We start from the raw sequence: 72089 nt of genomic DNA, 5'->3' as shown, positions 1-72089 counted from the left end.
AGCTGTCTGTTGAAAGATTATCAATAATGAAGGTATGCAATATGAGAGCCTTAAATTGAACTAAAGACTGGAATTGATGTCAGATGCAGACACCGTTGTGTATCAGCGCAAATCAAAGTTTGTGTTATTTTTGCATTTGAATGGTTATTTGAGGCAATTATGTCAGATGAAATCGCTTTTGCTTACCAATTGTTCTCGTGACCCTGCACCACAAAACCACCAAAAAGTCTCCAGACATTTTCTGTTTAAGGGCTGATTCTGACAGATCATGCTGTAGACTACAAAATGGTGCGTATCTGGATCAATTCAAATCCAAACTATTAGGAAAGAGAATACACGCTCTGGAAATAAGGTTACTTAGAAAAGAAAGCTTTGAAGTTCAGAGTCTATTCAAATGCTTAATCTCAACAAGCTGTGCTCTGTGCATTGACTGGAACAAAAACAAAAAAGGAACCAAACTCGTTACCAACCGCAATGAACGAATACACTGTCTTAAGATTAAGTTGGTGTTTCCCCACTCATTATTTCTTAAAGCACTCCATCCATGACTGACACCAGCTTTAAGTGCAGAAGCACCAATCTGTCAAAATGCAAGTTGAAAGTGAGGAGTGTGTAAATAGATTTCGAGAAATGAAAAGGGGCCTCTAAAACTAACATAATCACACTATTCTTTAAAACGTGTTCTAGAATAATTGCAAAAAGCACAATTTCCCACCTTTTAATCCCGAATGTTATAATTGTTCAGGAGAATTGGTCACTTCAGAAAATAAACAAAACTAAAGATTACTTATAGGTTGACCTATTTCACAAATTTTGAGTTCTGACGTAAAATCACGGCGTGCGACTTTTTGTTGGCCTTCTGATGCACGGTGGCAGTTTGTTTTATTTCTGTTTGATAAATATGTATTGTACGTTTATCACTGAATAGAGCGGCACTGCAATTAGTCCATGGGCTTTTTAGAATCCGAAAGGGACAGGAGGATATCCCGAGAGTTGGGGGTCGCCTTCGGGTGCGACACGTCCACCTCAGAAGTTTTGGTTGCCTGCCTAAAAGTCCAAGAAGCTGAAGAAATAATGACGAAAGCAAATGAGGTAAAGGACGATGTGTGATTTAAATAACAAACGAAAAACAAACAAACCTTCCTAGATGTTCAAAATAAGACCTAATCATAGTTCACTCCTTACGAAAATAAAATGCCAACAGACCAACACGAAATACCCACAATGGTCAACGACTTCGGAATTAGCAGTGGATACTGGATGATACACGATAACAAACGTACTAAACTTTCTGAAGCATATATTTTACCAAAACCTCCAAATTTGTATAAATTGAAACTAGATCTGAAACAGACGTCGTGTCACGTTCCGCCGATAAAACAATAAGCTTCTTCTGGCGTCCTGTCAGTGGAAGAATATCCCTTACATGCGTGAAATTTTCCGGGGAAATTGTGCAGGAAGTTCACGAACTGACAGTGTGTGAAATACGACTCGGAATCCCTGGGATCCCCCAGGTCTCAGGCATCTGATAGTTGAACGGAGTCCCCCCCCCCCCCCCCCCCCCCCCCCGTTCTCGGTGAGGCTTGGTTCCTCCACTCGTTCCCAAATTGATTCCTTAACTACTCATTCGAATCAACGTGCCTCTCTGTCTTTATTACAGCGACGTACAAGGACGTGTTATGTGGGTTACAGTTCGTTACAACGACGTGTTAAATGGGTTACAGTTCGTTAAAAGGATGTTATCGTTTTAATTGAGATGGGGAATCGGGTGTTAACTTTTTGCGAGGTAATTAGAAAACACTTATATAGAATATGGAAGAGCATAAGAAAATTTTATGTTTATTTGGAATGAAATTGATTTTGAAATGGCTAAGATAGCCACATAAAAATTGGATTAGGCCTCACGCCACTATGATTTGTTACATTTTTCCCTTTAACAGTATCTAAGTCAAATGAAGGAGCAAGACTCATACACACAGATAAATAAATAACGTGAACTGCCTAGTATTTTCAATATCACTTGACCAAGCAGGACAACACAAGGGGACAATATACAGAAACGAAATTAAGGAACAAAGAAGGGTATACCTGAATAGAAAAAAATAGTTGAGAGAAGAGAAGTAATATTATATAGTGTCTAGGAGTTTGAAGCTTCATACGAAAAAAAAAAAACACTTTACATTAGAATTCGCGTTTAAGGAAATTCATATTTCAAAGCAAACCAATAGTTATGATTTGGGATACGCGATGAAGCGGTGCGCAAAATGTGTAATACCGGTGATGGATTGCGAGAATTTTATTTTATTCATTCATTTTTTTTTTTAATTCTTACGATGACTTCAAACATTACAGAGAAGAACTGCGATGTCTAAAATCGTCAGACAATGAGTACCATGGTGTGGTAAAAATTTTGATCTGTAATAAATTTAGGATTTTCAAAATGGTTTATATAGTCTGTTGTTGCATGACGAGTAGGATATGAATGAATGCAAAGTTGGAAACAAATGTATCTTTGGTTACAGTTCGTTATTCCGAAGGTTCGTTATTCCATAGGCTCTTTAGTCCGAAGGTTCGTTATTCCGAAGGTTCGTTATTCCGAATTTCATTTTTTAATCAACGAACCTTCGGAATAACGAACCTCTAGGTATAGGGAATTCGTGTGTTTTGGATTAACGAACCTTCGGAAAAACGAACCTTAATAACGAACCTTCGGAATAACGAACAGCACCCTTATCTGTAAACATAAGAGGGAGCTCATTTTAAGTAAGCTCATTTTAAATTCCTTTTTTTTTACCTTACGTCAGTTACAGTCATAAATCATTCGTTTGATCCATTGAAATGTTTTACCTTCATATTATCATGCCATATTCATTGCTAGAAGTATCTATCAGTATAGAGATATCGTCCCTTCTACTCCGTGGCTTGGTGCGGGTCATGGTGAAGACCTGATTTTTGTTTTGGGGATGCCCTCATTGACGAGCTGTACAACATAAGAGGACACAACATGACCGCGGAAGAAAACGCCCTCTCCGTTAAGTTCATGGAATTCTGGACAAACTTTGCGAAGTCAGGGTAAGCTCTTGTTTTCAACCTCCAATCTGATATCGTATGTTCATATACACAACAATTACTCACATATATAATCACAAATGATAATGACTGGTATTAATAGTGCTGTACATTGTCTTTCTCTCAACAGGTGTAGGATAAGATGAGCAGTAGGATTAATAGGGAGTTTATACATGTAGTTACAGAAATTGCAATTTCTGTCTCGTGTCTTAAATTAGAACATAATATTATCACATCATCACTACAGCTGTCTGAAAGATGCGGAATAAAATGGCTGGCTAAAAGCCCAAAATAACGAAAGATGAAGATAACCACTACTCGGAAATTCTCGCAATATATCTAGGTTAGTCAAATCACCAATTACCCTTCATCATTTTTTTTTTTAATTCACCAAACAAACATCGTCAGCTTAGTCAAACAAGTCAATAGTCAAAGTACAGATTTGGCAAAAAAGAACCGGCAATAGCGTGCAGGCCACCGAAGGGAGGGTATTGTGCAACAATTCAGGGAGAATCTTTGGAAGTGGAACCACACCAACTGCTAACTTTGTAATAATCCAGGGCCTTTCGAAATGTTATTCTCAAAGGAAATATCAAGGCGATAACGTGCACTTTTTGAATGACTTTAAGTATTTAAAGTGAAACGTAGTTCTTAGAAGGACTCAAATGTATCTTCTACCGTCTGGAATTTGCTTGCAAAATGTCGAATGGGTCTATACAACGAAACTTACCTCTCTCACGCAATTTGGCACTATATCAAGTTGCTTTGGGTAATTTTCAAATCAAAGGTGTAAAATAATTTCAATTATAGAATATGACATTTATTCCAGAACAACCCTCCCACATCAGCATTGTGGGGTGGTAGAGTGTTACGTGGCGATCGATCGTGCCTTATAGTAATCGTAATTTATTCCAACAAGCTCTACGCGATTCCCTCTAGCGCATAAAATCGGCGGGTAGGCCTACTGCTGTTGCCGGATTGGTCGATAATTAATAATCTATTGTTAAGAAAGAAATCACATAGCAGCCATGATCCGATTTATGCCCTGCGACTGTCGTACTTCCGATGAACCTTCTCGGGTGATAATTCAAATTTTCGTCTTTACGAAACTGCTGTTGCCGCTGTTACTGCGATATTTCGCACACTTCTAATTCGGATTATTTAGCAAACATATAAGTGAACTTTTGAACGTGTGAGGAAGAAAAATGTATGATGCTGCCAGGTCGAAGTAGTTATAGATTACAGGTGGCATGCCGTTGTAATATAGATGTAGATATCTCTATCGCCTTGCAATAAATCAAAGATAAACTACTGAATTATGTTTATTCGTGATGCCCTTATCACTTATGTCGTGAAATAAATATGTAAAAGCGTAAAATATGAATTCATATAAGATTTATATATATCATGGTGTACTCAGCCGTACGTACAGGTTATCTATGTAGGCTTGCATGGAGTTATTTTCATATGTATACGTCGACGAATTCGAGTGATATACACCTATATGTTTCCAAACATAAGAAACCGTTATAGTCTCAATGACGATATGATTAATTTGCAAATTACGATTCTTTTCCTTGTGTTGCTGGACGCAGAGATCCCAGTAGACCCAGTGAGGACGTTCCTCGAGGAGACGGGAAAGATTTCTGGCCTTTCTACACCATCCCTGAGCTCAGTCACAAAGAGATGTCCCTCGAGCTGGGAGTGGGAAGAGCCGCCAGAGTGAGGGGATGTCACTTCTGGAATAACTACATGCCTGCTCTCATTAGCTTTACGAGTAAGTCATATTTTCACACTCATCGAGTCAATTTAAAAGAAAGTTGTATTTTTTAATTACACACACAAAACAAAACTGTCAGCTTAAAGGAATAGTTTTGAAGGTTTTGGTTAAAGTGAAGATTCAGCTTTTAACTTTTATCTTGGAAGTGCCACTTCTATATGAAATGTTAAAAAGCATACAATCCTAGAGAAATTCAGAGTATATTTGATGAAAATCAGGTTTGAAATGGCTGAGATATTAAAAAAAAAAGAAAATCATAGGGGGGCCTACTAACCAAAGCGATCTTTAATAAAAGGTGGGTCCCACCTCTCATGTAATGCTTTTTAATGGATATATATCTCAGCTATTTCAAAACTAATTTTCGTCAAATAACATTTGAATTCTTCCTAAAATTGTATGCTCTTCTCTATTTAATAAGAGGTTTACCATTATCTTAAAAAAATCATCATCAAAAAACCTGAAACTCCATCTCAGACGAAACTGTGCCATGCCTTTGAGCGTTCTTCAGTCCTGATTGTCGATTTTATATTGTTGACGTCATGTTCGGTAAAATGAGTAAAAGAATAATGTCGTTTACAGTGGGTATAAAGTATTTTCGTGAATTCTTCACCGTTCATTTTATATACTTTCTCATCTTCTATAATACTGTGGTCTTTATTATATTTGTGCTGGTAGTGAACTTGTTGGGTATAGAGAAAAATGCAGTGGGAGAAGTGTGATGATGTTGATTATAGATGTTTAATATATTATCGATAATGTTTGCATGGTTCAGTAGATATGATCCAGTACTTCTGGTATTGTCTATAATGTTACAGGCAGCATGACGGAAGAGGAGAGAGAATGGCGGGAAAGCTACGACGACTGGAAGGGGGAGATGGAAGAATGGCAGCGGGTGTTCGAGGATTACAAGCAGGGGACTACCTGTAACTAAAAGGCTTTCAACTGACTGACTGTGAATGAAACACAGCATGGAAAGAACAATAGCATAATTTTATACTACATAATAATGCTCTGTTAATCGCTGCCACTCCTGGGTGCTGTTCGTTATTCCGAAGGTTCGCTATTCCGAAGGTTCATTATTCCGAAGGTTCGTTATTCCGAAAGTTCGTTATCCCGAAGGTTCGTTATTCCGAAAGTTCGTTATTCCGAAGGTTCGTTAATCCGAAACACACAAATTCTCTATACCTAGAGGTTCGTTCATCCGAAAATGAAAAAGGGTTCGTTAATCCGAACATTTGTGGCGTTATTCCGGAGGTTCGTTGTTGTTGTTCGTTGTTAATCCGAAAATGAAATTCGAAATAACGAACCTTCGGAATAACGAATCTTCGGACTGAAGAGCCTTCGGAATAACGAACCTTCGGAATAACGAGCAGTGACCGCCACTCCTAACGCCAGCACCGTGATCCCCGAGGAGATCCAACAACACTTTCCAAGCTGTTTCAGTCGTCACTTACATTAACGTATTCTCTTCATCTTGTTAATGACGATTAGGAGTTTCTTTTTTTTTTTCAAGCGATTTATACTCCCGAAGTAATCGAGTTATTCCAATACAAGTAATGTAAGAAGTCTTAAAGCAGTGTCTCAGAAAACTACCCAGAATGTTTTTAACATCTACACTTATTTTAGAAAGAGTTTTATCATAATAAAATATTTGTCATGCTTTGCTGTCAAGTTACTAATCCTGTCACAACTCTGCTGGAAAGAACACAGTGTCCCACCGTGTGAAATACATTGTAAAACACAGCGTGAACACATTGTAAACACAGTGTGAAATCTCTTCACATTTTTATTAAATTCGAGCGTTTTAACATTGTCAACACATTGTGACTCATCAATTCCCAGTGTGAAACATAACATTACTATGTGAACTCTCTGTGAAAAACCACACCACAGTGTGGAATTATCTTTACACTGTTAAATTTGAGCGTTTTTTACATAGTCGACTATGTGAACACATTTTAAACACACTATGAGACATTGTGTTCTTTCCAGTAGGGATTATAGGAATTTTCTGTCAACTGTAAAACCATCACCAACATGGAATCGACATCAATCTGTGATAAACTGTGTGACGCAGACGATGCGTGATTTGATTTGATTTCACTTGATTTGAATGAAAGTGATAGATGGCTGTTGGTCCCCTTTGAAGGACTATAGTTGATGCGAATAAAACACCTTGCTTGGCGTGTCTATGGGGGCAGAACCATGCCAGAGGACTCGGGGGAACATTAGAGTCACACACGGCCGGGTCACAAAACGGATGAAACTAGAGGTAGTTTAAAAATCAACCTAAGGAAGAAGCTTTTATACTTTTGTTTTTTGTCGCAATATTTTAGTTGAATATTTGTGCGCGTAATGTTTCCTTCAATAAAACTACGATTGCAAGTAAATAGTTATATATATATATATAATATATATACTTACGCATGCGTCACCATTTCAGACTTAATCAGAACCAAGCTAACGACAGGACGTGATTTATATTGATTTATTTATCTATTCGTTCATTCATTTCTTCATTATCGTGTAGAGTTGGCCTTTTCAGTGGTACAAAACTGCCTTCCAAAGGCACCCTTATAGGTTTTACATGGACTTTCATGGACATCATGAAAATTCATGGAACATTTGCACATGAGCTACAGCTGGGGAGTGAATGATACAATATATATGGATCATGCAGATGTGAAGTCAGGGTATCAAATATCACAGTTGGAGAGGGAAGAAAATTAGAAGCCTGCATACACTTAACATAGGAAGATGAGGAAAAAAGATTATTTCAGAAAAGGTAGACGAGAAGCCCATCTGTATTCTTTGAATGCACATTTGCGCGTTTCATGCTGAGGAGGCGGCAATAAAAAATCTGTGCTTTACAAATTACCTTGCTTCGTCATCTTTTCTGTATTGAACAAAAACCAGGCCCCGCAACCCCCAGTTACAGAGAATTGAATGCGTAAGTTCCTCCAACTCGCATTATTGTACATTCCCGACTGTTTACCTCTGCAACCCTCGCTCTCTGAATAACAAACTGGATGAATTTGCTATCATCGTCAAACAACTGGGGTGTGACCTATGTGTAGTAAGTGAAACTTGGTTTCGAGCTGACCAGCCCGAGAGTGACTATGCAGTGAACGATTTCTTGTCCTACGCAAAATCGAGGACTTTTCGGCGTGGTGGTGGAGTGGTGATTTACGCTAGACCTGATTTATCACCGAAAACTGTCAATTTTCTCCCACCACATCCTGATCATGAGATTCTTTGGATTCAAATCAGGCCTAAGAGACTACCCCGTGACGTTTCGTGCATTTACGTAGCGGCTGTGTATTCCCCTCCCGCGTACGATGGCGCCGACGATCTCATCCAGTACCTCATGAACTGTGTCGACGATATAAACACTAGGCACACAAACGCTGGTATCATGATTCTTGGTGACTTTAACCGAGCCGACATCTCTCAGCTTACATGTACGGGTGGTCTTGTTCAAGTTGTGAGGAGTCCCACACGTGGATCTGCCATATTGGACCTCATAATCACAAATATGCAAAGAGAGTACTCCGCACCAGACATCCTCTCACCTCTAGGCACTGGTGGCGATCACAATGCTGTGCTTTGGAAACCATCCTAAAGTAGAGGTGAGAAACCAAACAAATTGGTCAGTAAAATCACTCGTCCCATGAAAGACTCTGCGATTCGTGAGTTTGGTAACTGGTGTTCACAGCACAACTGGGCTGAAGTCACATCCCCTCAGCTTTCTGTCCAAGAAAAATGTGACAATTTCTATGAAACCCTGCGAGAGAAAATTGATGTGTTTTTTCCGCTGAAATCAACCAAAATGCACTCAAACGATCAACCATGGGTAACGCCTTTCCTCAAAGCGTTGATCTGTCAGAGACAACGAGCATTTCGAACAGATGAGAGGGAGTGGAAACGACTGCGTAACAAAGTTCAAAGGGTGAAAGCGGAACTGAAACGTAACTTCTACAAAGAGCGTGTTCTCAAATTGAAGCAAGAGAACCCATCAAGCTGGTATGGACATATCAAACTCTTGTCATCTGCAGCGAAACCCGCAAGTACCATCACCATACCGGAAATTCCTGATTTGGACGATTATGCTGTCGCTGAAGCGGCCAATAACCACTTCGCAAGCATCAATCTCGACATACCTGTACTTGATCGTGAGAGCTTACCAGCATTCTTGCCCGCCCAACCTCCAACATTACTTCAACCGTATGAGGTCTTCAAGGAGCTGAAACGAATCAAACCAGGGAAATCAAGTGGTCCTGATGGAATACCTGCACGTCTTGTCAAGGAATTTGCTATTGAGTTGGCAACACCCCTCTGTGAGGTGTTGAACTCTTCCTACCAGTCAGGTCTTGTCCCAAAGCAGTGGAAAAAGGCAATCATTGTTCCCGTGCCTAAAGAGAAATCTTCCTCCTCGATTGAGAAACATAGGCCGATCTCCCTGACTGATCACTTTGCGAAGATAGCTGAGATTTTTGTTTATCGCCATCTGTTGCGTCACCTGAATCATCAGTTAGACCCGAACCAATATGGTGCCAGAGCAGGTCGCTCCACAGCGCAATGTCTTGTTGACATCTACAACTTCCTGTGTGAAAACGCTGATCGCCCTAAATCCATCACTTCCATCGTCTCTACTGACTTCACTCGCGCTTTCGACCGGGTAGACCACTCAGTCGTGATGCAGAAACTGTTCGCTTCCGGCGTGGCTCCATGGTTGATTGAATGGACGGGCAGTTTCCTGACGGACAGACAAAATCAAGTTCGTTACCGAGGCGTCCTCTCACCTCCAAGAGCGATGTCGGCTGGTGTCCCTCAAGGCATCCGTCTTGGTCCCCTACTGTTTCTAGTTCTCATTGATGATGCACTGCGTGATTCCTCAATTCGTCGGTGGAAATATGTAGACGATATGTCCCTTGGCGCTGTTGAAATCAGTGGTGCTACGCCCAGTGTGTCCCTGCAACCTGTTTTGTGTGACCTGGAAGTTTGGTGTGGTCACAATAATGTCATGCTAAATCCACACAAGTGCCACATTATGCGTGTCGCAAAACGCCACCACCTGATCTTGATCTCATTCTGTGCAACGATGTTCTGAAGGAAGTGTCAGTCATGAAATTGCTCGGTGTGGCTATCCAAAGCGACCTTAAATGGAATCACCATGTGTCCTCCATTACGTCACGCGCAGCCTCTCGCCTGTACATGCTCCGCAGACTGAAACAATTCCGACTTCCTCCTGCTGACCTTATGACAGTATGCACTGGATACATCAGACCCCTCCTGGAATATGCCTCCCCTGTCTGGCACTCCGGGCTTACTGTCGCTCAGTCATCCGCCATCGAACGTATCCAGAAACGAGCACTGAGAATTATCTTCCCTGGAAATTCCTATTGCACTTCACTCGAGCTAGCGGGGATTCAGGACTTGGCCTCAAGGCGTGTCAAACTCTGCCTCTCCTTTGCCAAGTCTTCCACTAAACTAGAGATTGGAAAAAACTGGTTCATGCTTAACGATTGCGCAAGATCTTCAAGAAATACAAAGTTGTACAAAGAACCTAGGTGCCGCACCAACCGTTACAAAAATAGCCCGGTACCATTCATGACTAAACTACTGAATTCCAAATGATGTTATACAGGTCTTACGTTTGTTTTGCATCATGTTCATCGGCAAATATTACTTCCTTGTAATGTTTCCTTGTATTGTGAGCAAAAGTCGTCTCTTAGGCTCGGAAATTGTTATCATAATTGTACCTTTACTCATAATGGTATTTTATGCAGCCCCTTGTGCTTTACCGTATCATTGCTTTCTTTGTACGATACTATATACAGCATTTTCATGTCACGAGAAGTATAATAATCTCACGCAAAACAATCTTTGGTGCACGTGTATTTGGATGACGAACCAACGATATTTTGATCAAGTTTTATGACCATTGACTGGTTGTCCCCCTTTTATCTACACGTCTATACTGCATCGATGATTTGTTTATACAATGATGCGGGGTTTATATGACATTTCATTTTGTAGCTTTTGATTTGCAATGGGTAGGTTTTTATTTCCCGTTGTGTGTATGTTACGATGTATACTCCTATTTCCCGTTTTCTCTTGGCCTTTCCGGCTTCTCTCATATTCGGCTTTAAGCAATGCTTTTTGTACTGTATGATTGTAATATGGGTTTTTTTTTTTCAATGCAATGATAATCTCATTTAACTGTATACACTTATTTTACGAGAAGAAGAACTAGTTTACCCAACATTATGTCGCATGTCGTATTCGGATAATGAGTTTCGTGTCACTTTGATCAATTTTATGCCCATTGATGTGATACCTCTTATTTCTTCCTATTTACACCACAAAGATGATATCTTTTGTGTAAAGAGGTATAATGTACGTGTGTAGAGTCTGTGGCTTACACTTATGAAAGCGTTAATTCTGCGTGTTATTTCAATTATTGGATAATCTGTTTGTTATGATACACAGTGTACAGGTGTCACGTGCCTCGCAGAACTGTGTAATACTTGCTGCAGCCGACACTCAGATTCCTATTTCTCTCTTAACCTCCCTTGGTTCTCGCAGGCATGTATATCCCACCCAATATTGTATAGGCGCTCTGTTGGTGTACACCTTCTTATTTCCTTCTTTTTTATCCTCCCTGTTTTTTCCGCCCTATCTCTCCTTCCCACCCATGCCCCTCTTTCCTCATTCTTCTATTTATCTCTGCTCAACTACACCAATTCATTGTCTGGAACATGTTTTGCTGTTTTTCACCCTATTTGTTTGGGAGTGGAATTATATATACTTTGCACATTTTAGAATCCCCCGTAATTAATTCAGTGCAATATATTTCAATAGGCATTCATTGTGCATATCTCCCGAGAAGAATCTCATTGATCAGTATAGGCTTTGATGATTAGGTGCACGAGAGTGATCACTGGGGTGTAACGAGAATAGGAAATCAGCAGGTCTCATAATGTACTAATTCATCGTGTGAGCGTATCAGTGGTGCGTATGCAAAACATGACAGAAAGAGCCAGTGAAAGTGACAAAGAGCGAAAGGGCGTGTGATAGTGTGTGAGGCAGGTGTCGAAAGAGAGTGTGTGAATACCGAACCCTGATCATCTGTGTTTTGTTGTGAGGTTATGTTTACGGCTTGCCCAGTCTGTAGGTTTACATGTCCTGTCGTATGACCTCGTTTCTTGATGTCAGTTTTTACGTGTTTCATTTGTATGAATACCTTTTTTGTAATATCTATTGTCTCTTTTATGATGTAATTCTATGTGCAATTCAGTCGTATGACTGGGAGACATGAATACTTCAATAAAATACCATTTATCTATCTATCTATCTATCTATCTATCTATTGGTACCAACACACGGACTACAAACAACATTATAATCACTGTTAAGATATATATATATATGTGTATATATATATATATGTATATATGTATATGTATATATAAATATATATATATATATATATATATATATATATATATATATATATACGTATATAGATATAGATATAAACATCTATATATTTAATAGTCAACACAAGTGTTTTTTGTTTGAAGGTGTGCTGATGTCAGTCAGGGTCTTCCAAACCAGAAAAGAGTTTGGCTACTGTTGATTTTTACAGAATGTTCGTTTTCGTACACTTCTTTTCACAACGTCGGGTGAACCTCCATGAGCATGCTTAACATTCAAATCTCGTACACCCCTCCTCCACACGGATCACCTTCATTATTTTTTTATTTTAAACTCATCACGGTAAGTCGATAATACCTGCATTCAGAATATCACCTTAAAATTTATCATGGGTAAAGGAAAGAAAGATCTTTGGCATTATTCATGTTTAATGGATAACCACATTTATCGGTCCATTTTGCACCAACAAATTCTGCATACAGGGTGTATTCCATCGAGAGCACTTTGATGTTAGGAATACTGAGATACCCACATTTTAGGACTGTCAATGATGGAGTACAGTTGGTTGCAGAAATCATCTTATTCAAGTCGATGCAAGGAGCTACTACTAGCTCTTGTCATGTACCTCATTGATAAGTTTAAGTACCGTATTTGAAACTGCTGAATCATTGGCATATCAATAAACACATAGAAATAAATAAAAAGGTTTTCACGCCAATCATGCCAATGAAAGCCTTTCCGCAATATTTCTCAAATCTGTTTTTGTTACTGTGAGATAACAGAAACAAAATGTTTATTGACAAAAATGTCTGGACCTAACACAAAGTTGAAACGAATAATGCATTGAAAACAAAATCCTGTCACAGCAGAAGAAGGGAAGTTAAATGGCACAGGTTTGTCTCCTTAGGTACCTAATTAAGTAAATTTTAGCAATACAAATGCAATGGTCGATATTATATCTAAACTTAAAATGTATTACAGTTATGGATAACCTGATTAGATTGAGTTTAGTGTCGGAGGCATATTAGGGTTAAAAGGTATTCCGGTTAAGGTTTATAAAACATTTACGGTTAACGCGTGATTCATTAAAGGTCGATATTACATTTACGGTTGGTATTACATTTACATGGTTAACATTTTATTTAGGGTAAACTGTATTACGTTTAGGGTTCGGATGTGAGGCCCTATTACATTTAGGGCTGATATTACATTTTCGGTTAGGATGTATATATATTAAAGCCTGATATCATATTTAGGGTTAAAATATGTTACATTTTGGGTTGACTCAATTATTACATTTAGGATTGAAATGTATTACATTTGGGGTCGCTAGTTTATTTAGGGTGAAAAAGTGTTACACGTAAGGTCGATTTTACATTGAGCGTTGCATTACAATCACAGGTGGTGCAAGTGTGTGCTAGCTGATATAACGTTACACGTTCAACGCTCGGCGTCAGGGGCCCCTACAACCATTTTAAAGCTAGCTGTAGTTATTTTTGCGTTCTTGTCTGTATTTACATGGCGCCATACTCAAGAACGTAGGCCAATCCACTCGGTCACATCACACAAATGCTGAGAGACCGGGCAAAACAAAAAAAAAATGGTGGGACAGCATCAGTGGCAGCTGAATGAGAGAGTTGTTTGCCCCCTCCGCCGAACTTTCTGCTTTGTTATACGGCCTTGTAGACAGATTCGATCCATTGCACAGTACTTCCATATTTGCTCAAAGAAGCACTTTACTATCACATGACTGTAGGCAGTACTTTTAGAGCTGCTTTCCAGCAACAACAGGAATTCAGTATAGAATCTATAATAGCACGCTGATGAGAAATGAATTCAAAGGCTAACTATTCTGTTTGGGCGTTTCATTCATGCAACGAAGTCTTTGAATCTTGAGCACGAACATACACATGAATGATCCAGTCATCGATACTGGCGCACCTTTGTAACATAATAATGTCTCCGCCATGCTCACTCTATCATTTAGCACATAATATGGCGGATGACGTCATTCAAGATGTAATGTGCGAAAAAGACGAACCTTGTTCCCATAGAATTAAAATCCGTGTGTGTAAGTGTGCATCATAGAGTATGCTTGTAGTAGATTATGAAGATTAAAATGATTAAAAAAACATCATGACAGAGATTAGGGAATGCAGAAAGTGGGAAATTAACACAAGTCACCATGAGTATCATTCTGCTCTGTTGGCAGTTCTTACATAAGACCAGGGCCAGTGTTTGTTCTGAGGATTAAAGTTCCAATTTTGCATAACAATCGTTACGTTTGTTTGTTGAAACGACGAAAGGAGCTGGTCCTGCCTCAAGAAACTCAACTCATAGAGCTTGTACGTGTACCACCTTGCCCCCACATTAATTTTTGCCTCCTGCGAATGGTACAGCCCTAAAACGACTGTAGTAATAGAACCGGGATATGGTTTTACAATGAAGACATTTCTCATTGCACTGGCAGTTTTTACTGTCCTCGAGGCGGTGGATGCACAAAATCCTCGAGTGACAGTCAATGAGGGAATCCTCGTCGGAAAGACTGTCCGCTTCAGCGAAGACACGTTCATCAATAAGACTCGCGATGTCGACGTATTTCTGGTAAGTCATCATTAACCGACATACGGTCATTCTCTACATCCAGTCTTTGCGTTCTCCTCTTAAAACCAAAAATTTGCAGTAAATAAAAATAAAGCAAAGTTTCTCAAGACAATTGGAACCGAAAGAATGCGGTTTGAATTTACTATTTACTATAATTTGTGGTCTTTACAATGTTTACCGTATCACAGTGTGTTAATGTTGAAAGAAGGTTCATTTACTTCTTCTGCATGCAGGGAGTACCCTTTGCTGAGCCGCCAGAGCGATTCGCTCCACCACTACCAAAGGATTCGTGGACAGGCGAAAGAAATGCTACCGAGTTCTCAGCGTCCTGTGTGCAAGATCCGTTTGGGGGTTTATACCCCTTCACCTCAGAGGACTGTCTGTACTTGAACATCTATGCCCCCAGCCAAAGGGTAATAACTGAATATAGCTTTAACATGGGAAGGACACATCACACACACACATAAAATGTGTTCTGAAATAAATGACACTATCTGTAAAAGTAAAAATTCAATGTTGCTTTCCATGTCATCGGTAGTAGAAGAATGGGCGATACAGCACGATCATCTTTTCTGACTTTTTAGGACGGTACTGTTCCTGGAAAGGTCGGTATGGTCTTTCTTTCACACTAGTTTCTTTGATATCTCTTTAGCTTGTCATACATGGGATAAGGTCATGATCACCTTCTTCAGCCCAACATTCACAAAAGGAGTGGGTGGTAATCTGTGTTCTGCATTAATTCGTGACAATGTACATACACTGGAAGATGCTGTATTAATAGACTGATGTCTTTATAATTACATACTTACTAAGTATGAATTTCGTAATGGTTGTGGGTACGTGTGTGTAGGGATTATGTTAATTTTACCACATTAGTTGTCTATTCCTTCTTCGGTTTCGTTGGGGAGATGTTGGGGTTCTTTTCTTCTTCCTGAGTCATTATAACACTCCACCTACCCAGTACTCCGACGAAAGACAACCAAGAGTGAAGACGAGAAGAGAAATGTTTTTCTTCAGTCATTGGACTGTAAGAATAAAAACTGAAGCGAAAGAGATATCAAGTACAGTAAGATTACCCCGACAACTGCCAGAGTATATTCATGTGTATACAAAATGCCTTCTTTTTATGTGTTTGAGATTTTTATAGTATGGTTTACAGCCATATCAAATTTCGGCCGTCAATTCGTTTTCTTGTTACGGATGAATTTTGATGGTCATAAAAACACACAAACACACATACACACACACACACACATACACATACACAAAGAGGGGCAATGTAAGTTGAAACACTTAAATAATGGATAACCCGTGTACCCCTCCATCTTAATATTCTGTTCAATGATATTAGGGCTAACGTGAGAGCACAAATGCATAGTCTGTGCTGGTATCAAGTGGATAATAGAATCTTAAGCGCTTCAGTGAGAATTCCATAGCAATACAACATGACATGTTATAGATCAGATAAGGCAATATCATACAGGGTAACTAAAATATCATACATATACAGTAAGTGAAGAGATAAGTTTATAATGAAAAGCTACCAATTATTAAACATAAATGAACACTTTGATTTTGCATGAATTGTGTGTGACAAGTGACGGGAAATAATGATTTTTTGAATAGATTATGTAAATATATATATATGTGTGTGAGTGTTCATCATATTATGACATACTATATATCATATAATTCCATTATCATATTATATTATAATATATTACATTATATCATATTATATCATATTATATTATATTACAGGAACCTGGTACTCCTGTGATGGTATGGATTCACGGGGGAGGTGTCAGCGAGGGAACGGCCATGACGCATGACTATAGTGGTATCCCATTGGTCACTGTTGGTGACGTCATAGTAGTAGCGATAAACTATCGCTTAGGCATCTTCGCACAATTTTCAACAGGTAAGTATTCTTGCGATATCAGAAAGTGGATGATGAAAGTGGATCATTTGTAGAGGGAGACAAACTGAAGAAACTCAAACCTGAGAAAGTGGATGATTGTCAATTTCTTGCGTGTTTGCAAAGACAAATCTTATTTGCAATTTATAGTTATTTCGTTGGTTGTGCCACAAGGATCAAATTTCGGGTCACTGTATCTTTTTAATAATTTTATAATGTATGATATTACTGATTTCAACATGTGATATTCTATCCGTTGTTGTATTTGCTAATGACGCCAACCTGTTTAACCGGAAAAGATGATGCAGTGATTAATCAGCCTGTCTACAGTGAAATTTGAAAAAGTGCAATATAAAATTATATTATACTTTTCGTTGTATTAATCAATGTGTGCAAAAACTTGGGATTATTATTTAAATTACATTTCTCACATGATATTAAGGACCAACTGGAGTATTGACTAGTCTAAAATCACTTATTTTATCATTGACAATTTCGGTAAATCTTTATGACAGTGTGATTTAATCCATTTATTATGAATTATTGTAATACAGAATCTCTACACTTCAGTAACGTGCAAGACGTGTAGTAACCAAGTCATGAGTTATTATTGGTGCAAACTAAAGAATTATTTTTTTAACATTTATGTACAATTAAACAACTTTTAAATTCGTATATCTACCTACTGTAGTCATTTAAAATGTTCTTTCGTCGTATTCCATCATCCGCCATCATGTCCTGTTGTCTTAGCCGATTTCATTCCTCCTTGTTTTGTTTCCCATTCACTTTACTTTTCTCTCCAACTGAATGCTGCTTTTTCTTTTCTTTTTTTTTTTCTCTCTCTCTCTCTTTCCTATCATTTTCCTTTTTTTTTTTATTTTTCCAGAGGACGATGTGGCACCAGGAAATTATGGTATGCTGGATCAGGTCGCTGCACTGGAATGGATTTATAACAACATCGAGGGTAAGAAAATTCAACATGAGATACCCAATTGGATTGACAGGTGCTCATCTTCAATCAAATATCAGGATTTTATATACAAACCGAGTCACTTTTTTATTTTCTCTCTCTATCTTTGTATATTGCAATTTATATTCACTTTCTGTGTGGATATATGTATTATATATACTGTATTAAATTTCCTCTTCACAATTCAATTTTTCCATTTCAATTCAAACTTTATTTTTACTTTGTTCAACAGAAAAAAAAATCAAATTTTGTCAACAATGTCTATTACTTTTTATTTACTTCATAACACTGTTATATGTAACCTGCAAGGACATGCTGAAACCATCTATCTTTGTTGTTTTTGTTGTTCTTATTGCTGAAGTACAATACTGCCCGTGATTAAAAATTAATATGTTGAGAAAAGACCTCCTATCTCAATGATTTTTCAGGATTTTTTAATATCCAAATTGAGATTCTAAAATGTAATGCTCCCCCTTCCCCCGGGAAAGAAACAGAAACCCTCATGCGGTACAAAACTTAATGACTACCTGAGTGGGGAGGGGAAGGTCCTGCGAAACGGGACAACGTTTTAGTGATAGGCCTACTTGAGAGTGTAAACACGAATAAATGAATTTCGGCTGAATAAAATGGAAAAGTGCAGTTTAATGTAATGCAAACACGACATCAAACATGACTCGACGGAATTAGTGATCATAATATTGTTAATTTGTTCTTTGTCAAAATTCAACTTTTTATATTCTCTCCTTATTTATATTTCGTTGTTAGCAAAGAATCTCCCTTGAGCAAGATACATTAAATGCGCTTTTTTTTTTCTCTCATTCAGCCATAAAGGAAGCAAACCATCACCCTAGGTTGCCTGATTGCTGTCTGATACTCTTTGCAAAAACAAAAACAAAAAACAAAACAAAACAAACAAGCAAACAAACAAACAAACAAAACAAACACACAAAACTGAAATTGTAGTGGCTTTCTATTTAAAACCAGTGCTGCAAATTACGACTGTAAAACTTGCGCGCGTGATTATGCGCCGTACCTAATTTTGTATACATCATTCCTCAACCATCAACTTTATCACTCTCAACACTTTTTCAGCATTTGATGGTAACAAAGATGACATCACTATTTTCGGGCAAAGTGCCGGGGCGACGTACGTCAATTTCCACCTCCTTTCCAAACTCAGCCGAGGTTTCTTCAGTAAAGCGATCTTACAGGTGAGCGCTGCAGTCCCTATATCATTTATTATACAAACCAGAAAGTGTGTAACCCGTTGGCGACAGATGATTCATTGGTAGCAAGTAAAAAGGCGAAATAAGTCAAATATTTTATCTCAAACATATAATAATGATAATAATAATAATAATAATAATAATAATAATAATAATAATAATAATGTAGGTTTTCCCGTCCAATTTCATCAGATTTGCATTCGAATTAATGACAAGGCGTTCAAATTCAAGGGATTTTTGTCACTGCTCTGCTCTCACGGTTCATTTTCATTCTTGAGTATTCAATTTCATTTTATGTCATTTTTTTTTAGATTTTATGTCATTCAATTTAGAGAGAAATTCATTCAGTTTAACGGCTCAAATTTGGCATTCAATTTCGCGCCAGCTGGATTGACGGTGAAATTCGCACCGAATACCAGTTTCACTTTCATTTATAGGCACACAACTTCGACCTTCAAACGTTCGAATTCAGTTAGCATAACCAAGTCCTGTAAATCTATGCAATTCTTATGTTGATGAATGCCAAATTCATCAACGTTCAGTGTTATCATTTGAATTTCAACATTTCTTTTTCACGTTTTCTTTTTCAATTCGGTTAGTTTTACTTTATTTCCAAATCAAAATGGATTATCACATTATTTTACAGAATGGTTAAACTCCGACTTTGCTAACATAATGAGAGATCACATGAGAACATTGATATGTCAAGTGTGATTATAGTCGTATTATAGATTTTGTTTCAGTCATGTTTGGGGTTTGAAATGTGTGTGAGATACATTGCATTGGGATATTCTTTCTGTTACATAATTATTCATAATTTCGATGTTCAGTCTCTCAGTCTCATTATTGTAACAAATGGAGAATATACAAAGAACATGAGCAGCAACGAAAAACACTGCCCAGATGCTGTAAATGTTTGCCTATTCATTAATTTGAATTCCTTAATGTTCATCGCAGATGTGTTGGTGCGAATTTGAATGCGTTTCACGTGCATTTTTAATTTGAACGCGCTGTTTACACGTTTATGTGGCAAAATCAGGAATTCGAATACTGATGAAATTGAATTGAATAAACTATTGTCACAAATGTACACACAAGTAGTTATAGGTACATGTATCAAGGTTGTATGCATGGTTGTTTTAATGTGCACATTGTATGTACACAGGGTGACCAGAATAATGGAGAACATTCTATATGATATAGATATAGTACATACAGGTTGACCAGATCAGTGGAGAATTTTCTACATGGTATACAATGTAGCTACAGTACATGTATGCATGTGACAGGAAATACATTATAGCTCACTCAATCTAGAATGATTTAACCCATTCCAGAAAATTCTAGGAAGTGCTGGCTGAGTGAGGCACTGCCCTTGTAGCCCAATGTGATTGGTAGTTAATTTTGGCAATGATGTTAGTCACATTGTTAGGCAGTGAGTCATCCAGGATTCCTGGAATTTGGACTTGCTAGTATGTTCAGGTATGTGGCCCCAGGTTGGAGAAAATTACAGAATGTACTAGAAAGGGGTGAATGGATAGTATATAAGCTGGAGAAATTCTGCAGTAGGCAGAGTACCCAACACCTCTGCTCTGAGAGTTACGTCACTTCTGGCTCTGAAGCGACTTGTTATAGTCAGTCCTGTGATACCTGCTGACCTGCTATACAAACTGTGTTTGTGGAGATAAGGCCTGGGAGACATTTTGCCTGCAGAGAATTGATTTGCCTACATTGGAGATAGACTCCATATTTTAGTGTCAACGGACATTATTACGGCAAAGCTGTGACGGGCTGGATTCCTTGCTGGACATTATAAAGTAAATCATCATTCAACGCATCAACTGGACGTGGTCGTCATAACGTCTGGATTTTACACGTTTCGCTGTGAACATTATACCGTGGATATCTATCGTGGATTTTACCCCGGATTTATACCGTGGATTAATGCAACCTGTGCCTTTGGAGTTACGTCAGAGGAATCATTCATCTGTGCGTCAAGGATCATTCATCGGTGCATCGAACATCGTATCTGAACATTTTCAAAGGATTACTTGATAACAAAATATGTAAGTGATTCCATTACCGATTTGTAATTGTTTCTATTGATCATTATTGTACTGATGTGAAAACCGATTACGAGTCTGTACCCACAATATCACTGTTAATAAACCGCCTGAACATTAGTTGATTGTTTCTTTTGTGCGATCATTTTCAAAGTGATTTTGGTCGTAACACTTTTTAGCTTTTTGAATGTTGATCTCGGTGACCATTCGAATTCGCTCGAAAATGAATGCTCGCATCATTAAATCGAATGCAAATCTGATGAAATTGGGCGGGAAAACCTATAATATATATATATATATATATATATGTCTAATACTCTGCAAAAAAAAAAAAAACAACAACAACAACAAACATATATATATATATATATATATACAATGTATGGATACCATGTAAGAATGAACACTTCCATCCCAAAAAGTGCCAAACCCCCTTTTAATGGTAAGGACAAAAACCTGGATCTTTATTTAACATGCTTACACTACTTTGTGCCCATCAAAAGAACTCCATAAATATATTGTTGCTTTTTTTTAATGTGCCTCGGAAAATATACGCAGCTTCACTGATTTTTAACAGATTAAAGTTTGGGTATTTTGTGGATTTAGCACGTTTTGGAAAGAAACTAGTCATCTAATGTACATACATATACATAATATGCTTAAATATGTTGCATAACAATATATATAAATATATATATATATATGTATATTATATATGTGTGTGTATATATACATAATTATATGTGTATATATATAGTGAATGTGTACAATATTATGACAGTCTTGTAATTCAGATTTCAGACTGCGCGATGAAATTAGCAGTATCAACGTATGTCTTCCTGTGTCATTTTGAGGCAAAAGTCAGATAGAATGCTTTTGACAAAGCTTATGTCATTTGTTCTATTTCTACTTGTTTATTCGTACATCTGTTACTTAAACAGAGCGGTAGTGCCCTTATGCCATGGGCTTTTGTGCACGATCCAGAGAGAGAAAGGAGGCTATCCCGAGAGTTGGGGGTCGCCTTCGGGTGCGATACGTCCACTTCCGAAGTTTTGGTTGCCTGCCTAAAACTCCAGGATGCCGACGAACTGAGGGCGAAAGGTAATGAGGTAAGTTACAATTAATACATATATTTTAAGTATATATAATTATAAAAAGATAAATAAATAACTAAGAATATACCTATTATAGTACAAAAAGTATGTAATCTAAACAGAAAAACCAACTTATAGATATCGTTTAAAAAAGAACTTCGCAGTCGTAATCACGGTCTCATCCCAAATAGAATAAAACACCAACAAACAAACATGAAAATATTTAAAATAGGTAAATTTTTTTAGAATCTCAAAATCCGAAAAAGCAACTAGCTGTTTATACAAGGTGATAAATGTTTAAAGCAAATGACTTGTCCTATGGTTTCACCAGTAGAACATGATCATTTCAACTTTTTTTTTACTTGTTTAGGCAATTCCGCGGTTAGTAACGTTACGTTTAAGCAAATTTTTATTTTTACAACTCAATCACCAGTAAATGTTATTTATTTCAAGTCAAAATCACATTAAATACATGTTCGTCCTTCCTTTAAGTTTATGATATCGAAAAGAATTAATACAATTCAGCAAGTGGAGTTGCAATGGCAACTTAAAGGGATGGTGTTTATACTAACGATAAAAAAAAAAAAAAAACTAGAAATGTCGCTATGGCGACTGATGCCTCCGCCATAATGCATGATTCTCCCAATAGGCGTATAGTACAATGTCTTCACAATGTGTGATCCATGACAGTTTCACATAACTGGCAAAATATTGAACAGGTTTGTAAGAAATGTCTTGAACTGGGTTTGCTATAATTTTCTAAGAGTGCTGGTACACATATTTGGGGAATTTTGGGGAAGTTTATGCATTGAGTAATTTCAAGGTACGAAGAAAGAGTGTGATGACGATACAAAATAGATTTTTTTTTTTTGGGGGGGGGGGCATTGAAACCTGGCCTTTGACCCTTAACCTTTGACCTTTGACCTTCTGGCTGGAAATTTCCCGGAGAATCTCCATTAGATAATGCATGTATTAAGTTTTGAAACTAATAATGTAAGCATTGCATATACCACTAGTATATGGGGGAAATAGTAAAATTTTGAGGAGTTGACCTTGACCTTTGACCCCTGACTATTGACCCATGACCCCTAAATTCCCTAGATAATCCCTGCCAGACAGTACATGCATATGTACCAAGTTCCACGAAGATACATTGAACCATTTGCGAGAAAAGTAATACTGCAACATTTTCACCTAACCTTTGACCTTTGACCTTATGACATGAAACTCTCTCTGGAGAATCTTTACCCAGTAGTGCATGTCCACACCAAGTTTCAAGAAAATACCTTCAGGCATTGCATAGATATGGGGGAAATTGCAACATTTGTAGCATTTGACCTTGACCTTTTGACCTTTGACCTCTTGCCAATGTCACTAAAATCTACTCAACTAATTATCCCACCATACATCATCCTTGGACCAAGTTTGGCGAAAGCTGCTTCATCCAGTTTTGAGTTATCACGTAAACAGATAAATTTTAGGATTTGACCTTGATCTTTGACCTTTGACCTCTGTCCGATTTCACTGAAAAACTAATCAAGTAATTGTCCCATCATACATCATCCTCCAACAAAGTTTGGTGAAATTTGCTCCATCCAGTCTTGAGTTATCGCGTAAACGGATACAATTTCATGATTTGACCTTTGACCTTTGACCTTTGACCTTTAGCCGATTTCACCCAAAATCTAATCAAATAATTGCCCCATCATACTTCATACTTGGACCAAGTTTGGTAAAATTCCAGTAAATATTACTCAAGTTATCGCGCAAACGAAAGCGGACGGACGGACGTACAGACATACGGACGTACGTACGGACGTACGGATGTACGGACGGACGGACAACCCGAAAACATAATGCCTCCGGCACCACTTCGTGGCGGAGGCATAAAAAAGACAAGGTAAAAGACACGATAACCCCGATACTGTACAGGCATGCTAACCTGGAAACATTTACACTCACTGCACTTCCGACATAAAGACAAACCGAGAATGGCGTATGCATGTTCGTGGATTTATTGGAGAGTACAAGTTTACCAAAACAAAAAGTGCTTACCACATTACATAACATAGTTACTCATGATAACATGATAGGGTTGTACACTTTATAGACGAGAAAGTAAAAACATGATCATACCAATGCTTGTTATACACAATTATACTTTCCGGTTTCAGGATTCGGTAATTTTACACCGACAAACAGCAATATCATCCAAGTAGTAAGTGCTTTCAAACACGCCACTGCTATGTCTAACTCTGGAAGGACCCGGGTTTTCTCTCCGCAAATTTGTATTTATCTCATGACGAGCATCTGCACCGTGGAATCAACAACATATATATATGGCAGTGCTCTCTGCGTACGGGCCACCTACAGACAAGCACCCCGGTTCCCGCCTTGCCTCTTAGGCCCTTGTCGGAGGACTCCCTGCATGGTAATCCGAGAAGTATCCCCATCGAGTATAACTACAATGGACTTCTCTGATTGACAGGCGAGCCCACTCAACTCGGAACCCACAAGCGCGTACAGACCCATATACAAAAGCCCCCTGCATCAGAAAAGTGCTCGGCACTAGTCAAAGGCGGGCGCGTCCGTGACCCGCCGGCTTTCCTCACGGTGCCTCTCGATGCATAAATGGCCACAATAACAATTGTTAATAAAACAAACATTCCGAAATACACCCTTCCCTACGAGTTTGACATAACAAGTGGAAAACATTTCATGTACTGTATAAACTACATCTGCGCAGAGGCCCAGAAATGAACAATTTCCGCCTCTACCAATCCCCACCAGAAAAGACGCGCAGCACCGCACCAGTCATGAACACGAAGCGACGCCACCCAGATTTGTACCGTGAGGAACACAGCCCCAGCGCCGCCGCGCGTCCACGGTACAGCGGTTATGCCCCAGTCACATAATGCTCTGCGTCCGGCGTTACGTCCAAAAAAGCCATATTTTCCACGGACCCCCGCGGATCTTTTGCCGTCACCAGAAATTTGTACAAAAACATGCGGGCAAAAAATGCATGCGATACGAACAGATACGACCAGATGCGAATACTTGCGTCCACTTGCGGATATTCTTACGAATTGGCACATAATAGTTCTGAACACTTGCGGAGAGTTGCGCATTTTTCGGATAGTTACGGATAGTAACAGATTGCTATGAACAATATGGCAATTTGGTTTTCTCTTACGATCCCTGCTAAGTCAGTGTATTATGACAGCAAGGTTATCACATTTTGGACTGTCTTACATTGTACACTGGGGGAAACTGAAATAGAATTACGTACAAGTTGTGAAAAAATCGTAATCCTTTAATTTACTTTACAATAATAAAAGATATATGAAATTTTGAACTTGAAGTTTGTTTGTGCAACTCAAATATGAATAAACGTCAAAAATGTAAAGAATGTATGTGACCGTGCATCACAAAACGAACAAAAAGTCGCACACACTGATTTTGTGTGAGGACTGAAAATAGGTGAAATGGGTCAACCGAGCCGATTTCGACTTGGCTACCCTGGGTAAATAAGGCCTTATCATTATTCTTCTTATTGTTATTATCATTATTGTTATTATTACTATTATTGTTATTATTATTATTATTATTATTAATAGTATTACCATTATTATCATTATTGGTAATATTATTATTATCATTATTATTATTATTATTATCATGATTATTATTATTATTAATAGCATTACCATTATAATCATTATTAGTAATATTATTATTATTATTATCATTATCAATTTCAGTTTAATCTGATAATCCCCTCATTGTTGTTACTCCGGTTGTTTCCATCCTGTTTTTTGTCCCATTCATCGCATAACCAGCACGGCTTGATAAAGACTAAGCGCTTGAATAGACACACTACTTCAGAGTCTCTTTTCTCAGTTCACACTTTTTCTGAGTTTGTGCATTCTTTCCAATATTTAGATAGGTTAGGAGAGTCCATTTGATTTGAGTAATACATCATTTTAAAGCTTAAAGTCTTCTCTTTCAGAAAATGCTCCCAACTAAGATTTCATGTGCGGCGACTTTTTGTGTGTTTTGTGGTGCAGGGTCACATATAACATCACTATACCACAAATAAAATACAATATATATCGAAAAGTTAAACATTAGAGTAAGAAAATATTACTTGCAGTCATGGAATAGACAAACTGTGGTTACGCTGTCGTTGTTCAGCGATATTCATGACTTATTAGGATATGTTTAAGGAGATATTTATGATAACGCAGTGCTTATAAAATTTACAGAAAAAAGACATTAAAACCTTCAAACATCCCTCCCACACCCAAGTACAATATCAAGTCATCTCTTGAAGTAATGTGTTTTCTGTTTGAATTTCTTGTATGCATGTCATTTTGTAATGCGCAGTAGAGTATATTATTACAGTAGCTGCGCAATATAAATGTCCTTTATTATTATTATTAGTAGTAGTAGTAGTAGTAGTAGTATCAAAAAAAAATGTAATACACATTCGATACAGCGTAAAGTGCATGGGTAAGACTATAGAGAAATACTAAATTCGTTCTCATTTTATATAGTTGCCCCTGTCCCACACCTTCCCCGGCCAGAAAAGTTTATAAAATGCTGTCACCCCAACCCCTACCGAAAATATTGCTTTTTTTTCGAAAAATATACAATCGAAGAGTACAAGAAAAAAAAGTTCAGCACCAAGAGTCAACCGATGTCATGAGTATACATGGTATATGGGTGCCACTTAAAATTACCATTAATTGCGGGAGAAATTTCATAATTTGACCATGTAGTTCTGCCTCTCCACCGCTCCGACTGTGTTGTAGCATTCCTTCAGGTAAAGACGCTGCAGCTTGGCAACAGGAGTAGTGTGCCTTCCCACGAGTCTCTGTGTTCCCATCATGCGAGTGGAAAACGGAAAACGTCGAAGGATGTAATTGTCCGCAACATCCGTAGCTGTCCGTAAATATTCGTAAGCGGACGAAACTGTTGTGATACGTTAACTTGCGGTTAATTTCGGATACTTACGGTGGACGTAAGCGAACGCAAACGGACGGGAGGTAAATTTTTTTACGGATGGTCTGCGTCCAAGCCACGGGTAGGTACGTAGACTTACGGATAGTTACGTTTGGTTACGGTTACTTGCGTAAGTTTGCGTCCGTGGCGTCCCTCTGCGAAATTTTGAACATTTCAAAATTTCGCAGGTTCGGCGACGTCATTTTGCGTTTCTTTACGGATGAGTTACGGGCAGTTACGTCTACATACGTCCCTTCGGATGCCTGCGTCCACGCTGCGTCCCCCTGCGTCCACTCATTCGTATCTATCCGCGGCGGACGTAATCCATCGTAAAACACTGTGTGACTGGGGCATAAAAGGGGGGACGCAATAAAGATCCACGTTACACATATTTTGTTGTTGTTGTTTTGCTATACACAACGTTAATCTAGAAAGCACACATCGGGACAAGAGCTAGTTTACATCCTATAGTAAAGGCATTTTATGACTATCTCTAGCCCCACAAAACATTACAAAACATTTACTACCAAACTTGGGAGTTATCGAACTCAAAACGATCTCATAGACTCCCTTATCAATCTAATGAACACCTTTCATTACCAACCTCACTACCCGTGTCTATTATTATTATTATTTAACAACTTAGACATAGTTGCTATTGTTTAACAAAATTCTCAGTACATGCATCAATCAAACATTGTGGTAGGTATTGATGTGCCCACGTTATTGTGAGTGAAAAGGGGCAACAAAAACAAATCACTCCTAGCTCATTAAACAGTCGTTATAGGTTTTGCCAAATTCAGAGTACATACCTGTACCAGTAAAGATTTGTGGTACATCATTATTGGTGTACCCAACGTGAGTGCAAGAGGCAACTGACACATAAAAAGACAAAAACAAAACAAAACAAAAGCAAACCACACCTAGCTCATATCACTATGTCTCATCAAGTTTCTAGCATTTGTAGATCTGTAAGATACCAACTTCGCAATATCGGCTTCATTAGAAAATATTTGAACCGATCTTCTACCGAAAAATTAGTCCATGCTTTGATATCCACTAGGCTCGATTTTGGAAACTCTGTCTTATTTAACTCAGCTCTCCATGCTACAGAGGCTTCAAAATGCGGCAGCACGCATCATTACACTATCCAAGAAGCACACTCACATCACCCCTATTTTGAGATCACTTCATTGGTTACCAGTCAAAGATCGCATTATTTTTAAGATGTTACTTCTGACATTTCATTGCATTCAGGGCGCTGCTCCTCAGTATAACATTGACTTACTCCATAATTACATCCCTGCTAGATCTCTACGTTCATCCAACTCCGGTTCTCTGATAATTCCAAGATTCACTACAATATGGGGCACACGTGCCTTTAGCCGTGCTGCTCCCACCTTATGGAATAACTTACCTTCAGCCGTAAAAAAAAAAAAAAAAAAAAAAAAAAAATTGTTCTTCATCAGACCCTTTTAAAAGCAGTCTAAAAACTCACTTGTTTAAAGCCTCAATTTGATTACTCGTTACATGTATTTGATATTTGTATGTCTTTGTCTCCTTCACTTTCTCTTCCTTCCGCGCCTAGAGCACTCTGCAGAGTGGATTTGGCGCTATATAAATCATATCAATTATTAATTATTATCATATCAATTATCATGTCGGCTATCCCGCTTCTGAGGTCTTTTAGAAATAGTGCTATGCCAACATCGGATAAGTGTATCCCGTCCTGTCTGTAAAGAGTGGCGTCATGATGTCGGATGGCTTGATGCGTAATAACAGGAGCCCCTGCTTGCAGACAACATGCGCGTGTTCGCTTGTTCATAGCAAGGCGAATCCTATCAGCACAATTTTGGTGGGAATCCGCAAAACGGGCGTATTTCCTCCTTGGCAGGATTTCCGACCAAACAATCATTGCTTCTGGAAGAAGTTGCTGCAATTCAAACATTGTCTCTGAGACCAGCTCCATCCGTGCTTTCTTCGGAAAAAACCCGATGTCGTTTGTACCCGCGTGGATGATGACGTGTGACAAGTTGCAGAAGTGCTGAGACGAAAGAATCGATTCCAGCCTGCTATGAACCTGGCCGAGTCGAAGCCCCCTATATCCTCTCCATTGGACTGGAGCCCGCTGCCTCATTGCTTGGACTCCCTCTCGCCTGGCGAATCTCCCGGCCCAGTACGCTACCAGTCCCAAACTACCAGGATCGTACGCCGGCCTCGCCTGCCTGCAAAACAAAGAAAACTATCACCCGGCAGCGTCTGGCTCAACCAAATATTTGCTCTATGTGCCCAAGCCTTTGTATATAGTAAAATTGTCCATACTTTTCGACATAATTCACAATTTCTAAGCTGGATTAACCCTAGTAAACTGGGTTAATCATACTTGAACTGGTCTATAATCTAACATGTTAATTTACAAAAGTTTATGTGCTCAAACTGAATGTTGTAGTGAGCAAGACACTCGTTCCTCAGCATACCACAGTATATACCAACATAACAAAAACATATCCACTATTTTAGTAACTATAGCAACATGAAGCTACGAACATAAACTGTCCCCAACATGTAAGGGACTATTCTGCCCCTACCAAATTTATGCGAATGTAACGTTTATGTGTATCTGTCACCCAGCGCCCCATCTGCTGGATTACCTGCGAGTCAAAACCCGCTACTGCTGCCGCCGTGGTAGCACCTATTCGGAATGAGTGGGAGGTGAAACGCGACTCTAGTGCGCCAGCCATAGCCGGGAAAACGGGCAGCAGATCTAACGACGTCCATATACTTGAACAACTCTCTCGCCCGGGAACCGTGTCTCTCGGTATACACTGATGCGTATACAGTGAAGGCACTAGTTCACTGCTCTATGGTGGTAATTCGTGGGACTTTGCGCTGCGGCTGTAGTTGTAGTGCAGCACTAGCCCCGGAGACCGCGCCGCAAGGCGCGGTCCTGGCGGCTACCTCGCTGCTGAGCGGGAGCAAAAATCACAAATAACTCCATTGCCACATTCACGGCGACTTCACAAATAAAGCACGTCTAAATTTCTATCATAAACACAGTGACAATTAAAAAAAAAATGAAATATGCATTACATTTTCGACTTGGTTCTTCTCACCCATTTATCTAGAAACTGCAAAATTTTCCACATTTTTAGGAGTAATAAGCGGCCTGCCCTAGTGCAACAGTGGAAAGACTTGCTGCTATATCCATTAGTACGCATCTACGCATGCGTGAACAATGACGTCAACGTTACGGACGCTCAAGGATATGAATGATGCACCATCGCACGGTGCATATAAGGTGAAATGAATATGCATCATGTAGCCAGCAATACAGCTGTCAATGCACTGCACTGCATGCATGCTGTGCGCATGTGCAAGTGATTGTGAGTTTTAGTGAGCATCGTTGAGCTGAAGATATTCGCCTTATAAGACAACATTTTCTGCATCATAAGCAATGAAATGCATCAGTCACCGAAATCAATCATTTAGGTTTAATCGACCCATGTAAATAATCCTAGTAGTTTTTGTTGAAAAATTAAGAAAATATAGCGCCGAAACGGCACCGTTTTGTACAACTCCTCGATCTGAATGCGATCTGAATCTGGTCGCAGTTAGTGCAGCACCTGAGTATAGGGGTTTGATCACTTTGAATCGGGACATTCTTGAGTAAACAACCCAAATCTACAAACTCGCCCTTCCATATCTTTTCTTTGGTCGATATGGGAACCGTTGAACCTAGCTCTTCCCTAGGTGTCGACATCAGGGGAGGCTTCGGGAATCCGTCTGACGACTGACCCTGTTCAACGTCCTCGATCACAGGCATTTCATTAACCTTATGTACGGTCACCGTAGGCCAAGGCACTAGCAGCCCTTCATTGGGTACTCACCGTTATCGCCGACCGCGCCACCCATGTCCTGCTCAGGCTGGGCCGTCACATGAGCTCGCCTCCCGGCCGCCTGCCCCGTATCACGGTCCTCAGTCTGCACCCTGTAGTCCGGCTGCCCAACAGCGGAACTTGCGCCGGTGCCCCGGCTGGTATCATGTTCGTCTGCTGGGCTTCGGGCCGCCGACCCCGCGGATCGCGAGGACACTGGAGGGGGAGTAGTCGTTCCTTCCCGGCGTGTACTGGGTGCGGGAGCATTCCGAGCAATCCTCCTTGCTCTTGTCGGTACAGGAGGAGCACTGACCGATGCTGCAGCCCGTGAAGTTTTCCGCTGCGAATGTTTTGGCATGTGCTTTGGCATCTTGGAAATTCCACTGCCTCTGATCGTAGCAAGAGTTGACGATTTTGTATCCGAATGAATAGCTCTATACAATAATTTAAGCGAGGGCCCAAAATTGATGCTCTCTCCGTGAAATCCACGTACAGAATGATCCCTTCTCACATTAATTGCTAAACTTTCCCACGCTAAATGTTCAGCTTTCCCACGCGCACTGCTAAGCGTACTAATGCGGTTGCGCCATCGGGAACCATCAAAGGAGATCACACGTTCATGTTTTCGGCGGCGCTCTTTGCGTATGCCGCCTGCTCTCAGGCTCCGACTAGCGCCGAACGCCCTCAAAGGCAGAAAACAAGTCAGTGAGCGAGTGTATACCCCTTTTAACGACTAGCGCCGTTAAAGGAATTAACTGCACCTTGAATATGAGACCATTCTGAAGCAAATAATTTTCACTCAACAATAGACACATAATGTACTCAAATGAATCCCACAAGGATTGGAACAATCATCCCCCAGCATTCCCACTGATTCCCACTGACCTGTTACTAGCCATCCCCTTTAATGCGCTTTACGAAAGTAAAATAATTAAAAAAAAAAGACTAGACTTGGAATTTGTCAACACTGACAAATTAGGTGATCCGATCTTTTCGAAAATCAATGATTTGAGTTCTGATCCCAATATAGGCATGACCATACAGGTTTCATCTGTGTTTAGGAACAATGGCCGTGTGATGTTTGGATTCTCATTTAGAAAAGGGAGTCAGGTCTGCCATCTTTGGTACCAAATTCCGTATACACTATAACGAAGATACAAAATGAAGTACATATGACCTTTGACCCCACTTTGCACAGACAAGATGGCATCTGAGTAAAAAGTGGTTATTTTGTGAAATGATCCTTGTAACATGGTACGTGTACAAAATATGGGAAAGATAAGACATGTATTCACCAAGATACAGGATGAAACATTTATGACCTTTGACCCTAGTTTACATACCCAAGATGGCGTCTGATCAAGTAGTTGTTATTTTATGAAATAATGTACGTGACATGAACTAAACATGTGCAAAATATGGGGATGACAGGGCCTGCTTTTTCTTAAGTTATTGCAAAGAAAGTTGCAGAAAGAGAAAAATGTCTCAATACATCGAAGATAAGCTCTAATTTCAACCACGTTTTTTGACGTGATCCCGACATCGTATAAAATCAAAGGGCATAATTGCAATAGCGCAAAGTCTTAGCTACAACATACTAAAATATGGTAGAAATTCACTAAAGGGAAAGTGAGCTAGTGCTCGATAAAGACAATCATGTCAATTTTCACATTTAAAAAAATTCCCTCCCATAGAGATAACACGTCATAACGAAGATACTGAAAGAAGTACATATGACCTTTGACCCCATTTTCCACAGACAAGATGGCATCTGAGGAAAAAGTGGTTATTTTCTGAAATGATCCTTGTAACATGGTCTTTACGTGTACAAAATATGGGAAAGATAAGACATGATTTTGTTGTTGGTATTGTATGATTATCATACATTTTTGTGTTTATTTGTATGTATGTGTTCATGCAGGGCCTCCAAGAACAACAGTGTTTAACCCACTGACGGAGCCACCCTGTGAAAATAAAACATATAAATAAATAAATAAATAAATAAATGTATTCACCAAGATACAGGATGAAACATTTATGACTTTTGACCCTAATTTACATACCCAAGATGGCACCTGATCAAATAATTGTTATTTTATGAAATAATGCCCCTGACATGAACAAAACATGTGCAAAATATGGTGGTGATAGGGTATGTTTTTCTCGAGTTATTGCAGAGAAAGTTGCAGAAAAAAGGACATATTTCTATACATCGAAGATAAGCTTTAATTTCAACCAAGTTTTTGGACGTGATCCCGACATCAAATGAAAAAATAGAGGGCACAATTACGATAGCACAAAGTCTCAGCTATAACATATTAAAATCTGGGAGAAATTCACCGAAGCATAAGGGAGCTAGTGCTCGATAAAGATAGTCATGTCAATTTTCATTTCCAGAAAAACTGCACTCCCATAGAGATAACACGTAAATTGGTCAAATTTGACAAGATTACGAGGTGATGCCGTCATCCAATCAAAATGTTGTTGTACATTAATGAAAGAGTATTTAATAAGCTACATCATACTGAAATCTGGGTGAAAATTGGCAAAGGATTAGTGCGATACGCTCGAGTGAACTTGAAACTCGATGACGTCATTTTGAAAATTTACTTTTTTTATTTTATTAAGAAATTTGATATCTTTTAATCATTTTTCCAGCATCGACAACCAATGAAATGACATGTACAACTCATCAGCTTTCAGACTATAAAAAGAAAATGGGGGGTCACCGTCCATCCTGACGAGTAATATCGGATTTAAAATTGGCGGTTTTTTGGCATTGTTGCACTGTATATCGCCATTGACGCGCGCGCGGAATTTCAACTTTGACGGGCCCGTATAACGTCATATTGAGTCAGATTGACTTGAAACTTGGTAGAAATATTCCTTGACATTTCAGGCATCCGATAAACGTGAAAAAACGGGAAATTTCTGTTGCATATGAACTGTGCATGCGTATATGTGCGCGCGCGTACGCGTCCGTCCGATTTTTTCAATTTTTCAAAAAATGCTCCAAATGGTCTGAAACGTGTGCAAAAAAAAAAATTTGAGCTCGATTTGAGCATACAAATATTTCAACGCGCGCGTACGCGCACGTTTTAGGAGAAAATACGAATTTTGAGAATATGAGTAAAATGCGCATAACTTGAAATGTTTGTGACGTAAATTTCATTGAATAATTCCATTCCAATAATGAGATATGAATGAAAATGTGTTTTCATATAATGACGTCATAGTGACGTCACGGTCGACTGATCACAATGATACATTAGATTTGTCGTCTTAGGGACATGATACATATACGGTATGAGTTTGAAATTGATACTCTGAGAACTTTTTGAGTAAGTAGATACACAACTTTTGTCCAGAAATAAGAAGAACCAACAAAGAATCCGTAGAGATACAGAAGGTGATCCGAGAGGATACTCGGATCACCTAATAAAAACAAAGCTGCATGGAAACATTGCAATGATGGGTTCACTTCTATTTGGCCTAGTTTGTATCCAAACGATATCAAAGAATGTGGAATTGCTTTTTCGCACACGACCACTTCCAGCAGCACTACACGTCAAACAATGACTAGTCCATTTGTGCTCAATAACTGCATGGTAACAATCAGTTATTGCAACTAATTGAAACAGAAGCAAAAAATAAAGTGTAAAACCGTTCAGATGTTTGAAGTTCGCCTGTTACAACTACATATATCTTTGAAGTTGAAGCTTAATGATATACATTGATGAACAATTTTTCAGTTATTCGACATGACATTGTTGGTAATGATCTACAGGTAGTCAAATTTGGCTTGATCTATATCAACGTGTATAGTCGTAATTACATATTTTCCTAATTTACCTAGGGGTTAGGTAATAATTATGATTTTGACTGGCCTTGAGGGAAATACCACATAAATATTGCCCGCACTGAAAGAATATTGCCCTCCTCTTCGACTCGGGCAATATTTTTTCAGTTTGGGCAATATTTTCTGGTATCTCCCTCGAGGCCAGTAAATATTATATAAGTATTTTTTTCTCTCTCTCTGTATCTCCGTCTCTACCGTCCCTATCTCTTTCTTTATTGACAGTTGTATAATATCGGCGAAGCTTACCTGGTTACTCTTGACGGTACATTTCTTGAAGACACCCCTGCGAACCTTTACGAGATAGGAGACTTTGCGAAGGTACCCCTACTCGCTGGAGTTACCAAGGACGAGGGAACTTTGTTTCCGATCCTCTTTTTTCAAGACTATATTGGCACCTCCACACCGCCTGTGGTCGATCGCGCAACATTCGACGTAATGGTCAACTTTTTCAGGAGTTATGGGTTAAACGATGATATCCTAGAGGATTCCATCAACCAGGAGTACATTGACTGGACCATCGCAGATTACCCGGATGCGGACTACTTTCAATCTTTGGTTGACCTGGGAACAGACTTTTATTATGCCGCCCCGACTGATTACGTAATCAGGAAACACGCAAACGCCGGAGGGACGGTGTACAAGTATTTCATGACCCACGAGCCATCACAGTACGCAATTTGGTTCATGTTATACTTCTCTTGTTATAACGTGTAAACTAAGTTACATGCGTTTGTGTACGTGTGTGTGTAGGCGCAGTATATTATCTCCGTTTAATATTGTAGAAAGAATAAGATCAGAAAAAAGATCGAGTGGAACCTTACATAAAAATGGGAAGAGTACTTCAAGTACTCACATATTTTGAAGACACTTTTCTAATGTTATTTACCATGATATTAAATACTTATTTTTTTTTCGTGATTGATGTAAGTAATCATCACTATGTAAAATGATGACTGTTAACTTTTTTTGCCATTTCTTTTTATTTTGATCAATGATTGAAATCATTGCGAATTATTCCTTGGATCCAGAGAAATGTATCAATTTGTTTCATCTGTTCATGACAATGTTCATTGCCAGGAGCTTTTATCAGTATGGAGACATCGTGCCCTCTACCCCGTGGCGTAGAGCGGGCCATGGAGAAGACCTGACTTTTGTTTTCGGGATGCCCTTCATTGACGAGCTGTACAACATCAAGGCATACAATATGACCGCAGAAGAAAAGACCCTCTCCTTTAAGTTCATGGAATTCTGGACGAACTTTGCAAAGTCAGGGTAAGCTTTTGTTTACAACTCCCATTTCACATTAAAATAGTAACTAGATAATTAAAACAATTACTCACACCCATCGATTGCAAATAATGATGCTTTGTGCACTACATTTTCTTTCTCTCAACAGGGTATAGGTTAAGATGAGCAGTAGGCCTAGAGAGTTTGTTTTAGAATTTTTCTATATGCTTAGTCTAAAATGAGAGCGCAAATGGAGCTTCAAGAAGAGCCACGCCGCTTGTTAACTCTGTAATTATCTAAGGTTGAGATGGTGATCCCGACAGGATTAATTTCAGGAAGAAAAGGATATGGAGCCAAGTCCAAGTGCTCACAGCTTATAAGTGCCATTTTGTTGTAATTTTGAAGTGGATTTCTTTATTAAGTCAGCACGTCGAAAGGAAACTATATAATGCAAATGTTTGCTTACTTATGACTTGTGATTTATGATACACTCATCATTGCTTATGTGGTCAAAGGAATAGCTACACATGTAAATACGTGTTAAATATCTTATGGCAATGGTAATATTTCTACCTTTTCATTCTAGATTACTCGGATACGTCCACAGGCAGAGAGACATACACACAACAACAACAGCAACAAAAATATTTCTTTTTCATTCAAAGTTCTGGCATCGACATCATCTGTCAATCATTGCTTAAAGTACTGAAATAAAGAACACAAAACACTGGACTGCACGTTTTACCAGACTGAGTGTATCGGGCATGTATCTGTGTTGAAATGATTATTAACATTAACATTTCAGTGCATTTAAATCAATTAAGTACTGAAAAAATTCATTGACAGATGATGTCATCAGCATTTTTGTTTTTGTTTTAGGTGTATCCAAGCAATGTGAAGAAAAATAAAAGAAATTTTGATTTCGATAGATTACTGGGATAGGCACATACTTATGTAAATATTCAAGCGGTCACATACAAGTAAAGATCGACAGGGCATATGAAGCGATAAAGCGTGGGGTCTTGATTTGATATTATTTCTGACAAGTTTCTGGTATGTTGTTATTTATATTTTTATTAGAGTGGACCAAATCCAGTGAAATACACGGTAGCTTCCGAACAAAACGACATTAACCATTACGGTCTCAATAATGACATGGTTAATTTCTAATTTCGGTTGAATAACTGTTTATTAACAGCACGTTGATACTCATAAAGAAAGGAATACGAATAATGATTCTTTGTCATATAACTGAACGCAGAGATCCCAGCAGACCCAGTGAGGACGTTCCCCGAGGAGAAGGGGAAGATTTCTGGCCTCTCTACACCATCCCTGAGCTCAGTCACAAAGAGTTATCACTCGAGCTGGGAGTGGGAAGAGCCGCTAGAGCGAGGGGATGTCACTTCTGGAATCACTACATACCTTCTCTCATGATCTTTACAAGTAAGACAGACATAAATCATCTCATCATTATACACTACACTTTCTTGAACTGGTCTGACGTTTGAATTGTGGCTTGAAAAAAAGAAGTATGATTTTAATCGCTGCAGAAAACATCTAATTAATCACGTGCGAGTGTACGATTCCATTTTGATAGATATAATTTGGTTACCATTATAATTTTGAAGGTTAAGTTTCTTTGGTTCGGAGTTTCCATTCGACCTTGACGCTGTCATTTTCGGTTGTACAATGTATGAATAAGAAAGTTCCTTGTGTAGTCATTGTAGTGTGGAAGAGGAGTATTTATAGCATCGATGTTGCTGGATTTTTGGAATATCATCGAGTATGATTACTTGGTAAGGTGCTGTGATATGTTCCTTTTGGTGTTGTTTATGTTGCAGGCAGCATGACGGAAGAGGAGAGAGAATGGCGGGAAAGCTACAACGACTGGAAGGGGGAGATGGTAGAATGGCAGCGGGTGTTCGAGGATTACAAAAAAGGGGCTACCTGTAATAACTAATAGGCTTCCTAATGAATGTGCATGAGACACAGAGGCAAAACAGCGCAAAACCACATTTCATACTACTATTGTTGATATGGTTGGTAAAATATCAAAAAAAAAAATGATGTGATTTTTTAAACAAGGGCGAAAATTTTACACGTTTATTAAATATCCTCCTTTATTGCAACTGATTGACGTAAATAAGCACTGAATTGTTCAGTGTTTACTTATATAATTACTAATTAATTCAGAGCTTATTTACGTTAACGTAGGGCAATTTGTCAATCAGTTGCAAGTTTTTATATTTTACACGCAATAATGAATTGATATATGTGGCGAAATCTTATTCTGTCTTCACGTTGGTTAACTGCCGCCACAATCAGCTGGCTATAAATGTTATGCACTGTCACTCGTAAGGTAATTCTACAAAACTTCAAATACAATTTCTGACCTTTGTTTTAATTGTCATTTACGTACGACAAAGAGTTTCTCTTTTCAGATGATTTATGCTTCTGCATAAGGCTTTAATGTTTATTCGAATAATGTAATTAGCTGTCAGGAAATATCACTTGTAACTTTCCAGAATACTTTAGACAACTTCTTATATTATGGAAGGAGTTTTGCTTTATTGAATTTATTATGCTATAGGGGCAAAACCAAGTCACAGGACTGAGGGGTTACTGTCTGATTGATTACATATTATGATCGTATCCACCTTTCCAAAAAAGTTCACATAATGTCTGATTTAGTGGCAATTAAACGTGTTTGTGGTTTATATTTCTATCTCACAAACAAACAAACAATAGGATTTGATAAGTCAGCTCAGACATAGAAAAAAATATACAGCAATTTACAATTTCATCAATGTCTGCATTCATAAGACAGATTGAGATATGAGGATGACCGATATAATTCCTCAATTATGTAGCCTATTATATTCATGAAATGCTAAAAATCATATAGGATATTGAAAAACATATATTCTAAGTAGGAGTTTGATGAAATCGGTTTTGATGTGGTTGAGATATAATAAAAGGTAGGTCCTGTTTTTTATTATCATAGGCCTTCTTTGTTCTTTGACATCTCAACCATTTCAAAACCGATTTCATTCAATTGATCTTTTAATTCCTAGTATAATCAAAGAGCTTCACTTGAAGTTACTTGGTATAATCGTATGCTCTTTAACATTTCATGATAAATGTTTTCTAATTATCACAGACACACATACACAGACACACACACACACACACACACACACACACACATATATATATATATATATATATATATATATATATATATATATATAAAATGAATCACAACCCGAATTCACATCTCAACCAAAACTATACCATCTCTTTAGGTATTAGACGCAATTCGCAATGAAACCATATGCTGGAAATAATATATACCATCAACATTGATCAACGGCTGTGTACCAGGACAGCAGTGTTAGGCGGATCACCTTCAGTGATATTTCTAGTTTCCAAATGTTTGTCAGGAAGTGTTCCATTTTAACCTTTACTCACTCCTTGTCAATCTAGTTTGTTTGCAAATGTTACAAATTTTACACACAAGCATGATCGAACAACAGTAAAAAAAAAAAATTTAAAAAGACTTACTAGTAGTCGTAGTTTGAGGAAACGGGTCGGTGTGAATTCATTTTCAATGTTTAATGGAAGTAGAGACTGGATACTTCTATCGCAATATTTTCACTCTATAGTTTTTCGTGTGCGGGATGTTTCCTTCAATGCACTAAATGTAGCTGTCTAAAATCAACCATACAAAGAGGCTTTATATTTTTGTTGGAATATAATTATTCTAGTTATTTCTGTGCGTGATGTTTTCTTCAATAAAATGGTTATTGCAAGTAACCAATTTAGTTTTCCATTTTTTTTTTCGCAAGAGTCACGGATTGCATCAGAATCAATCAGAACTAGACCCACAGCATAATAGCATGATTCACTGATTTATTCATTTATATATCTTCTCATCTATCTATCCATTCATTTGTTTTCTTATTGTCCTAGAGGGTTGACCTATTCAGTTTTTTTCAACCGCTTTCCACGGGCCCCCTGCAGTTGTACAATGATTTGTACATTATACAAATGAATAAGTTACGGGAGTTACACAAATCAAGATATAGACACTCAGCAAAAAACAAACAAACAAATAAACACTTTTCAAGTTTATATTTCTCAGTGAATGTTTGCATAAATGTTACTGCATTATATACCATCTGAACGGTAATTTGATTGATTATGAAATTGATATGTCAAAACAGTGAAACTTTAAGCATGAGTGAACGCCTTTCTTTTTCTTGTCCATGCACAAAATTACAAAATGCAGAAATGAACAAGTTGTCATTTATGCGTAAATGCTCTCTTTTCCATGGAAAGGCATTTTGAACACAATAAAAACATGAATTTAGTCGCAAAAATAAACCTACAATCTCCATGAATGTCTCTGACGCCCAAAATATCAATAAAAGTTAAAAATAATGGGGGAAATAAAGAATTTTCTGTCAAATCCAATTTCAAATGAAATGAGAAAAGATGCAATGTTAACAAAAATGTATTAATATGAACTGATTTCTCAAATAAAAAAAAATGTAAATGACATTCGGTTCTTTAATTTGTCTCATGAATTCTTAAATTACTAAATTCAATGAATGACAAAAAGATATTCTATACCTTTGTGCCCTTGCTCCCTATGTCATTTGAAGTTTGAGTTGACAAAAATTGTTATTTTTCTACCTTTAGTTTCTCACTTTGATTTTGTTTGAGGTTATAAAGAGATAAAGACAACTAAAACTTATTTTTCTATTTCATTCATGTCTCTCATTGTGTTAAACTGGTCTTCAGTGACCTTTTTCATCTTGAAGGGAATTTGCAAACGAAAGACAATGTGTATTTTTGTTTTAATTTTTACTTTTGTGCCCTGGAAGATAAAACAAGACGTATTTACTTATGCGTGAAGTTTCCCTTTATGTTGACCTACCAGGTTGAAAGCAATTTTAATTATGTATACCTTAAACATGGTATATGATTTATTGATTTTCATCAAAATCTTCTATGAAAAATATGATTTCGAAAGGGTGTTTATTTTCATTTCTTTTTTTATTTTTTGCCGAGTGTAAAATTGGAGAGTTAATCAAACAATGCACATGAATCATGCATTATGATAACGAGGATTGAATTCCATCCACAAAGAAGATCAGGTCCATACCATCTGTAGAGATACGTGACCGACACATTAATTTGTGCCCTGTCCGCCAACTCAGATAAACGGACATGGTATGAAGGGAGGGATATCATACCAGGGGGGTGTTTCATAAAGCTGTTCGTAAAGTTACGAACAACTTACGAGCGACTGGTGATCAGTTCTGATGTGCTATACTTATATAGCACATCAATACTTATTTCAATAATTCAGCACAAGAACTGATCACCAGTCGCTCGTAAGTTGTTCGTAACTTTACGAACAGCTTTATGAAACTGGGCCCTGGCTTTAACCTTATACGCATCCAGTCCACTTTGCGTTTATGATTGAGCGATGAAAACGTGATGATGAGTACAGTATTCCTCTTTGATCTGTCAGCCGAGTAACACCAGTAGTTCCTTTAACAGAAAGTTACAGCACACATTTACAGCTGTCAATATGGTCAAGAAGCAGTGTAGACAATGGCACGGGGCTTGTTATAGTCTTCGACAGAACTACGTCCAATCGAGACCGAGTCAAAGTTCGTTTTCCAAGACATATTGGAGTGTAAAGACAATGTCAGTAGAAAATCGCCAACCAAAACCGCCACCAAACATTTTGAATATCTCAAAACCCCTCAAGAATGCAGAAGTTGCATCAACCAGATTCGGATTCGGTTCCCTAAAAAGATCGTTGAAATTATCCTGTTCCCCCATTCACTTTTAATGAGACAATATTCATATAAAAATTCAAATTTTGTAGGGTCATTTTGGATATCTCAGATCGTGGGGGAGGGGCAATAGTTGCATTATACCATTTCGGATTCAACACCCTCGAAATAAAGTAAGATATTAGATCGTTTCAATTATTCACCATTAATAAGAAAATACGTTTGCTGGAATATAAATTTCATTTTCTTACAGCCATCTTCAATATCTCAAAATATTCAGGGATGCAAGAATTACTTCAACCAGATTTAATTTCGATGCCCTCTGAATACTGTACGACTATCAGTCCATTTTTTTTTTTAATTTTAAGGATCTATCATCTTTAAGGAATTATTAACATGGAAATTTCAATTTTAGGTGGCCATTTTGGATATGTTGAAGTTCGGGGTGCAATAGTTGCATCATCCCCACTCGGATTCAACCCCCTGGAGTTAGGTGAAAACGTAAGATCTGTTCAATTTTTCACTATTTATGAGGAAATTTGACCATTTGAATTTTGGCGGCCATCTGAAACATCTCAAAACCGTCAAGGATGTAAGATTTACATCAAGGATATTTTGATTCGGCACCCTCCAAATGGGATTAAATTATCATTTTCCCCAGTAAGCACATTTATCAGGAAATTCGGAATATCTCAAAACCCATCAGGGGCTATAGTTGCATTATACCAATTCGGATTCAGCACCCTCGGCATTGTAAAAAACAAACTTTTTGAACTTTTTTTCAAACTTATTGTTCAACTTCCATAAAGAAATACTTCAATTTTTGGACCATCTCTAATATCTCAAAATTATAGGGAATGCAAGAATTGCTTCAGCCAGATTCAGATTTAGGCGTCCTCGAATTTGGGGAAAAAAACCGTTCAAATTATTTTAAGAATGTCATGGGGGGGGGGGGGCAATTTAGACATCGTATGCCGGAGGGGAGACGTTTGCATCATCACGTTTCGGATTCAGCGCATTCGAAATTGAATATATACATTTCTATTATCAAGTTGTCACCTTTTATCAGGATGTATATTGAAATTTATTTTTTAGGCAATCTGGATTATCTGGATTAACCCACAAGAATGCAGAAGTTGCGTAATGTAGAATCGGATATCGCACCCTCGAAAAACGTCAGATTATTAAAAAAAATAATGGGGGAACGGCGAAAGATAACAGGCCTTAAATCTGACTTTGGCGTTAAAGAAGTCGTGTTTGTGTGTTTGTGCCTATGAGGATTTTCCTGTGTGTGCATGAGTGTGATTGTGTGAGTGTATATTTATAATACATCTCAGGGGCCGCGGAACGTTTTTCATTTTTTTTTTGGGGGGGGGTATCAAGGTCACTCCCCCCCCCCCCCCCCGACGCACCGGCGTAGCCTGGATAATGATCTTGTGATCTTGGGAGGGCGGCGGTACTATGCGAGGGAGCCAAGCGACCGAGCCCGAGCGAGCGGAGGGAAAGGGGGGGGGGGTTGGGGGTGTGGGAGGGGGATGTTCCCCCTTCCCACGGGGAGAACTTTTTGCATTTTGATGTTGTAAATGGTGCAATTTGATGCATCTTTGTGCGTCTTTTATCGACTTGAACCCGCCCCCCCCCCCCCCCCCCCGCTTAGACGCACCGGCGTAGCCTGGATAATGATCTTGTGATATTGGGAGGGGCGGTGGTTACTATGCGAGGGAGCGAAGCGACCGAGCCCAAGCGAGCGGAGGGAACGGGGAAGGGGTGAGAACTTTTTGCATTTTTATGTTGTAAAAGGTGCAATTTGATGCATGTTTTCCGTCTTTTATCGACTTGAAACGGCCCCACTTGTTTAAAGGGTGTGTACAGTTCTGGGCGAGGCGAGAATTTAGCTTTTTACGTTTTGCGAGATATTCAGAAACCACTCTATGAGATGTCAAAGAGCGTGCAATTCTAATGGGAATCAAAAGTTTATTTGATGAAAATCGGTTTTGAAATGGCTGAGTTATCCATAAACAAGGTGAAACAAAGAGGTCCTAATAAAGTTGGGGCATGTCGCCTTTTAATATTATCACTTTTGGGGATATCTCACCCATTTCAAAACCGATTTTTATCAAGCTAAAACGTTGAATCCTTCTTAAAATTACATGCTCTTTCATATTTCACATGAGGTTTCTCATTATCTCACTTAAGAATGTTCAAAACATGAACCCCCACCTCAATCATTACTGTACAGTCCCTTTAAGGTAGCAGGATATTTTGATGTGGATTATTATTGAACAATTTGCCTATAAAGTGGTAACATTTAACTAAACTTCTTGTATTAATTCATTGTTACAATTAATTTCATGAACGTTGTCTGTTAAGCAATCAAACAGAAAAGGCATGCTCATGAGGGTGTATATACAAAAGGGATATTTCTCCTCCCACACGAAGGTGATCTTACATTTTCAGACCAGAAATTCAGCGATCTGGTGCAAACTTTTGGTGCAATACTTGGATTCTTTTTCTACCTCCCCCATCCCCCCCCCCCCCAAAAAAAAAAAAAAAATATATATATATATATATATATTTATGGAAACTTGGACTTCTTTTCAGGAAAGTGTTGATAGTAAAATCTCGGCATTTAGCTCTTATTCCGCGTGTGCATTATCTGTGTGTACAAAGTCTAATGAGGTAGAGGGGGAGGGTGTGGGAGGGGATGCCCCCTCCCACTCGACGGAGCTTTTGCGTTTTTAAAATCAAGATAAAGCGATCTGAAGCACACTTTTTGTGAGAAATTCGGGTAGTGTGATTTTTCCCCCGATTTTTCCCCTTTCTTTCTTTTTTTTATGCCTCCGCCACGAAGTGGTGCCGGAGGCATTATGTTTTCGGGTTGTCCGTCCGTCCGTACGTACGTCCGTACGTCTGTACGTCCGTACGTCCGTCCGCTTTCGTTTACGCGATAACTTGAGTAATATTTACTGGAATTTTACCAAACTTGGTCCAAGTATGAAGTATGATGGGGCAATTATTTGATTAGATTTTGGGTGAAATCAGCTAAAGGTCAAAGGTAAAAGGTCAAGGTCAAATCATGAAATTGTATCCGTTTACGCGATAACTCAAGACTGCATCAAGCAAATTTCACCAAACTTTGTTGGAGGATGATGTATGATAAAACAATTACTTGATTAGTTTTTCAGTGAAATCGGACAATGGTCAAAGGTCAAAGATCAAGGTCAAATCCTAAAATTTATCTGTTTACATGATAACTCAAAACTTGATGAAGCAGCTTTCACCAAACTTGGTCCAAGGATGATGTATGATGGGACAATTAGTTGAGTAGATTTTGGTGACATTGGCAAGAGGTCAAAGGTCAAAAGGTCAAGGTCAAATGCTACAAATGTTGCAATTTCCCCCATATCTATGCAATGCCCCAAAGGTATTTTCTTGAAACTTGGTGTGGACATGTACTACTGCGTAAAGATTCTCCAGAGAGAGTTTCATGTCATAAGGTCAAAGGTCAAAGGTCAAAGGTGAGGTGAAAATGTTGCAATATCACTTTTCTCGCAAATGGTTCAATGTATCTTCGTGGAACTTCGTAAATATGCATGTACTGACTGGCAGGGATTATCTAGGGAATTTAGGGGTCATGGGTCAATAGTCAGGGGTCAAAGGTCAAGGTCAACTCCTCAAAATTTTATTTTGTCCCTCATATACTAGTATGTATGCAATGCTTGCATTATTAGTTTCAAAACTTAATACATGCATTACCTAATGGAGATTCTCCGGGAAATTTCCAGCCAGAAGGTCAAAGGTCAGAGGTTTAGGGTCAAAGGCCAGGTTTCAATCCCCCCCCCCCAAAAAAAAATATATATATATATGTATATAAATATATATATATATATATATATATATATATATATATATTGTACCATCATTACACTCTTTCTTCATACCTTGGAAATTACTCAATGCATAAACTAATAAAAAGGTCCATCAGAATTCAAGTAAAAATTCTCAAATCCCCAAATATGTGTACCTGCACTCTTAAAAAAATTATAGCAAACCCAGATCAAGACATTTCTGACAGACCTGTCATTTCAATATTTTGCCAGTTATATGAAACTGTCATGGATTACACATTGTGAAGACATTGTACTATACGCCTATTGGGAGAATCATGCATTATGGCGGAGGCATCAGTCGCCATAGCGACATTTCTAGTTTCTCTTTTCTTCTTTTTTTCACGATCCAAAAGTTTTTTTGGGGGGAGGGGGGCCGCACCCCCAGCCCCCCCACCCCCGGTTCCGCGGCCCCTGCATATATATATATATATATATATATATATACGTACATATATATATTTCATATGTATATATATATATATATATATATATATATATATATGTATGTATTACATACATTCGAGACGGGGGGGACTCTAATGAAGCAAACCTTCAGATATGGCCAGTCAACACGCCATTAGCTTTGTTTCCAAAACAAAGAGCCCAACCTTGACATAAAATTCACTGCACCGCACAGACCTGCTATTCCAATCCAAACAAGGAGATAAATCTCTGCCAGATTATTTAAATGTGATCGCGTTATCTTGATCCAGTGATCAACAAGCCTTAAATGTATGTTAGAAAAAATATGTTGTTGAAGCAGAAATATCAAATGTTGCCTTCTTTCAGTTGCACAGGACAGATCCTAGTCTGCCATGCCTATTGGAAACAATAAACAAAACATATTATTTTTTTTTTCTAACGGTTTCCAAATCACTGTCACATATTATAATTGTGGTTGAACCTTATAATCAGATAACATGATTAAAGATTGTGATGGAACAAATTCATGCTAGAACCCTGATATCCAATGAATACTTGCAGAAAACACAAAATACAAAAAAAAAAGGTAAGGAACAACAAGTCCAATCAAAGACGCTTTGACCTAATAATCTTTAAGCTATGTAGTCCGGTGAACACTATTAAAGCTTGCTGTCAAGCGTAGACAGAATGATACGATCGAACTTTGTGCAAACATTCGTGATCCCTCAAGACAGAAATAAAGTCATGACCCAGAGTGATGACTCACTCAGATTTGTACTGCCTTATGTGCCAAAAATCTGAATTTAGAATAAGAAAATAATGATCGTGTGTGTGTGTGCGTGTGTGTGTAGGTGTGAGTGTGTGATAAAGTTTCTTTTTCTTATATGACGAAGATTGCAGTCAGAAATCGTAATGACGCATTGAGGAATGTTGAGTTACGAATCAGTATCAGTCCACTCTGTTTGCTTACGGAGTTCTTACGTAAGACCAGGGTGTGGATGATCGAAGATCGAAATTCCATATTTACCCTGTGGTAGTTGTCAACGGCACGTTCTTTTCTGGAAAGGAGGTAAACTTGTATATAAGGTCGGAGCTGGCCCAGACAGAAACTGAGGTAAAAGAATTTGTGCGTGCATGAACTGTCGTCACTGTTGCCCGATGAGAATGCCACATCCACAAAACACCTTGATACAAAGAACTGTTTCTTATTTTACAATGAAGACACTTCACCTTGCCCTGGCAGTTTTCACTGTCCTCGAAGTGGTGAATGCACAAAATATTCGAGTGACAGTCAATGAGGGAATCCTCGTCGGAAAGACTGTCCGCTTCAGCGAAGACACGTTCATCAATAAGACGCGTGATGTTGACCTGTTTCTGGTAAGTCATCATGAACCGACAAGGGTCATTTTCTTCTCTACGTCCCTCTTAAACATTCATTCTCTTTTATAAGAAAAGTATGATGAAAATAAGATAGAGATAACATGTAATCTCTTTGGTGGTCTTTGCAATATCTACGTATAATGATAAGAGAATTTTAAAAAAAAATGGTTATATTTATTTCTTCTACAGGGAGTGCCCTTTGCCGAGCCGCCAGAGCGATTCGCTCCCCCACTACCAAAGGCTTCGTGGACAGGCGAAAGAAATGCTACCGAGTTCTCAGCGGCCTGTGTACAAGACCCGTCCGAGGATTTATACGCCGTCACGTCAGAGGACTGCTTGTACTTGAACATCTATGCCCCTAGCCAACGGGTAATAACCGAATGATAATTATGGGAATTATCATGTCACATACACACACACACACACACACACACACACACACACACACACATATATACATATATATATATATATATATATATATATATATGAAGAGTTTGTTTGCAAAAACCGATAAGTCCATATTTGTCAAATGGAGATATTTGCGATTAAAGGTCAAGAAAAATAAAGAGAATAATAAGAAAATGTTTGCTTCTTTTGACCATAACTTAAGAAATATACCTGTATAGGTAGTGAGCAATAATCATTTAAAAGGTATTATTTTGTACTTTATGACAGAGATCGTACATCAAAATCTTCAAAAATGGACTTATCGGTTTTTGCAAACAAACCCTTCATATATATATATATATATATATATATATATACACCCACACACGAAATTAATGTATGTTGTGTTTGTGTGTCTGTGTGAATACTTGTGGTATTTTTCTGAAAGAAACGACTCGTGCAAAAGTCGGATTTTGTCTTCTTTACTATCGGCAGTCATTCCAAAGATTGGAGATAGCAAGACTCTTCTTTCTAACTTTGGAGGAATTTGAATAAAATCTAAATTCAAATGCAATTTTATTTCCAATAACACAAGTATGTTGTCACACAAATTCAATGAAAGCAAAATGTACAATGTATTACAACAAAAAATCGCATATATTATGAAACTAATTGCTCAAATTATTGCGTTGATGGAAAAAGTAGGTTTTGTTCCCTTCAGCTTTGAAGGGCCCTAGCTCAGTGATCCGTAACAGTGTTGACGCAAGCAAAGTGTCAAATGAAAGCTGATGAGTTGCTTCGTATTGTAGAAGACCTATAACCATTTAATAAACGTTAAATATTGTATTACGTTGTATTAACCATGTATTCTTGACAAAGGTGACCTTTAAACTTCTATTACCGTTTTTTAGGCACACCTTGTATAGCTCCTAGTAAAGCACTGCTTCATACGGTGCTTATTTGTATTCAGTGATTCAAGGCAAATTGTCAATCAGTTGATGGAACAAAAACAGCTCTACGCAAGCAATCCATTAATTTGAGAAAGATTGTGTTTTGAAATAGGCTCAGATGGACATTGATCCACGCCCCCCCCCCCCACACACACACACCTTGTTATTCTCCTCAATGATATCAGGGTTGCATATCATTATTCTACATTGAATTAAATGATACACAGTTTTTGTCGCTATCAAACGGAAAACAACTGAATTTCAACATATTCCTTCTGGCAAATACGGCAATCCCCACAGAGTTAGAATGATTCTCCTGTAAGTGGTTAAAGAAAACGATGAGTTGATGATAAGAAGTTATCCATACATAATTATATGCACATTTTGGTTGTGAAAATGTGTGGCAAGTGGCGTTTATACATTCCTGTGCTTTTTGTTGTTGTGGTTGTTGTCTTTTCTCTAATCTTGCAGCAACCTGGCACTCCTGTAATGGTGTGGATTCACGGGGGAGGTTTCAGCGCTGGAACGGCTATGACGTATGATTATAGTGGCATCCCATTGGTCACTGTTGGTGACGTCATAATAGTGACGATAAACTACCGCTTAAATATCTTTGCGCAATTTTCAACAGGTATGCACTTCACGTAATTTGGCGATAATACCGAGTGGATTATTGTCATTTACTTGGGTGTTTAGCATAGAATGCTAGGGTTAACTATATATCTTATGTGCACATTTCCTCATTTATTTTCAATTGAATTTTCCTATGAAACAAATTTGTACAATAATGCAAGTTTGTATTATGTACGCCACCTATTTTTGTTTTCTAGGCCTTTGTCGAACCGCTTTGTGTACGTTCTCAGTCTTTAGAGAGCAATGTAATCTCAAACATAGTTATGTTTAGTTTAAGGAGTACTATTATAATTTCCTTCAAATCACTTTTGCGCCGGCATCCACTGAAAACATACCTTAACTAGGGACCTGTACCTCTCTCTAGTTACTGTAGAATTATGGCCTTTACCGTTTATTATACAGTGTGTATCTAGGCGAATTCAGCCCATGTTATTACCTGATGTCAGGTTATAGTGATCGGGCTAATACCCATATTCCACAGGGATTTCATCCAATTGGTCACTCGTCGGAAGCAAAGTTTGTTGCCGATGGCCACCCACCGAAGTGTATCGGATCGCAGTTTGTTGAATACAACTTGTGTTGGTCGACTACAAGTCAGTCAGTGTCAGCTCGTGATCTTTACCGGACGATCTTGCCTCACCGGATCACGCCCGATATGCCTGACACTGACCACTGACCCGATGGTCCACCAACACAAGTTGGATTCATCAGACTGCCATTAGATACACCTCGGTGGTTGGCCGGAAGCGACAAATCTTGCTTCCGACGAGTGACCGACGAGAATAAATCTCTGTGGCATGGGGTATTAGCAGGTATGTATATCGAATCCACCATTACGCTATATTTTCCGATCCGTTTACTCTCCTTGTATATCCCCCATATCGTCACTTACACTGCAACTAACTTTCCTTCTTTCCTTTTCTTTCTCCAGAGGACGATGTGGCACCAGGAAACTATGGTATGCTGGATCAGGTCGCTGGGCTGGAATGGATTTACAACAACATCGAGGGTAAGAATTGATTCAAGAAATTTACTCCAATAAAGAGACAGTCGATTTCGTTGATAAGTTATCTTTGACGTATAAGGAAAAAGCGTAAAATTGAGCACATTGAAAAATATCACAACCAACTAACTATACCAATACTACGGTATCTATCGGCTTTCTCATGGGTCATCTGGAATTGATATTTTGACAACGGTAATTATGTGTCTATTGTAAGAATGTATAGTGTTGATTCATGCGTACATGACATACTGATTGGAATTCTACGGAAGACCTACTTTACACTCTTTCCTTCAGAATATATATATATATACTGTAATATATATATATATATATATATATATATATATATAAAATATATTCTTTTAAGGAAAAGAGTCGCCCTCGAGCAAGTCATGAAAATATTATAGAAAATCATTTTATGCCTTACCAGTACTATGTCATGTATTTGTAACCATGTGCCGGCGGACCGTTTACAAAAAGGTGTGTGTGCGTGTGTGTGTGTGTGTGTGAGGGGGGGGGCAACTTCCGGGTTTCATGAACTAACAAACAAAAAAAGGGGGGTCTTCAGTGAAAAAAAAAAACATAACCCTTGTCGCGCTCACACTTCAATTTCAACGTCTCTATTTCTTTCTAAACCTTTTACGCATTTTCGGGGTAAAAACGTGGGGGCCCAAAGTGGTGACACCTTATGTATTCCTTTGTATGGTGCCAAAAAGTGGGAGGGGGCGAGCACCCCCCCCCCCCATCGCCCCCACCCCTTTCCCCCCCCCCCCCCCCGACACGTATGAACCAATTTTTAAAGAATTTACATAATTAACGATGTAGGGTGATATATGCCCGGTATTCTCGTACACTTGTAATTTATTATGATGACTTTGATTGTGTATTACGTGGGATTTTAAATGTTTGTAAACTTTTTAAATTATTAGTAGCTCCATGTATCATTCTGTGTCTTGTATCTATGAATTTTTACCTTAGTAGCGCGGATTCGGTAAAAAAAAAAACAGAATCTGGCTGATGTTAGTTTCGTGAAAGAAAAATGAACGTAATGTCATCTCAAGAGTTCCTCTGATTTTACTCCATGCTACAAAATAAACTTGAAAATGTAGTAGCTTTCGACTTTAAATCAGTGCTACAAATCATCACTCTAAAACGTGAGCATGAGCACCAACCAAAGCGTCACTATATCATTCGTAAAAAAATCAACTTATTTTTTTCTTTTTTACAGCCTTTGATGGTAACAAGGATGATATCACCATTTTCGGGGAAAGTGCCGGGTCGGCGAGCGTCAGTTTCCACCTCCTTTCCAAACTCAGCCGAGGTTTCTTCAATAAAGCCATCTTACAGGTGAGTTCTGCAGTCCGAACAGCAATTTCTATGGCACAAAAGAGCACATATCCTTTAATATTCATTAACTATAAGTGGTTGATAGGAGTACCAGGCAATAAGGCGAAATAAGTCGATTGTTTGTTTGTTTTTTGCTCAAACAAGCAATATCTACTGTAAATGTATATGTGTGTGTGTTTATGTTTGTTTGAGTGTAATTGCATGTGTACACATCCACATGTGAGCGTATGTGTTCACGCGTAGTAAAGTGACAGTACTGTGCAATGAAAGATTTTCATTGGTGACGATGTTCAAGTATTACAGCCTATGTTAAATGCAAACAACATTTTGTATCAGCAGAATCAAAGTTGCAGCTCCTGTTCCACTTGAAAAATGTTAATTAGAGACGACGTCAGATTAAATCCCTTTGACTTAACATAATTTATGTATCTTATTTAATTTTGATTTGTTCATTTGTACATTTATCACTGAAACAGAGCGGTAGTGCTTTCAAAGGTAGGACCTTTAAGCACGATCCAGAGAGGGAAAGGAGGCTGTCCCGAGAGTTGGGGGTCGCCTTCGGGTGCGATACGTCCACCTCCGAAGTTTTGGTTGCCTGCCTCAAACTCCAAGAAGCTGACGAACTCAGGACGAAGGCCAATGAGGTAAAGTATGGTTAAAAAAACAACAAATGCTACTGTGGAGCAGATGGTAATTGATTAAAAAAAAAAAAGAACAGCCATTACAAATTCTTAAAAATCACATTACTGCAGTAATCACATTCTTACCCCCAGGAAAATGAGATGGCAACAGACCAACGTAAAATAAGTACTCAAAGCGTTAGAACAAAAAAAGAAGGTAGCTATACGTACCGGATAATAGATCATGATGGCAAACGTACTAACTTTTGAAACTAATAAGATGTCATTATAGTTTCATCACTAGAACGTATCTTTTATATTACCATTCCGTACTGGATAATATCTCAGTGTATCAAAATTAGCATACAAAATTCTAGTTTTATGAAACGATTGATCGTACCCAAGCTGCAAATCAGAGTCCCGGTTCTCTTTAGCCACATGCATTATTTGAATATTTTTTTTGGGGGAAAAAGGAATTCTAAAATCGGATTTTGTTTTTCTGTCATTAGACAGAATTTGGCTTCAGGAAAAGAAAAAAATCTGCAAATTTTCCCCAGGAAACTACGATTTGATATCATAAACCTTTCTTCCAAAAAGATGAATTGTTTTACTCTTGGACGTTAATAATATAAAGCCTACGATACTATCGACCATAATGTTTTCCTTCATGGATTATAAAATCGGTCATACTGTCCTATACATCATTAAGACATTGTTAATGCCCCTGTCGTTCATTTCATTCGCTGATGATATTCCTACCACCATTTTGTTGTCCAATGCGTGCATGAATATAAGGTAATTAATCAATGTACTGAATTAAGAATTGAAAAATAATATTTGATTATAGTTTAAGTAACATATCTTTCAACATAATATTATATGCTATTACAGGGAATCATGTTACGCATTTTCAAACTACAAATAGATGTGTCGAGTTGCCACAAAGTATTACCATTGATTATTTCCCTTATGAACGTAAGGAATGATATATCAATTCAAATTCATGAAATTCTTCCGTAGAGATGTATTTATTTCAACTGACTGACCAAACTAATGCCTTACATTGACGTTCGTACATTTTATATCGTAAGACGATTATTTCCGTCGATGTAAGGAAATTTGTCAATCACTTGCGAGATATCTAAATTTCTAGGCATTAAAAAGCATGGACATCTGTCCTATGGGCAAAAACGCAAAACAATATGTATTTTGATACTGTATAAATCAAAAGAGATACATTTTTCTTTATTAAAGATAACTGGATGAACGGGAAAGAAATTAAAGAAAAAGTAGAAACACTGCTGTGTGGTAACATTGCAAGCTTGCCGTCAATTCTAATTGGGCATGATTATGCTGTCCAATATGACGATTTTGCCTTAAAATGTGGAATTAGAAATATGTGTTCCCTGAAAGCATATTACAATGTGTCACAATTACATTATTGTATTCTCTCTCTCTCTCTCTCTCTCTCTCTATCTCCTCTCAACTTCTTAATAGTTGTATAATCTCGACGGGGGTTATCCAGTTACTCTTGACGGTACATTTCTGGCAGACACCCCAACGAACCTTTACGAGATAGGAGACTTTGCGAGAGTACCGCTACTCGCGGGGTTCAACAAGGACGAGGGGACTTTCGTTCCGTTCCTCTTTCTACAAGAGTATGTCGGCAGCCCCACTCCACCTGTGGTCAATCGCACGACCTTCGACTCCTTCTTGAACTATTTCAAGAGTTTCGGGTTTACCGATGATATCCTCGGGGATTCCATCAACCAGGAGTACATTGACTGGACCATCGCAGATGACCCGGACGCGGACTACTTTCTATCCCTCGTTGATCTTGGAACCGACATCGATTTTGCTGCCCCAACAGATTACGTAATCAGGGAGCACGCAAACGCCGGGGGGGTGGTATACAAATATTTCATGACCCACGAGCCAACAAAGTACGCAGTCTAGTTCACGCTTTTCTTGTCAAAACGTATAGACTGATTTTGTGTGTGTGTGTGTGTGTGTTTACATTGTACCCTCCTTTTACACTTTTTATGGCATAGGATTAGAATGATATGTGCTATTGAATAATATGATACATACAGCAAAAAATGTAACTCCCCTCTTAATATATATGACGTAAATTTCGAATGAATGGGATTTGAGCAAGATAATCTAAGAGGGGTATTTCTACATCTTTTCCTAACTTCTGTGTGATAGTGGCAATGACATGTCAAGTATAGTGGCAATGACATGTCAAGTCAGATACGAGTAACAATCTTTTTTGGCGGGATGGGGGCTTCGGTCTGTGAAACATTCTATTTTTGGTACATGTTCAAGTGCTGTTGCTGTTTCATCACCAATCCTTTAACCCCCTCACACCTCTTGGAACTTTCGTGTGTTTGTATTGTTTAAAGTTGGCACAATTTTAGGGAAAATTGACCGTGTTAAATCCTTCGTGACTGCAAAAAACCAATTCAGTTTACTGAAAAGTGATAGCCGATATTGTGAGTGTATTGTAAACGCAAGAGGGAGTCGTCGTGTTGTAGCGCAATTGAGTGATCATACTATACAATGCAAAAAAAGTACTGCCAATATTGCATATGTGGTCAAACAATGGATGATAAAAGAACAACGGCACTTATACATTCATAGAAACAGGATGTTTCACAGACCCTTAACAAGACTGGTGTTAGTTTTGAAAAATGACTTTTTTCTGTAATGTGTGTTCACTCATGCATCGGTGACTCAGCAGATGACTCCTTCACAGAGAAGTCAATAATTAAAGTTATGCCACATCGATTAAGACGAAGTTGTCGTTTCGTAACGTGTATAATGGTAATGGAACTTGAAATATTCACGTATTTTACAGAAACTTTCCTATGATAACGTAATACCACTAATTTTTCTTAAAAATGTCAACATAATAAGAATGTAAATTGGCGACGATCATCTGCCGTTTTTGACATTTTATTAATTGCAGTCAATGCTAGTCACTCTTTAAATCCAGTGAAATGTATCAACCTGTTCTGTTTTTTGCTAGGAGCATTTTTCAAGTTGGAGATGTCTACCCTTCTACTCCGTGGCTTGGTGCTGGCCATGCAGAAGACCTGACATTTGTCTTTGGGATGCCCTTTATTGACGAGCTGTACAACATCAAGGCACACAACATGACCGCCGAAGAAAACGCCCTCTCCGTGAAATTCATGGAATTCTGGACAAACTTTGCAAAATCAGGGTAAGCTATCGTTCATATGTCTTCAAGTTGATATTTTCTCAATGTATTATTTCGATAAAATTTGCATTTTGTTTATCTTCGTATGCAGATGAGTAAGATAATACACACAAAAATTGCGAGTGATGTTGTTGTTGTTGTTGTTGTTGTTGTTTTTGTATTTGAGGCGCGTCATTCAAATATGAATATTTACGCCTTTATCTTTATAATATAATTATTTTACATATAATAAATCAATAAAAAATTATAACTTTTTACTATCATTTTTATGCGCGCTATGTGTCTGCTGTTATACGGTTGGGACAAATAAGTTCTGGTGCATGCTGATGGCAAACTCTGATCAGCCCGGCTCGTTACATTGAGCACTTGATGATGACTTTTGAAGTAGTCTTAACTCAAGGGGTAGGGAGAAATAGGCTAAAGTGGGTATCTAATTGGCTTGAGACTATAAAAATGCCAACCTATGATTGTACTCATATTTCGGAACTAGTCTGATCTCGATTGAGTCGCGAAAGAATCGAATCAGTTATAATTATTTTATTTTTACTTTCATCGATATCGAAATTGACTCGGAGACGTCTCCGCTCCTGACAAGATATCTCGGAAACGTAGCTATCCGATGACGTTACGGGGACGTCACAGTATAACTTCTAGGCGAATCAGTCATCATCTCGTTTGGCGATTTCTCTTTAATCAGCATGGAGGTGTCTAAGAGGGAAAACCATTTTGTTACTCTTTTCAGTCGCAGCAATCGCTTCGAAGCCTCCTCCAGTGACTAAGGCTCTTAAAGGCATGATTTACCATTTGCAAATGAAACAAAAACTCAGCATTAGTGCTTGAAAATACTTCTAAAATGTGAGTTAGGTATTAAAACAACCACTGTGAAAATTTGAATATGTAAAATCAATGTAAAGTATTGTTAGATATACAAACTGTGAACAATCGTTATGATAAACATGTTTCTGGACTAAACCGTCTACAGTTACGGCCTACATACATACTGATATCTCTTTAAATTTTAGACTTTACTGCAAAAATTTTACATGGCAGGATGTTTTGCGGGACAACAGACCTACACGTGATATGCACGAAAGGCGATATCTTGAATATTTTTCAAATCAATGCTCCCAAAGGTAAACTGGACCCTTAGGGGAGTTAGTTGTAGAAATTGGAATTTCTGAGTTACTCTAAATCAATAGTACACATGTGCCTCCTATCATAATTTGTAATCATTAAACTGTAGTGGTCATAAAGATGCGGAATGAAAAGTTTGGCTTCCTAGAGAGAGTTTAATCAAATGACCACGTCCCAGTGTCTCAGGTGTCACCGAGTGGCAGGTGTTGTTGTGCTAGAATTCATGAAGAAATCTATTCAAGTAGAACCGCACCAGTTGGACCAATGCTGTAATTATCTACGCACAGTCGTTAAGATGGCCATCCTAAGAATAGGGGGATTAGTATCACTAAAAGTACTCCAAGAATTTGAGACAGAAACAGATGGAGGCAGGTCAAAGTGGCCCTAGATAACAAGTGCCTTTTCTTGAATTTAGGAGTGGATTTCTCCATCGTCAACCTGTCTTTCATATACCATATCAACATGTATATTACGTATGTGTATGTATACATGTGTAATTCATATGTATATATATATCATCCTGAGACACCCTACGACATAATAATTGTCAAAATTAAATATGCTCATTATGTTACTCTTTATATATATATATATATATATATATATATATATGCTAACTGTATGTACACATTAAGAAAGAAGCTTTATCTATGACCTGACGGAAATCAGACTTGACATCGAACCTATGGGCTTTATTTGTCTAGTGTCAAATTCGTGGGCTGTATGACTCGTGGGATGTATGATTCATGGGTATCAGTCTGTGTGGAAGTCCAGAATGAGTAAGGAGAGGATAATGACAGTATTAATTTTGGAATGAATACTATTCTGCGGGTGCGAAGCTTGGACAGTCACCAACAAAGAAGCCAGGAAATTGGAAAGTAACTGTTGTTGCATCCAACTACTCAGATCGGCCCCCAATGTTAAGGTAGATGGAGATCATCACAAAATAAGCAATACAGAACTATCAGACTATAGGAATTTACCCAGTCTTTGATGAGATAAGACTGCGAAGGCTGGAACTGGCTGACCAATACTCTAGGAGAAAAGATAAACTAGTCCCCCAATTATCACTACGGACACCATCTCATGAGCAGAGAGGAAGAGGGAGACCATGCAGCCGAGACATATAAAGGAGGACACATGACTTAAGGTAAAGGATCTTCGAGACGTTATGGACAGAAAGTAATGAACCATCATGTCACAAGAACCGCAAGGATTCGACAAAAGAAATGAAGAAGAAGAAGATACATAAACACATGGCGCCCTACTTTGTTCTGTGGTCGAGTTATCTCCGCATGGTTGTGCAATAATCCATGCGGATTCACGACGGTGACACAACATCAAATTGCTCGTGCAACAATTGCTCCGAGGTTTTTTTTTTTTTTTTTCCAAAGACTTAGGGTTACGGTTATGGTTGTGATAGGGTTTTAAGTTTAGTTTGATATGAGGATTAGGATTAGGGTTGGGGTCATGTTTGTGGGTAGAATTTATGATTGGCTTTATAATGTGAAGAAATGTCATGGGAGCAATTGTCGGACCAGCAAATGTCATGGAACCGTTTATAACATTTATATAGTTATTTTCATACACTCATGAAGATGAAGTCTGGTGATATCCACTTAGGCTTTCAAATATGAGCAACTTAACTGGTCTTAATGATAAATGATCAATATGGAATTTCTTTGATTGAATGACGGCACTCATATTTAAAGGGCCCATGAAATCCTAATGCATGTTGATTTGTGTTGATTTATGATACCCTCAACATCACTTTTGCGATGAAACGAATACCTAGAAACATTCCATATATTATTATTTTCAACGATTTTTTCTTCTATTTTTCTTCAGAATACTTGTGATATTAATGTGACTAACAAAAGACATGACGAAGAAACATGCAAGCTATGCTGAGTCGAGGGGAAGGTGCATTCCAATGTCTTTTGTTAAACATATCAGTACTTTAGCAATGATTGACAGATGAGGTCACAAGAGGAATATTGGTTTGGAAGGATTTTTGTGAGCGTTCCCAAGTAATCTGAAGAAAAATAGAAGAAAAAATTGTGAAAAATATATGGAATGATTCTCCATATTCGTTTCACCGCAAAAGTGATGTTGAGGATATCATAAATCAACACAAATCAACATGCATTTCGATGTCAGGGGCCCTTAAGATGACTACAAATCATGATTCTTTGCCGTATAACAGAGATCCCAGTAGACCCAGTGAAGACGTTCCCCGAGGAGACGGGGAAGATTTCTGGCCTCTCTACACCATCCCTGAGCTCAGTCACAAAGAGCTGTCCCTTGAGATGGGAGTGGGAAGAGCCGCTAGAGCGAGGGGATGTCGCTTCTGGAATCACTATATGCCTACTCTCATTAGCTTTACAAGTGAGTCCAAGATTTCCTTGATTTTTTTTTTTTACGTTGATTAACCTGTTTTGAATGCATTTTGTAATGGCGGTCATCCAATCAACAACTTTTCTCTTCGTGAAAGTTCGTGCACCATGTTCTGATTTGTAATTGCAATCTTTTTATGATAGAAATGAAAGGGAAAATACAAAACTTTTTACCAAAATGTTATAAAAATAAGCAATTGTGTATTCTCTCTACCTGTAATACTAACATTCAATTTACATGTGATTAATTCCTTTCATGTCTACATACATGTCTTCGTTTACATCCACTCAATGTTATGTGTTTTTGCTCTGTCTGAACACTATATTTACTTTCGAGTTTTTGTATCATGGAAAAAAGGAACTGAACTGACATCTCCATGTCACTCCCTATATTCTACGTCCTTCTCTTCCTAATCACTAATAATGAAATTCCACATCAGTTGAACGGTAAGTCTGAAAAAAAAAAAAATTAAACTGTTCTAGGTGAAACAATGGAAATTTGATCCAAATTGGATGAAAATTAAGGAAGTTATGAAATTGTGATGGTCCGCTTATTTTCACGAAATAGTCCTTGACAGTCATACCATCTGACTCATCATTACTTGAAATTATTCATCTAGGAAAAGCATATGATTTTCACTTTTATAAAAGATTACTTAAATTTGGGTTATTTTCTCACGCGAACAGGAAATTGTGAGACTACGAAATTTATCATAAACTGTCTAAGAACTGTTTTCCAAAAATTAATGAATATTAACTTCGAATAACAAAATTTCCCCACTTCCTTACCTGTAATTCCATTTTGACCAAGTGATTTTCGTTGTTATGCTTGTAATATTTTATATTATCTTTCAAGACTAACTTTGAACCGGTCCGGCATTCCCCTCAAAGCAGATTTCGACCTGCTTGCAATCCACGCTTCAAGTTATAATGTGATGCTTTACCAACATTTTAACAACACTTTTAGTGCAATATCCTGGATGAGCTCGTCACTGTTTTAACCTCTTAGTCATTGAACATTTTTGATAATATTTACTTTTTTTTTAGTTTTCCTGATTTGTACCTAACATAAGGCTAAACTGACTCTATCAACGATTTTATTCTAATAATCAGGCAGCATTGACCAGGAGGAGAAAGAATGGCGGGAAAGTTATGATGACTGGAAGGACGACATGGTCGAATGGCAGCGGGCTTTCGAAGATTACAAGGATGGCACCACGTGTAATTGAAAGCGGACAATTGAGAACCAGTGAGACTTTTAATGGACCACCTATAAAAAATCATGGACAAGCCTACTGGCTCGGTGACTGGGTTAAAAAGTTGCTCGAAAGGAAAATGAAAAGTAAAAGCTTATAACAAGAGAGGGTGGCGAAGGTTTAATATGGATGAAATCAAACGTGTCATAATGTACCTTCTTACAAATGTCCTCAGAGATGAATATTGTGTACATATACGTTAATTTCAGAAATAACATACTTTGATAGTGGCATTACTTTAATACGTACAAGAAAACTGCCGAGACGCCAGTTTTAGATTTCAAGACTGCAATGTTTAATGACACAGCTCAATTTCTGATTCACGATTGCAACTTTCAGGTCAAAAGAGAAAAAAGACAACTGGTCGACTTCCTTAATACATTTATGATGAAACTAGGGTGTGATACCTTTTATCGGATAAACAATTGATATGTTGTCATCGATTTTTATTACGGCTAGCAACAGAGCTTTTCTCGCTTACAGTTTTTAATATGTGGATGGCATTTTCCCATTATTCTTTACTTTCATCCCGACAATTCAAATTTGTCTCTAGAATCGATAGCCAAATGTGTGATCATTATTTAGAAGCCATTAATCTGTCACACCAATCCCGTAATAATCACACAAAGGTCAGTTTCGTCGTGCACCATCCGCCATTTTGTACATTGTGATATTGTTACAGTCCCTGCAAAATATAATGCACTCAAAATTGATATTGAAATTGTCCTTTGTTTATTAAAAAAAATCCAAACCGGACCTGTCTGTTCAATTTACACTTTCAAACATGATAAGTATTCAGTTAAAACTCAGCATATAATCAGCTTTTGTACACATTGTTCATCACATAAAAACTGAGATAAACAGAAGAAAATTCAATCCAAACTAAGGAATTGTCTATGCAATGAATCTTTCTTGTTTTTTAAGGTTTTTTTTTTTTCAAATGTAAGAGACATAAATAAAAGAGCTACATTCTCACATACAAACCATTATGCCCATGAACACAAGAATGCATTATACCGCGTGTCCCCCAAAAAAGCGGAACGGTGGATTTTCAGTATCTTGCGTTGTATTTTTTTTTACATCATTAGAAAGAGCATCTTCCGCTGAAGACAATGATACCAAATAATTAATATTGGTTCAGAACTTTTTATTCTACGCCCAATTCTGTACATGGAGTAATTTTCACATTTCGCTAGATTTTTGCGACGTATATGAGCGAAGAATTTGGTTGCAACAGGCGTTCCATACAGCGGTGTATTGTGTAAGCCCATTGATCTATAACGTCAAAAAAAAAAGATACAGCTTTCATACTGTGTGTGTGTACGCATTTTTGTGTGCATGTGTGTGCGTTTGTTTGTGTGCGTGTGTGTGTGTGTGTGTGTGCGGACGTGCCTCCCCCCCCCCCCACAAAAAAAAAAAAAAAACACCGTGCAATCCGGGGGGAGGGGGGAGGGGGAGGTGTACTCCCATATGTATGCATATTGGGGACGTACCGGAGACCCTCATTTTCGGCCATATCTTTTCGTTCCTGAGCATATCATTTTCACAAATTTTCCCAAAATCTGTTTCGGAGCATCACCATTGTACATTTTTTGAGCAAATTCTGCCGTTCAAAAGACTACCATCTTCAAAATTCGCTCCGCAGAATCGCCATTTTACATAATATAATGTTGACGAACCTTGCCGTTCGATGACTATCCATTTTCCGAACGCAGCCTCATGGGTAGGCAGCGGAGTAGATCGACAGCGCGTAGACGCAAATTAGAGCAGCATTTTCTCGCTCAAATTGGGTCAAAACGGCTGCTAGCTCGTTCTGGAGCGCCTCGTTTTTACTCTCAAAACTGCTCAAACTCGTTCCGTACCTACCGAAATCCAATGCTCCAATACGAGTATTCGACACGCTTTGTGCTAGATGCCGAATCTAAACGATGCCACTACGCCAAAGTGCACCAAAATCGGATTTCGCCAACCAAGTTTGAATTTTAATATTATATGCTAGTTTATCAAAAGCTAACAAAAATAACATTTACTGCAAATTCGTAATAATGAAAATCTTTGGGGTCATGTTATTTGCCTGATAAGCCATATTCTTTCAGAATAGTTTCCTAGATCACATTGCTAGATCAACTGTAGATGTTATTGATAAAATAAAAAAGTTACTTTTGATATTCAAAATAAAGCTGAAATTTCCCATTGATTAATGTAACCTTTTTGACTGTAACACTAAATTTTAAGCGATCACTTTTGTCATAATGCAAGCTTTCCGCTCATATGTTATATGTTACTGTTTGCGACTTTTAAGGAAATAACCATATTTTATTTATGTTTTCTCCGTTTAAAAGCAAAATTGTCAGCCCATCGTCAGCAGTTCATTGTTATGTCTGCTATGCCTAAAGCGAGAAGGGGACAAAAGAAACAATAGTATTGAGCGACCCGGAGCTCTCTGCAGCGAAGTCTGTATGAGGAAAACTGGCTTGGCACGTTTTCAGGGGTTTCATTCTGGCCTGCGCCCATTGTAAAAGCTGTATCTTTTGTTGACATGGATCAACAGGCTCACACAATAGTATATTCACCATATGGAATGCCTGTCACACCCAAATTATTCGCTCATACGTCGCAAAAATCAAGCGAAATTTGAAAATGACTGCATATACAGAAATTGGCAAAGAATAAAAGTACTGAACCAAATTTGATTATTTTGGTATCATTGTCTTCTGCGGAAAATGCTCTTTCTAATGATGTCAAAAATAAAAATGTATCACTTTTAGAACGCAAGGTTCTGAAAATCCACCTTTCCGTTTTTGTTTTTTTGTTTGTTTTTTTTTGGGGGGGGGGGACACCATGTATATATATATATACAGTATATATATATTGAGTACGTCATCAGCTCAGCACTTTCTCGATCTCAAACAATATCAGGTCGCACATTGAAATGAAATGAAATGATATTTATTCATATTCCACATGGTGGACATTATATGATAAAATATACACGGTATAACACATAGTGGACATTATATCAAAACTATACAGAGTATATTACATGTATATACAAAATATAGTGATATTCTGAGATAGAATAACACCATATACAAATGTGGAGGGGACTACTTAGAAGCACTGCTTGTTAATGTAGTCAAAATGATATCAAAGATAAGGCTGAGTGAAATAAAAAAAAAACACCATATATACACTATTTACAAGGGCACATGAACCGTACTATGGATATACAAACAAGTCATGTATATGTTACAAAGCACAAGTTTATGTATAAAGTGTTTACAGTGTACATTATATACAGTGTACCATTAGAATGTTAAACGGGTTGCTATCAACACCCTGATTTCCATTCAGTATTTGTACTGTTTTTTTTTTTCTCTGATACGTGTGTTAATGGGTGCATGGTTAAAAGTCCCACATTCAATAGCCAATACAGATGTTGCAAGAAATGAACCTTTACTGTTTACTCCCCTTTACTCCCCCCCCCCCCCCCCCCTGTATACGGGAAAGTCTCCCTGAATTTTAACTGAGCAATTGTCACGGTCCTTGAATTCTCTGTCTGTACGTGTTTTAAAGCACAACACCTTTATACTGAGTGGTCCGGCTATCCCCTGGTGATCTGTTGTAATTGCGTACTAGTAATTATTGTAAGTGTGACCAAGATGGGTCTAATTGTACCAAATTTTGTATTGTATATTGAAACCCCACACACATTTGCACTTTGTACACACACCTGCACAGTAGTATGCACTTGCAAAATGCACATTAGCACCTATGCAGTTGTTGTCTCTCAAATCTCCGGTAATTTACATTTCTGTATTACAGAATGGCGTCACATGTGAATACCCCCGATATTCCTGATGACGTTATGCCTGTGCGCGACAGTAAATATTACACACCCCTTGAATTCAATGATATTGTATCGTATGGTTCAGATAATATTTCACTTCTTCATATAAACTCTAGGAGTTTGAATAAAAATTTTGAATATTTGGAAAATCTTTTGCACTCTTTAAACAATTTTGAATTTTCTGTTATTGGAATAAGTGAAACTTGGTTACATCAAAACTCCCCAGATATCTTTAATTTACCCAATCATAAATTAGTTAGGGCTGATCGTCAAGGAAAAAGGGGTGGCGGTGTTGCGTTTTATATTGCGCAAAATTTACAGTTCAAAATCCGTTCTGAAATCACGTTAAGATATGCAGAAACGTTATTTATTGAAATTGAGAACCCAATCTCTAAAAATGTTATTATAGGTTTAATCTATCGACCTCCTGATCTGAATTGTGAATTATTTTGTGATGAATTGGATTTATATCTCCATAAGATAGGTAATGAAAGTAAACATGTTTTTATTTTTGGTGATTTCAACATTAACTTTTCGCCCACATCCGATAACAATAATTCCCTTAATTTTATGCATTTAATGTATTCATATGGTTTTATGTCAATTATCAATAAACCCACCAGGATAAATCCACACTCGACAACTCAGATTGATAATATATTTTCGAATGTGTATAATGATACAATTATGGGGGATATATTATGTTCTGAAGTTTCTGATCATTTACCAATATTTTCAATTTGTGAATGTAAAGTGGGTCGTAATAAATTACATGATAAAATATGGTATTATAAAGAGTCAAAACGTAATGTGGAATTATTGAAACAGAATTTATTTTTAGAGGAATGGACAGATATTTATAGTATTAACAATGTTAATTTGGCATATAAATGTTTTAATGATAAATTATTATATTATTATGAAAATAATATTCCTTTATGCAGAATAAAAATTAACCGAAATAAACCAAGAAATCCTTGGATTACAAAAGGTATTTTGAAATCCATAAAAACTCGTAATTTTTTGTATAAGTTACATATTCGTAACCCAACTGAATTTAATTTGAATATGTATAAAGTTTATCGAAATAAATTGACAAAATTGATTCGTTTATCCCGCAGATTATATTTTTCTGACAGAATGAAAAAGGTTTCTTCGAATATTAATGCAACATGGAAAATTATTAAAGAGGTCCTAGGTAAAAAGCCTGATTCTCCGCCAACGGATGATATCACATTAAACGGTATTAAAATAAATGATCCCAATATGTATGCTAATTCATTTAACTCATTTTTCGTTAATATCGGTCCGGAACTTGCTACTAAAATTAGCAATACTTCTGCTCATTTTACAGATTATCTTTTTGACCAAAATCAAGAGTCTATTTATCTTAATCCAACAAGTCCCAGTGAAATCATTAGTATCACTAAATCTTTAAATAGCTCTAAATCTTGTGGTTCTGATAAAATAAGTATGATGTTATTGAAAGAAATAGTTTATCCACTCGCAGAACCGTTAAGTTATATATTTAATCTTTCTTTATCACAAGGTATTTTCCCTGATCTGCTGAAAATAGCGAAAGTTAATCCTGTACATAAAAAAGATGATTCTCATGAAATTAGCAATTATCGTCCTATTTCTTTATTGCCTAGTATATCCAAAATCTTAGAAAAAATTGTTTATAATAGACTTCTTAAATTTATTAATAAGTATGATTTACTTATTCCCAATCAATATGGTTTCAGAAAAAATTATTCAACTGATTTAGCACTAATACAAATTTATGACAAAATTACGAGTGCTTTTGCAAACAAAGAACATGTTGCAGGTATATTTTGTGATTTGAGTAAAGCATTCGATACTCTTGATCATTCTATTTTACTCACCAAACTTAGTCATTATGGTATTCGAGGACAAGCACGTTTATGGCTTAAAGATTATCTAACTAATAGAAGACAATATGTTATTTTTAATGGTTGTGAATCTGACCCCCTTTTAATTAAATGTGGTGTTCCTCAAGGCTCAATTCTAGGCCCATTATTATTCCTTCTTTATGTTAATGATATCATAAATACATCCTCTCTTCTCTCTTTTGTTCTATTTGCTGACGATACGAATATATTTTATTCTCATAAAGATCTTAAGATTATAAATGACACTCTAAATATTGAAATTAGTAAAGTATCAAATTGGTTTAAGTCTAATAAACTTTCTTTGAATATAAAAAAGACTCATTTTATTCATTTCAAACTTCATTCTCATAATGAAGATACGTTGATACATATTAACATTGATGATATCCCATTAGAAAAGAAAATGAATTCAAAATTTCTAGGAGTATATATAGATGAAAGTTTGACTTGGAATGAGCATTTACATCATGTTACAACGTGTATTTCTAGAAATATAGGGATAATTTCCAAGCTGAAGTCCTTTCTTCCTTGTTCAACTTTATTTCTATTATATAATTCCTTAATTCTCCCATATATAAGTTATTGCAATGTTGTATGGGGTACTTGCGGCTCTACCAAAATAAATTCTATATTTAAATTACAAAAGAAAGTTATACGTATTTGTACAGGATCGCATTTTCTGGCTCATACTGATTCTTTATTTCATGAGCTTAAAACATTGAAGGTTTTTGATTTGAATATTATTCAAGTAGCAGTAATTATGTTCAAATATATACATCATCAACTTTCATCATCGTTTGATAACATGTTTAGGTTCAATACTTCTGTCCATTCGTACCCTACTCGTATATGTAGAAATTTCCACCTTTTGAATCCCAAATTATTAGTAACACATAAATCTATAAGATATTCGGGTCCGGATATTTGGAATAATCTCCCGGATAATATAAAGTCTTGTTCAAGTATTTATTCTTTGAAAGCTTCACTTAAACGATATTTGATACAATTATATTCTCCAAACCAATTGAGCTAACAAATATTTATAGTATAGATTGTCATCTTATTGTCAATCTCTATTTTCTTCCTTCAACTGCATCTTGCACTCTCACCTGCAACTGCACTGCACTCACCTGATCACCTTCCTTCAAGAGAGTTATGTCGTTGGATAGTCATTTTATGAGGCCTCCATCCATTTCAAGCTTAATCGCTTATGATGGTGGTCTCCTGCATTCAATTATCTCTGTTGTTTACTGAAAAATACTGTATATTTTATTTCATGTTTCTGTGTATCAGCATTGCTCAATGCAATCACCTATGTGAATCTATTTATGTACTGTTATCGGTTTATTTCACTGCACTTGTTATTCTTTGTCTTTGTACTTTTTGAAGTTTGCATTCAAATTGCATTTGATTGAATGCAGAAATAAAAGCAAACAAACAAACAAACAAACAAGAATAACGAATGAAACAGAAGATAACCTTCCGAGTATACTTAATGAAAGTACTTCTAGAAAACATTGATTTAAATATACATACGTTTTATTACCATTAAACTGTTTATTAATACTTATCAAGAAACACATTTTTTAGCTTATACTTAAACTATTCAAGCTCTGAGCTTGTTTTAGTTAACGATCAGAGGAATTCCAAAGCTTAGGACCAGTAAACATGAAATTTCTGTTTGCAAAACTAGTTCTATTTTTAGGAAGATGATAATCATTCCCATACCTTGTTGAGTAATTATGTATAACATTATTTTTTCGAAACATTTCCTTAAATACAACAGGAGTAGCGTTAATTTCTACATTGTACATAAAACAACCCAGCTGAAGACGATATAAATCAGTAATCTTAAGAATACGGTTTTCTTTAAACAAAACATCAGTGTGTGATCTATAAGCGGTATTGCATATCAAACGCATCGCTCTTTTCTGCAAGAGAAGCACCCTGTCCATTTTAGTTTGTATTGCATTTCCCCTTGCCATTACGCCATAAAGGTAAGGAAGAATAAGAGTTGAATATAACATAAGAAGCACTGACTTGGGGAGAATCCGTTTAACGTGATTAATGATGCCAATATTTCTTGAAACTATCTTACAAACATTATCAATATGACAATTCCAAGTTAGCTTATTGTCAACTATTATACCGAGAAATTTTGTAGTCTTGACTTCTTTAATGACAGAATTATCAAATACCACTTGGTCAGGAAGTTGTTTAACAGTTACTAAATATGTACTCGATAATTGTTTTTTTGTTTATTTAAAAATAATTTATTTGCTTTTATCCAAGCAATATTATCTATATTATCTATATTTTCTAATTCTTTTCAAACATCACATGACACGGATATATTTTTAGGTGTTATAAAACAAATAATAGATGTTTTCATCCGTGCAATGGACAGTCATTCAGTGAAAGATGAAATCATATTGATCCATTCAACTCGGCTGGGTCTCGTAATGGATGATTTCATCTTTCATGTCACGAAATACTCTGTCCATTACACTTACAAACATCAATTATTTGTATACTACCTCTCTCTCTCTCTCTCTACATATATATATATATATATATATATATCCCTAGTTGGCACCTTAGGGAGACATATTGGGGGGAAGTGTCTTCATTAGGGAGACAACTGGTCATTAAGGAGACAATTTTCGTGTCTCCATTGCGTAAACTGCCATTGAACATGTATATAATAAATCTGCATATAAAACAAATGGAAATGTCTTCCAAATGACCCATCTAGGAGTATATATATATATATATATATATATATTTATTTATTTATATTCATACATAAATACATGTACAATTATACATACTGATATTGTTAGCTGTCAACAAGTGGTCAAAGCGATCATTCCGTAGTGAAGATAATGACAGTTTGGTTGGGTAGTCTCCTATAGTCTTCGACAAGATTTAATTCAAATAAACACCAAGTCGAAGATCGTCTCCTCCTGCATTCGAGGGCGTAAAAGATGATACTGGGAGAAAAAAAAATGCCAAAAAAAAAAAAACAAAACGTATCTCATAAACCCTCAAGGATGAAAAAGTTCCGTCAACCAGATTCGGATTCGGCATCCTCGAAATAGGGTAAAACTATTATTCAATATATATTTTTTTTTTCATTTTTGCCATTGTATAAGGTAATACTAATATTACAATATCAATTTTTAGGGCCATTTTTGAATATCTTAAGGCCCTTAAGGCATCTTGGGCAACAGTTGCATCATCCCGATTGAAATTCAGCACCCTCTAGGGTATGAACATCAAATCTTTCCTTTTGTCACCATTTAAAAGGAATTAACAATGAACTATACATTTTTGGTAAACATCTTTGATATAAAAAAAAAAAAATCCTCAGGAATGCAAGAATAGCTTCCATCAGATTCGAATTCGGCAGCCTGGAAATAGGGTAAAACTATCAATTCATTTTGAATTTTCCACCTATTGGTGTAAATACTTAAGTCTAAGTCAAAATTTCAATTTTTAATCATTTTGGATATCTCAAAACTCTTGGAGGGGGGGGGGGGCAATAGTTGCCTTATCACTATCCGGATCCAGCACCTTCCAAATAGGGTAAATTCATTAAAAATAATGGGCGGACTGTAAGACAAAGTTAGGCCCGAAACTGAATTTGGCACTTGGACTATATCAGTGTATGTAGCAGCCGAGGCGTGTTAGCGCGTTTGGGATTGTTTGTGTTGATTTGCATCTATGTGCATGATTGAGTGTAATTGTGTGTGTGATTGTGTGTGATTGTGTGTGTGTGTGCGTGTGTGTGTGTGTGTGTGTGTAGTCTTTTTTATTTGTTTGTTCGTTCGTTCTTTGCTGTCTTGGACGTTAAACCGATAACCGAGTTTCCCATAAAAAGAATCAATTTTGAGAGACCGCTTCCCCATCTGACATCAGCATTCTCCCTGACAAGCTGCCTGAGATCAAACCGGAGAGGTACAAGCGCTCCGTGAAGCAAACCTTCAGGTGTGACCAGTCAACACGCCATCAGCTTCATTCGCAAAGTAAATTGCGCACCTCACACAAAGTTCTCTGCACAGCACAGACCAGCTATTCCAATCAAAACAAATCTCTCGGCATTATAGATTTGCATCATTCAATTCAATTCAATTCAATCATAGTTTATTTCCAATCATCGAAAATCAAAAAACATAGTACTAAGTATACATGCCATGAAATAATATTGTTCAAACGTTTGCAAAAGATTCATGTAATATATATACGAGACAAATTATAGAACAATATACATGTACAATGATTAGGAAAAACACTGTATGAATACTTCGTGGGCGAGCGGAAAATAAATTCGATTATGGAAAATAGTGATCCACTAAAAAGCAAAGCTTGTCGGATGTGGATCGCTAGATAAATGATAAGTAAATGATATACTATTCTATAACAATATACATGTAATTATTCTAAGATAAACCGGTTGGGAAAAAAAATATAGAATACCAATGCTAGTGCCCGGACACTGTTCACTATTATTGCGTCATTGTGATGATGTCATTTGGGGGAATTAGGCATATCATCGCCGTTTTCCCTTTGCACAGGACAGATCCTTGCCTTTTCATGTAATTTCGAAGCTATGCTGAAAAACAAAACATTCATCTTTTCTAACAGATTTCAAAATCATTGCCCAATACTAAATGTACTTCAAGTTAGGATACTCGTGAAACCATGACAATGCATGATTCAAGTTTATGATGGAGCAAAATCATATCAAACACTCCGTGTCTTAATTCTGATACCCACTAAATATTAGGTACGTTTAAAAAACAGACATCACTATACAATTAAGTATGTCTATTTAAAGTAGGGAACACAAAGTCCAATTTCAGAAACTCCAAGTCTGGTCTGTTGTATGTAAATGAATGTCAAATTTGCGATAAGAAAATAAATTGTACATGTGTTAGGCGTGTTTGCATGTGTGTGTGGGTGCGTGTGCGTGTGCGTGTGTGTGTGTGTGTGTGTGTTATAGTGTGTGTGTGTGTGTGTGTGATGGATTCGGGTCAGAAATCATCGTGACAGAGATTGAGGAATGATGAGCGGTTGAAATCAAAACAAGTCACTTTGAGTATCAGTCGACTCTGTTTGCTTACTAGGTATACGCGGTTCTTACATAAAGGCCGCGAAACACCTTTACTTTCCGGACAAGCCTTGCGTGCGACTTGCGAAGAACAATTTTTACTACCCAGAGGTCACTGCACATGACCCGCACATGACAGTACCTAGCACGTATCTCACCCGTAGTCGCCCGGAGGTGCGCACGCGAATCCTTTTTACCCGCAACCATGTTTAGGCCCTGTCACACCTTTTCGGGCAAGCTACGCGGGCTTGTAGCGTGTGGGTAGTTTTGTGGGGATACCGAACAATTTCTGAGTTTTGCATGTGTTTTACCTGCTGAACGCGTTCTACTTAAGTTCTACTTGCGGGCATTCTGTGTGACCTGCGTGCCATGCGCTTGGGGGCTGATAACTCAGTGAAGGAATTCCTCTGAAGGAATGGCAGAAGTCCCACAGAATGTCATTATCTTGGCTGCATACGGGGACTGAGAAGTACCTGCGTTACAGCTTCGAAGTAGCCTACGAGGTGCTGCCTCTAAGGGCCTCCTACTGGCGTTCTGCGTGGACCTCTGGGGGCAATCCCCGCGACTCACCCGGAAAAAGTTTTGGTCATGCTCAAAACTTGGCTGCTGGTAAATCGGACTTG

General features: G+C 37.6%; 2 protein-coding genes across 2 annotated transcripts; both read left to right on the top strand.

The window, feature by feature from the left end:
* Nucleotides 1-14731: 14731 nt before the first annotated feature.
* On the top strand, nucleotides 14732-38089 carry LOC140235025 (acetylcholinesterase-like). Its single transcript, XM_072315064.1, has 10 exons — nucleotides 14732-14893; nucleotides 15127-15306; nucleotides 16655-16814; nucleotides 17698-17775; nucleotides 18874-18992; nucleotides 22012-22179; nucleotides 35125-35570; nucleotides 35980-36174; nucleotides 37391-37572; nucleotides 37971-38089. Exons 1-10 carry the CDS (start codon nucleotides 14732-14734, stop codon nucleotides 38087-38089), a joined length of 1809 nt encoding a protein of 602 aa, XP_072171165.1.
* A 9381-nt stretch (nucleotides 38090-47470) lies between these two features.
* Nucleotides 47471-61185, top strand: LOC140234841 (cocaine esterase-like). Its single transcript, XM_072314885.1, has 10 exons — nucleotides 47471-47632; nucleotides 47825-48004; nucleotides 49447-49606; nucleotides 50540-50617; nucleotides 51843-51961; nucleotides 52438-52605; nucleotides 54079-54524; nucleotides 55613-55807; nucleotides 59145-59326; nucleotides 60448-61185. The coding sequence occupies exons 1-10, from the start codon at nucleotides 47471-47473 to the stop codon at nucleotides 60561-60563; spliced, it is 1806 nt and encodes a 601-aa protein (XP_072170986.1). The 3' UTR covers nucleotides 60564-61185.
* Nucleotides 61186-72089: the final 10904 nt, after the last annotated feature.

This window comes from Diadema setosum, chromosome 11 (genome assembly GCF_964275005.1).
Source record: "Diadema setosum chromosome 11, eeDiaSeto1, whole genome shotgun sequence".
In the NCBI taxonomy this organism is placed as follows: domain Eukaryota; kingdom Metazoa; phylum Echinodermata; class Echinoidea; order Diadematoida; family Diadematidae; genus Diadema; species Diadema setosum.
Note: the sequence above shows the minus strand (reverse complement) of the source record. Positions and strands in the feature narration are given on the sequence as shown.

Bases quoted from the DNA above. Each gene is read 5' to 3' on its own strand.
- LOC140235025 (XM_072315064.1), top strand. From the start codon at position 14,732: ATGAAGACATTTCTCATTGCACTGGCAGTTTTTACTGTCCTCGAGGCG. The intron at 17,776-18,873 runs GTAAGAAAATTC...ACACTTTTTCAG, and splicing joins GATTTATAACAACATCGAGG to CATTTGATGGTAACAAAGAT. The intron at 35,571-35,979 runs GTACGCAATTTG...GTTCATTGCCAG, and splicing joins ATGACCCACGAGCCATCACA to GAGCTTTTATCAGTATGGAG.
- LOC140234841 (XM_072314885.1), top strand. From the start codon at position 47,471: ATGAAGACACTTCACCTTGCCCTGGCAGTTTTCACTGTCCTCGAAGTG. The intron at 50,618-51,842 runs GTAAGAATTGAT...TCTTTTTTACAG, and splicing joins GATTTACAACAACATCGAGG to CCTTTGATGGTAACAAGGAT. The intron at 55,808-59,144 runs GTAAGCTATCGT...GCCGTATAACAG, and splicing joins ACAAACTTTGCAAAATCAGG to AGATCCCAGTAGACCCAGTG.